Here is a 72089-nt window from a genome sequence, read left to right as displayed (position 1 = left end):
AATCTGCAACACCTCTCTTGCATATCCATTTGGATTGAACATAGGTCTTATGACCTCATATACTTCTAACTGATACTTAACCTCAAATGCTTCAAGCATATTTTTAGCATTAGAGCAAGACTCACAACTATAAGCCCCAACCTTCATAAGGAATTCATACCCTTTCCTTTTCAAGCTTGCACTTAGCATGTTCACCTAGATCACTTGCCTCATGATCTTTATCAGCACAATCAAATCATTTGAGTATCTGGGAAACTTCAAAGGAAATTTGTTGAAAGCTACAAGATGCAAATGTGAAAAGGATGAGAACTGAATAAAATAGCTAAAAAACTAATTGATGGCTACCATTACCTCTAGGGTGAACCTCCTCTTTGAGAATACTTGGAGCTCCTTGCAAATTCTCATTGTAAATGAGTCATTAAATCTAACATATTTTGCATAACTATTCTGTAATTGCAAGCATGGATAAAGTTCATAGCTTTTCACTTCATCAATGGAGTTCTCTATTCTAGGAAGGCCTGGCCACAATCATAGAGAAGCTAACATATAAATTAGGAAAGAAGACATGTAAAAGGTATCATAAATCTTTGCCACACTGAGGGCTCTAGATATATGTTCACTTATCTCATAGGCCCAATCAATATACTATGTATCTAAATAGATAATTTGTACCAAAAAGAAATACTATTCAATAAAATTGAGTGCTTCTACCTCACCTTTCAATCAATGTAAGAGAGCCATAATGTCTATGATATCAAGCTTGAGATCAGTGCTGAATAGAGTCTTAGGAACCTTACTCTTAGCACCCCATGGCTTTTGGAACTAGGACCTCATAATTTCTTTTCTCCACACTATTTTCTTCAAGGAAAACATAGACATGGCTCCTCCAACTATCAACCTAGAGAACTCTTCCCATTCTAGAACTTGGAGGCAATTTACCATAGTTTGCCTATCAATAGATATTAAAACTATATGATTGAGCAGTAAAATTTTTCTAGCATCCAGGTTGTAGTGATTTATACATTCAACAATCAACTCAAGAGCTTAAACCACCACCAAAAATCCAACTACCTCCACTAGCCCATTTCCTCAGAGCTTCTCTATTATAGGCTAAATTGGCTCTAACCTCAGCCTCCTTTTAAAATCATGCATGTCAAAGAAATGGAGTGAAGTGTAGACTTGATTCCATTTACCCCATCGAACCTGGTGAATCTAGTTGCCATTTTTCTAAGGTAGAGATGAATTGAGACCTTTAAATTGAAAACAGTGCAGAGAGTAGAATTCACAAGAATAAGAGCATTGAAATATTGTATAATTAAACAACATAATAGTTCAAGAAAAGCAGCAATTTGAAAAACTGTTATGTTTCTCTCTATATAGAAATCCTAATTCACCCGTTAATTTTTAAGATCCATGCCACACGATTGAATTTATGGATAAATTCGTTAGATTAGTAAATTTTGGAGTTTCTAAGGGACTTTTCCATATCTTTTTACTATTTTTTCTAGCCCAATGGTAATTTTCTTTTATTACACACTTACCTTCCAATTTTTCACCTAGTTTCAAAGAATTAAGAACGGAGTACTTCGTAAAGAAATATTTGCTCAACCAAATTCTGCCTACTACACTTCTCCAAACCCAATTAGCTTGCTCCCATAGTCATCTTAAGGTGTCTTACATGTAATTTGTGTACCAAATTTTCTTACAAATTTGATTTCTTCTTGAATGCAGGGAATCACCTTCCTGAGGTGAAAAACTCATTGAGGAGAAAGTGACCTTCAGTTTTCCACTCAAGCTTTCTTTACCTTCTAATTCTTGGGTTGGCCTTTCCTCTGAGTTTGGAAAATCACAAAAGGATTGAGGGGATCAAAAGAGGTCCCACTTCTTCATCTTTCCCTTTACAAATGCCTTTGGTAGAAAATTGACTTCATGGGTTGAAAGCTGGCCGGGGAGAAGTTGTTTTAGAGATTTCTGTGTAAAGTAATTCTAAGTTCCATGGTGAATTTTGGATGTTGTCTAAGGTAGAATATTGTGATGAAAGTAATACTTATCCAAAGAAATACTTATTCTCCTCTTATTTTAATCTACAACCCACATTTACTAACCTTTGTGGAAAATCACCTTCATGGGTGAAAACCCGTGAGGGAGAAGGTAATGTTTGATTCTCTGCAAGCTTCATTTTTCTTCATGTAAATCATGATAAGCCATGAACAAGTTCATCTTTGAAAGTAACTTTTTGAAAATTATTATGAAACACAAGAATCTCCATCAAGTTAGGTTCTAGACTACCTAAAAACTCACGACAATAAAGAAAACCCACTTGGTTATATAATGCGAGAGAAGGGAAAGGTGGAAACCCAATGGAGAAACTTTTCACCTGAGGGAAAAGAACTAGACTTGGATAGACCCAAACCAGACTAAGGCATGAGATTTTTCCCACATTGAAAAATGGGTACAGGATGAAAAGTGGGACAACAAGTAATATATAATTAGTTACAAGTCCTAATTTCATCCCCTTAAGACAAGTCCTGATTTCATCCCCTTATGACAAGTGTTTCAATTTATTCCCCTCAAAGAACCTATCCTAATTAGTTGCATATAAGTTCCTAATATCTATAATTAGTCACAAATCACAATTTAAACTTGAGAACTTAAATGAAAGAGTCAAAGTAATATATAATTATTTAGAACTCCTAATTTCATCTCCTAAAGACACAAGTCCTAGTTTCATCCCCTTAAGACACAAGTCCTAATATATAATTAGTTCAATCAAATTATAAAAAAAAATAATCAACTTCAAAATATTTTCAAATTGTTTCATCTAACCAAATTGTAAATTTCAAATAGTTCAACCAAATTTTGAAATGTTTAAGTTATTTCAAATTACAAGTTGTTTGTATCTTGTATCAAGTGGGGTAGCTTGTTCTTGGATAACATTTAATATTTTCCTATGATCTTTAATATTGTGCCTCCACTTACATATTCCAGGTACTTTGACTGAGTGAAGAGTTAGACCAATGGCAATAACATGGTTACTATACTAATATACCATATTGTTAGGTTGATAATCAATGAAATGAATCTCATTTTTAAGTAGTTTACTTTGCTTCAAATATGTTCCATGTACAACAAAAAATCTTGCATACATATTTAAAAGATATCACATATAATAATTAATTATTGAATATATCTACACATATCCACACACACACACACACACACACACACATATATACATATACATGTGTGTATATATGTATATATATATAAATATATATATGTGTATTAATGTATGTATATATATACATATATATATGTATATATATATACATATATTTGTATATATATATGTATATATGTATATATATATATGTATATATGTATATATATGTATATATGTATATATATCTATATATGTATATATATACATATACATATATATACATACAGATATATATATACATATATACATATATATACATACATATATATATATATATACATACATATATCTATGTATGTATATATATATACACATATACATATACATATACATATATATACACATATACATATACATATACATATACATATAAATATACATATACATATACATATATATATGTATATATGTATGTACATACATATGTATATATACATATACATATATATACATATGTATGTATTATACATACATAAATACATACACACACACACACACATATATATATATATATATATATATATATATATGTATGTATGTATGTATGTATACATATATACATATATATACACATATATAGATATATGTATATTTGTATATATGTATGTATATATATGTATATATATGTATGTATATATATATATATGTATATATATACATATCTATATATGTATGTATATATATACATATATATGTATATATACATATATACACACACACACACACATATATATATATATCAATCAAATAAGTTAATAAATTTAAATTTATAGAAACGTATATGTGTGTGTGTGTGTAAACATACACACATCAATCAAATAAGTCAATAAATTCAAATTCATAAAAACATAGATATACATACATGATTCAACTATATACTAACTTGTGGGAAACATAATTCCATCACTTATTTCAGACTTTCTTAACTTTTCTCCTTGTATGGTGTAACACAATAAATAATAGCTAACACCTTCTACATTTTCAGATTCTACCATGACTGCAAAAATATTGTATACACAATGTATATGTATATAAATTGCATGTGTCATGTACATGAGTATATATATTAAATAAATTTATAACCAAAATTATGAAAGAAATACACTTGTACATATACATACATACAAACTCTAGTCAATCCTAAAATATGGTCATAATGACTAGAAATCAATAGAATATCATCATAGTTTTCATTTTCAAACTCATTCTTATTGATAACATCTAGTGTTACAAAATTTCATTCACCCACATGTCCATGTTCTTGATTAATGAAACCATCATAGTTTTCATGAATGCAATCAGGACAAAAACATGAGTATTCTCTTGTGTACAATGACCACACATTACTGTCTGTACTCATAACTGAATGCAAAGATCGTGTCTTCTCTACCCTCTTTTATGCATGCATTGATCTTCTATTGACACCTAAAACTAAGGTCCACACACACACACACACACACACACATAAAGAGTTTTAAACATGTGTGTACATAATCTAGTTATCACCTAACATATTAAATATAAATTTGATTCAATTTGAATATTGAAATTAATTTATACTTGATACCTCCTAAAACACTTTGAATGGTATGACTCAGTCCACTTGTGGTGACCTATTATTTATATTTCCTAGCACCATAAAATGTGTTTTGCATCTTTCAACCACATCATGAGCATTATTAATGTGACATCCTTTATAGCCCATTTGATACTTTATCAAAGCACATTTGATACAAGCTCTTGCACCATCGTTCTCACCCTTTCCATGTCCACTCTTGAAAAAACTACAAATGTGTGGTATATTATGATATCAATGATATCTACATAATACATAAAATGGTCTAGCTAATTTAAATTGTGTTGCACATTCATCTAACAATACAATTTTTTTTTTCCATTTTTTATGCCTTTGTTTTTCAAATATTCAAAAAATGTCATAAAATAATATTCCACAAAATGTGTGTCATGTTCTTTGTCATCGCTAATGTAAAAGTGACACTCTTTTTAATGAATCATGTTTGATCTATACTTTCCACAACATCCAAATCAATTTGTGCATGTTGATAAGACACTTGAACCATAATAGTAACCTACTCTGTATAGTAGTATTTCGCTTGAAGTTGTTTTTGAGAAATGAAAGAGAAATTATCTACAAAATCAAAAAAAAAAAAAAAGAATTATTTGTAGTGGGAAAGTTTCTCTTAGTGCTTGAAACTGTTATGCTTGCCACCTAGTAAAAATAACATGATGTATATATGGTTGAATCAATTTAAGAAAATTTAACATAAATTCTTTAGGAGGTATGTCATCCTCTACATAATCCAACCTTATTGATTCTTTTCCAACTTCTATTTCTGACTTTATGTACTTATGTCCATTACATTTTACCATCCTTTTCATATTATTATCTTTATCTCTCAAAGGAAATTTAGTTAGGTTACCACATGTTCATAAGTTTCTATTATGTAATCTATTTCACATAGTTTAGGGTGAACCCACAATAGTGGGTTACACATTTTCAAAGGAAGAAATTCCTCCAAAATTGTGCACCTACAAATTTCATGTTTCTTAGTTGCGATAGAAAATATTTTTAAACTTTTCATAGAAACAAATTAGTTTCTTTCAAAAATAATAAAAATGCAAGTTTCTATTGAAACTTTTTGTGCCATGTAGTTTCGATCAAAACTACATCGATAGCTTCGATCAAAAATATCTATGTAGTTTTCATCGAAACTACCAAGCCCAGCCGGGGTTTGTTTCATATGAAAATAATTCACTACAACCCTACATGTAATTTTTGATATTGGGGCTATAGATAGTTTCGATCAAAAGTGCAGAGAGAGGCACCCAAAATTATTAGCCTTTGAAAAATGTATGATTTTCCCCTTTTTTACTTATTTTATATATGTTTGTTTGTATGTATACATATAGATATCATGTATATGTATTTATATATATCATGTATGTATACACACACACACATATAAATCTTATATGTATATATATCATGTATATATGCATATATAAAAATAGTAAAGTTCTCCTAAAAATAAGTCCCCTGCCCCCAAATTCAATTCAAAATTCTTTAAAAGCCATAGATCTAAAAACCAATGCTAAATCTCCCATATGTCCTCTAGAGATTTGATACCATGTTAATGTTGGTGAAAGTTCAATCCCATAGCTCCCAAGGATCACCTACATGCAAACATCTATCATAGAAGGAGAAGAGAAAAATATATGGAGACTGGAATTCCTAGAGCCATGGATGAGACATTCTTGATGAGGAAAAAGAGAAATTTGTATTATCAAAGGTGAATTATTGTTATAATTACAAAGAGATGTCTTCTTCTTACTTATAAAGATGTTCAAAACCCTAATAGGTAATGAACCTAGGTTCATGATAATAATTAATAAAAGAATTAATTATTATAAGCCTAAAATTCAGCTTAAGTAAAGTAGAGATAATAAGTGACTTAATAATTAAATAAAAATGATTTAATTATTAAGGTAATATCTTATTGCTCTAAAATTTTGTTTCTTGCCTCGAAATACATTTTATATAATTAAGAAAAATAAAATTTGTTCCACAATTTAGGCTCATGTTGGAGGAATACTATCATTGAATATATTGAAGAGCATTATAAATGGAGGAATATAAGATATAATTAGCTAACTAACATAATATATGATTAGATTAATAAATTAACATATTTTAAATACAATTGTGAAATCCACTCATGAGAAAAGATATCACATAGCTTTTATTGAAAGCCAAGTCAATTTCATACAAAATGCAACTTCCATATTAATGACAACCTCATCCATGTCATATAAATGGATAAGAAAATAAAGGATAGAGTGATCAATAAAACAAATCCTAAGTGAAAAAAGTCATCTATAATTATATTCATAGAAAGATACATGTGATGTTTTATAAAAACCAGTCACCAGTTAATAAATTATATTATAACTGGTAACGAAATTTTCTTGTATAAATCTTTTTATAAAAAAAAATTGTAAGTATTAAATTTTAACCAATGGTAAATTTCAGCCTTAATGTAACATAAAAAGGTGTATTAAATAAAAATATATAATGGGTAAAAGTAAAAACCTATGTCACCCTTTTGTAAAGGAAAAGGCTAACAAAAGTATAAATGTTCACCTTCAATGACATAAAATTGGTATTATTATTTTGAATTTGGAAATGAAGTAAACTAATGAAATGTGTAGAAATGGATGAAGTTGAGGATTATAATTAATAATTATTATTTTGGATAAGAATTGATATAGTTTCCTAATTTTTATAGATAATTTTTTAGGTTATGAAAAATGTTGAAAATTAGGGGTCTAGTTTCCACCACAAAACTATATGGAAACAAACTTATTTCCCTTTGATCTTAGGATATGTTGTATATAACATATATATCTAGAAAAATCAAAAATAAAAAGCATCTTTGGACCTTTTTTTTTTTTTCTTTTATGAGGATTGAAATCTCAACTCACCTTAAATCGATAGTTTTCATCGCCCGCCACATTTTTGAAAACAAATCTATTCTAACTAGAAAAAAATTTATGCATCTTAGAAGAGGACTCTCTCCTCTAGAATGTAATATAATTTGTAGATTTTTTTGGTATGATCTAATATTTATTTTCTTTCTCCAAACTGGCATCTTTCTAAGAGTTAAAATATGTGGTTGTAGAATTTTTTAATTACAATATACTATATCTAATAAAAACACTATAAACTCTATATGAGAATACTCTTGACTCTAAGCACTATAAAATAGTGTTTACATATTATTAAAAAAAATCATGAAAAATAGTTAGAGTTATTGAAACACCACTTTTCTAAAATAAATTTATTTCTTTAGTAATTAAATAAAAACTAATATAAAACATGCATTTAATAGATATTTTCAATTAGAAAAGCATTAGATCATATATAAATTAGCTTGAATGAATTTATCAAGATCATATGTTTAAAAAAAATAGATTTTTAGATAGAATTACTTAAATTTAGGCATTCTGGTAAGTCAGCCTGAAAGGTGACACAACTTTGTATTACTACCCTAAGATAAAAATAGAATATGTAAACATTATCAAAAACTAAATTAAAAATATTAAGGGGTTGGAATATTTTTGTTTTAACAATTTATTTTATTAAACAAAGTTTATTTATATAATAGAAAGATTTAAATAAGATTTAATAAATAATTTAATATAGATGGAGAAAATTTGTTTAAAAATGTATACAAAGTAATAGATATTATGTCATCAAAAATGAATTCATATATTATAATTTGTGCATATAAAATAATCATGATAGATAATTGATTTATTTATTTCAATGTTTATTACAAATATTAGTTGAAAGATATCTTTGAATATGTGAAGAGAACAATAAGGATTAATTTTGTATACCACTATTAAAAGTAATATAATTTGAGTTTTTTATATTTATTTGTATGATCCATAAGACTATTAATTTTATAATGAATTGATGTATTACTACTACTATGAGTCTTAGAGATAGGCTAGTTAAAGAGTTCATCATTGTTTTTTGAAACTATATAATATACTTGTATATTTTATTGCATAGAATTGTTAATCTCAAATTGATTTTGACAAATGAGTGTTAATACACTTCAATTCATTTACTTATTTCATGCCAAATAAGTAAAATATGCCAAAAATAACATATAAGATAGAGCATATCGAGTAAATAGTGAGTGTTGAGCCACTCAAGAATCGAGTCACTCAAATGTTGAGAATATAGTATGTGTCGAGTGATTCAGGTGTCAAGGAAGTATTGCATGCCAAGTTATTCAGATGTTTTGTGACAACATTGATGTTATAGTTAATGTTGAGCATCAAGGGCTTCAAATGCCAAGTAATATAGTTTTGACATAGTTGATTGTATTGGCATAAACTAATATGTAATCTATTTTTGAGCTAACTTAAATATTGTTTTATTATCATTGTTGATAATGATGAATCTTAATTGTGAATCCATATGCATTACATGTATCCAATTAGAAAAAGGGAAGGTTTAAGTGGCAATATGGGTGAATCACTATCGTTGATTCATACCTAACTCTAAGTCACCTAGATTTTCTTAAGGAAGATCGACTCTAAACTCTCAAAAATGAATACTAAGGAGAATTGAAGATAGTTTGCATGTGAAAATAGAGAGTTCATGGTGATATAGGTGTTATGAATTGAGTTAGATTACAGAATAAGTTAAAAGAGAATAGAGGAAAGGAATCAGAGGACAAAAGATACATCTAATAAAAAAGGATCAAGTAAACATCAGTACAAAGGTGATCTGACATCAAGCATTAGAGTGTTATCTGAAGGATCATTGCTAAGATATTTTAACAAGTGAATTAGTTAAATCTCTTAACCAAGTAGTCCTAATAGGCTTTTGTAAGTCCTTTAATAGGGTGCTTACTTTATTGTAAGTTAAAGTCCTCTTCCTAGGCACACATTTATAGAGTGTTTAAATCATTTAACATGGTAAGATCTAACAATCTTGTAAGCCTTTAAAAGGGCATACCTTTCATAAAGTAGATCATGTTTTATGGTCAAACATTGTAACCTTCATTGGATACACTTTATTACTGTAATAGTGAAGATTTGTGGGTGTCATCCCCACCCTAGTTTTACCTTCTTTTTAAAGGGTTTCTAGGTGACCAAATATCTTTTTTCATACATGTGTTAAACATTTTACTTTAATGCTATGGATGTATATCCTTAATTTGGTATTTTAGTTGATATGCATATATTGTGAGATGGATGTGTGGTGAATAGTTTTAGAAGTAGAAAGTGTAAGTGTTGACTCACCCGCTACCTCTCAGAGCTTAGTTCCCTATTTTATTTCAAATAATTGGTATCATAGCAAAATTCTCTGAAAGAAAAGTTTTACGGCTTTGAGGAAAGATCTTGAATATGGAACTCTACAAGTTGGGAAAGACTATTGAGAACTAGATGATTGAAATATAACTTGCTCTACATTAGCTAAATAAAGAAAGAAATTAGTTAAAGAGATCATTAAAGAGAAGGAGGGAAATAGCCATTGAAGAGAATGATGAACAATACCAAGAGATTGACACTACTAAATTATTTGCAAATAGAGACTCCAATGAATTTGATGCAATAGTTGCATATGTAATGGAAAAGAATGGAACCCTAACTAAAGAGGTCACAATTTTAAAGATAGGACAAGAAGTCCAATTAGCATTGCTATGTGAGGTCATCAAGCAAAGAAAGAGAGATGAAGAGGACAAAGTCATGATTAGAGATAACAAAATGATTCGACCAATAGAGTAGAAGAGAAAACAATAGAGGAAACTAGGATTGCTAACATGCAATTGGGAACTTTGGGTCAAATGATGATTGCAAATAATGCACAAAATGCAAAGGATATTGAGATCACAACACTAAAGTTGCAGAATGAAAACCTAAGAAATGATCTGAAAAGAGAAAAAGAGTTTGATGATAGTTTCAAAAAACCTAGTGAAGCAATCAAATACTTTGAACAATTGATGTGATCCCAAGATCCAATAGTGATTCTTCTAGATTGGGATACACTAGTACTCAAGAAGGAGAACTATTCAAAATTGGTGAAGGAAGAAGTAACAAAAGTAAGAACTACAAACCTACTTCTCATAGTTGTGGTAAGATAGGTCTTACTACTAATATTTGGAGGAGAAAGACTATAAATTAGAATCATATGTAGAAGTTAATGGGTCATTTCCATAAATGCAACAAACAAGGACATCCAACACATGAATGCATAACCAGGACCATAAGCTCATAAAGATCTGAAGAATACTACTATAATTGTCAAAAGTATAGTCATATAGCATATGAGTGCAGATCCAAGCCTCAATGGTCATCAAACAAGAAAAAAAAGGTAAAGCACAATGTAAACTATTATAATTGGGATTATAATACAAGGTATAGTTGTCACCACTATCAAGAGTATGGGCATGTTGCTGAAAACTATATAAGAACACATTGGAAAAGTGACTACAGTAGATGGTTGAGTTAGACTACATGTTTTAGGTTTTTGAAGACTGTTCACGTAAGCAAAAATTTTCCAACTAGGTCAAAGGCACCAAATAGTGATTTCAACAAAGGAAAAGGTAAGGTATATGTTGAGAATCTTAGAGATGAAATGAGCAATACATGGAAGGGAAAGGAAGATTGCAACACACCAAGTGTAGAAGGGATCACTTCACCCAATGGGTTAGGTGATCACACCTCCACCAATTAAGCAATCAAGAGGTATGTGGGACTGATATCTAAAAGATATACTTTACATCAGTTCTAAGGATTTAGTTCTATTTCAAAAATATTACATATGCATGAAGAAAGATGCAAAGTGTTGTTAAGAATCAAGAAGAAATATTTAAGTTATGTTAGTTTTCATGTTACTATCAAACATGAAAATGTTTCACTATATTTTCCAAGTGAAATGTTAGTTGATGCCAAGCTATCAAATTTTTTAGTGTTGACCAAGATCTTAGTGGTCATTGGGTGGAAGAGAAACTTCATGGAAGCCCAATGAGTTGTTCAATCTTTATTGAAGTTGACCTTACAGCTATGTAAGCACTAAGCATTAATTGCAAGGTTTTGAGGTCTATATGATCAATCTCTACTCATATGACATCATTTGAATTTGAAAGAGAACATGAAGAGATAAAGAAAAATTGGAGAAATTGTCTTGAGTATTTGCAAATAGATTTAACAGTTGTTCGAAACTATATCAGTAGGACTGAAAAGATATTTATCATGTGTCAAGCTATGCAGTTTAAGTTTTTTGAAAAACCTAGTTTTATGAAATGGCATCAAGTTCTTTAGCAACCAAAGTTGTAGAGGGAAAGGAAGTTTTGAATGTGCAATTAATAGGAAATAAGATTAAACAAATAGATTTTAGAGTCATTCTAGACATTTCTTATAAACAAGATCCATCTTGTCTATTGTCAATGATACAACCATATGTTTTAATGAATCTAGATGTTAGATGCTACTATACATGTAAGGTTGGAAGCATAGGAGACATGAAAATTAGGGAGAGATATGGGAAATTATGTGAAAATAGAGAGTTAAAGAAGGAATTCAAAATTGTTGAGAAGAAAATGTTAACGTGTGCCTTAGATTTCCCCAACATCTTCAAAATAGAATGGATAAAGATAGTTTTGACCAGGATACATGACAATTTTGTATGGTTAGAGAATGAAAAGGTTAACTTGTGCCTTAGATTTCCCCAACATCTTCAAAATATAATGGATAAAGATAGTTTTGAGTAGGATACATGACAATTTTGTATGGTTAGAGAATGAACTAGTGAAGATCACCAAGAATATTTTGCATTGAGTTATAGGGTATCCAACCCTAGGTCATCCTAAGACAATGAGAAGTGAAGCAAAAGAGGTAATTGAAAGGAATACAGGGGTTGTATGAAATAAATAAGGGATGACAATAGATACAATCACAGATCACTTATTTGATTTTGTAGTGAGAATTATAGCACATAAGTTCTATAAATATAGTAGACTTAATAATGTACCATAAATTATAGTGGATGTTGGATACAAGATAGTGAAGAAAGATCATACTTATGATCTTGTCGAGCTGTAGTTGCAACAATTGACTGAGAATTTGGGAGCCATAAGGAAGACCAAAAGTGTAGAGTCCAAATTTGGATCTATTCTTTTATGTATAGAATATATTTCCTACTTTTGCTAAAGTTTTGAATGGAAGGTAAAAAGACTTTTTGTAGTGAAAATAGGTGAATTTATTGAGCAATTAGGTGATAATTTTAAGTCAGTCATGACAAGGTACTCCGAAAAAATCAAGAAAACAATGAAGAAATGATGGGGACAAAACTCGAGCACAAAATGGACACAACAGGAAAGGGAAAACTTTTATTAATTGTGAAAATATGCTAGTACACTTAGTGTAGAGAACCAGACTCCAAAACATGCCCTAGGGGCTTACAATAACATAAATCTAGAGATAATTTCTTCTCCTTGTACCTCCTCTCAAACTCCACTCCAAACTGCCTTTTACAATGTCAAAAATGTTCTTAAATAGACCTTAGAGGGTTAAGGATTAGGAATACATTCTAGAAAGTTCTAGTTGGCATCCACCGACCAAATAGAAGGCTCTAGAAGTCGCATTAGAAGTTGGCAATAAATTTGAAGAATCCAAAAATGGTAACCAAACTTCTAAGAGGCATAAATTTGGAACCGTAGCTCTGATTGATGAACAATTTACATTTTTGTAAAGCTCTTGATGCGCTCTATAGCCCTATTGAAAAGATTTTCTCATACCACTTGATGGGGACACAACCCAACCAGAAAATGGACACAAAAAGAAAGGGAAAATTTTTATTAACTGTGAAAATATGCTAGTACACTTAGTGCAGAGAAACAAACTCCAAAACATGCCCTAAGGGCTTAAAATAAAAAAATCTGGAGATAATTTCTTCTTCTAGTACCTCCTCTCAAACTCCACTCCGAACTGCCTTTTACAATGCAAGAAATGTTCTTAAATAGACCCTAGAGGGTTAAGGATTAGGAATACATTCTAGAAAGTGCTAGTAGGGATCCATTGACCAAATAGAAGGCTCCAAAAGTCGCATTAGAAGTTGGCACAAAATTAGAAGAATCCAAAAATGGTAATCGAACTTTCAGAAGGCATAAATTTTGAACTATAGCTCCAATTGATGAACTGTTTACATTTCTAGAAAGCTCTCAAAGTGCTCTATAGCCCTATAGAAAAGCTTCACTCATACCACTTGATGGAGACACAACCCAAGCATAGAATGGAAACAGAAGGAAATGAATTATTATAATTAACTGTGAAAATATGGTAGTATGCTTAGTGCAGAGAAATAGACTCCAAAACATGCCCTAAGGGCCTACAATAACATAAATCTGGTGATAATTTCTTCTCCCAGTACATCCTCACAAATTTCACTCTGAACTGCCTTTTACAATGCTGGATATGTTTTGAAATAGACCTCGGAGCGTTAAGGATTAAGAATAAATTCTAGAAAGTGTTAGTTAGCATCCACCGACCAAATAGAAGGCTCGAGAAGTTGCATTAGAAGTTGGTACAAAATTACAAGAATTGAAAAATGGTAACTGAACTTTTGGGAGGCATAACTTTTCAATCGTAGCTCTGATTGATGAACCATTTACATTTTTGGAAAGCTCTCAGAACACACTATAGCCTTGTGGACAAGCTATGCTCAGACCACTTGATGGGAAAACAACCCAAGCACAGAATGGACACAATACGAAAGGGAAAATTTTTATTAACTATGAAAATATTCTAGTACACTTAGTGCAGAGAAAAAAACTCCAAAACATGCCCTAAGGGCTTACAATAACATAAATCTAGAGATAATTTCTTCTTCCAATACCTCCTCTCAAACTCCACTCCGAACTACCTTTTACAATGCAAGAAATGTTCTTAAATAGAACCCAGAGGGTTAAGGATTAGGAATACATTCTAGAAAGTAATAGTTGGTATCCACCAACATAAAAGAAGGCTTCAGAAGTCATATTAGAAATTTGCACAAAATTACAAGAATCTAGAAATTGTAACAAAACTTTTGGGAGGCATAACTTTTGAACCGTAGATTTGATTGATGAAGCATTTACATTTCTAGAAATCTCTCGAAGTGCTCTATAGCCCTATAGACAAGCTTCACTTGTACCACTTGATGTGGACACAACCCAAGCACAAAATGGACACAACAAGAAAGGGTTAAAAATTATTAACTATAAAAATATGCTAGTACACTTAATGTAGAGAAACAAACTCCAAAACATGACCTAAGGGATTACAATAACATAAATCTAGAGATAATTTCTTCTCTAGGTACCTCCTCTCAAGCTCGACTCCAAATTGCCTTTTACAATGCCAGAAATGTTCTTAAATAGAACCTAGAGTGTTAAGGATTAGGAATATATTCTAGAAAGTGATAGTTGGAATCCACCGACCAAATAGAAAGCTCCAAAAATCACATTAGAAGTTGGCATGAAATTAGAAGAATCCAAAAATAATAAATGAACTTTTGAGAGGCATAATCTTTGAACTGTAGCTCTGATTGATGAATCATTTATATTTTCAAAAAGCACTCAAAACACATTAATAGGGACACAACCCAAGCATAGAATAGACACAAGAAGAAAGGGAAACATTTTATTAACTGTGAAAATATGCTAGTACACTTAGTGCAGAGAAACAAACTCCAAAACATGCCCTAAGGGCTTACAATAACATAAATCTAGAGATTATTTCTTCTCCTAGTACCTCCTCTCAAACTCTACTCTGAACTGTCTTTTACAATGCAAGAAATATTCTTAAATAGACCTTAGAAGGTTAAGGATTAGGAATACATTCTAGAAAGTGGTAGTTGGCATCCACCAACCAAAAAGAAGGCTCCAAAAGTCGTATTAGAAGTCAGCACAAAATGTGAAGAATCCAAAAATGGTAACCGATCTTTTGGGAGGCATAACTTTTGAACCATAGATTTGACTGATGAAACGTTTACATTTTTGGAAAGCTCTCGAAGCACTCTATAGCCCTATGGATAAGATTCACTCATACCACATGATGGGAACACAAACCAAGCATAGAATGGACAAAATAGGAAGGGGAAAATTTTTATTAACTGTGAAAATATGCTAGTACACTTAGTACAGAGAAAAACACTCTAAAACATGTCCTAAGGGCTTACAATAACATAAATTTGGAGATAATTTCTTCTCCCAGTAACTCCTGTCAAACTCCACTTTGAACTGCCTTTTACAATGCCAAATTTTTTTTTAAATAGACCCTAGAGGGTTAAGATTAGGAATATATTCTAGAAAGTGCTTGTTGGCATCCACTGACCAAATAGAAAGCTCCTGAAGTTGCATTAGAAGTTGGTAAAAAAAATAGAAGAATCCAAAAACGGTAACCAAACTTTCAGGAGGCGTCACTTTTGAACTGTAGCTCTGATTGACGAATCGTTTAGATTTTCAAAATGCTCTCGAAGCACTCTATAGCCCTATGGACAAGCTTCACTCATACCACTCAATGGGGATACAACCCAAGCACAAAATAGACTCAACAAGAAATAGAAAAATTTTATTAACTATGAAAATATGGTAGTACACTTAGTGTAGAGAAACAGATTCAAAAAATGGCCTAAGGGCTTACAATAACATAAATCTAGAGATAATTTGTTCTCCCAATACCTCCTCTCAAACTTCACTTCGAACTTCCTTTTACAATGCCAGAAATGTTCTTAAATAGACCCGGAAGGGATAAGAACTAGGAATACATTTTTAAAAGTGCTAGTTGGCATCCACTGACTAAATAGAAGTCTCTAGAACTTGCATTAGAGGTCGGCAAAAACTTAGAAGAATCCAAAAATGGTAATCAAACTTTCAAGAGGCATAACTTTTGAACTGTAGCTCTTATTGACAAACCATTTAAATTTTTGAAAAACTCTCAATGCGCTCTATAGCCCTATGGACAAGCTTCGCTCATACCACTTTGTGAGGATACAATCCAAGCACAGAATGGACACAACAGGAAAGGAAAATTTTTTATTGACTGTGAAAATATGCTAGTACACTTAGTGGAGAGAAATAGACTCACAAACATGCCCTAAGGGCCTACAATAACATAAATCTAGAGATAATTTCTTCTCCCAGTACCTCTTCTCAAACTCCACTCCGAACTGCCTTTTACAATGCTAGAATTTTTTTTAAATAGACCCTGGAGGGTTAAGGATTAGGAATACATCCTAGAAAGTGCTAGTTGGCATCCACTGACAAAATAGAAGGCTCCAAAAGTCGCATTAGAAGTCAAAAAAAATAGAAAAATCTAGAAATGGTAATCGAACTGAGTTGTAGCTCCAATTGATGAATCATTTACATTTTTGGAAAGCTCTTGAAGCGCTCTATAGCCTTATTGACAAGCTTCGCTCATACCACTTGATGAGGACACAACCCAAGCATGGAATGGACACAACAGGAAAGGGAAAAGTTTTATTAACTGTGAAATTATGCTAGTACACTTAGTGTAGAGAAACAGACTATGAAACATGCCCTAAGGTCTAACAATAACATAAATCCAAAGATAATTTTTTCTCGCAGTACCTCCTCTCAAACTCCTCTCTGAACTGTCTTTTGCAATGCTAGAAATGTTATTAAACAGACCCTAGAGGGTTAAGGATTATGAATACATTCTAGAAAGTGCTAGTTGACATCCACCGACCAAATAGAAGGCTCCAAAAGTCACATTAGAATTTGGTACAAAATTAGAAGAATCCAAAAATGATAATTAAACCTTCGGGAGGCATAACTTTTGACCTATACCTTCGATTGACAAACTGTTTACATTTTTGAAAAGCTCTCAAAGCATTCTATAGCCCTATAGAAAAGCTTTTCTCATACAACTTGAAGGGGAAACAACCCAAACACATCATGATCACAACAAGAAAGAGAAAAATTTTATTAATTGTGAAAATATGCTAGTACAATTAGTGCAAAAAATAGACTCCAAAACATGCCCTAAGGGCTTACAATAACATAAATTTGGAGATAATTTTTTCTCCTAGTACATCCTCTCAAACTTCACACCTAAATTCCATTTACAATGCCAAAAACGTTCTTAAATAGACCCGGGATGATTAAGGATTAGGAATATACTCTGGAAAATGCTAGTTGGCATCCACTGACCAAATAGAAGGCTCTAGAAGTCACATTAGAACTCGTCACAAAATTAGAATAATCCAAAAATGGTAACTAAAATTTTGAGGGGCATAAATTTTGAACCGTAGCTCTTATTGACAAAATTTTTACATTTTTGACAAGCTCTTGAAGCGCTCTATAGCCCTATGGATGAGCTTCACTCATACCACTTAATGGAGACACAACCCAACCATAGAATGGACACAATAGGAAAGGAAAAAAAATTATTAACTATGAAAATATGCTAGCACACTTAGTGCAGAGAAATAGACACCAAAACATGCTCTAAGGGCTTACAATAACAAAAATATGGAGATACTTTCTTCTCCTAGTACCTCCTCTCAAACTCCACTCTGAATTGCCTTTTACAATGCCAAAAATGTTCTTAAATAGACTCTGAAGGGTTAAGGATTAGGAATAAATTCGAGAAAGTGCTAGTTGGCATCCATCGACCAAATAGAAGGCTCCAAAACTCGCATTAGAAGTTGACACGAAATTAGAAGAATCTAGAAATGGTAACCAAACTTTTGGGAGGCATAACTTTTGAACTATAACTTCGATTGATGAACCATTTACATTTTTAGAAAGGTCTCGAAGTGCTCTATAGCCACATGGAAAAGCTTCACTCATACCACTTGATGGGGACACAACCCAAACATAGAATGGACACAACAAGAAAGAATTTTTTTTATTAACTGTGAAAATATGCTAGTACACTTAGTGCAGAGAAACAAACTCCAAATCATGCCCTAAGGGCCTACAATAACATAAATCTAGAGATAATTTCTTCTCCCAGTACCTCCTCTCAAACTCCACTCTGAACTGCCTTTTACAATACCAGCAATGTTCTTAAACAGACCCCAAAGGGTTAAGGATTAGGAATACATTCTAGAAAGTTCTAGTTGGCATCGACCGACCAAATAGAAGGCTCCAAAAGTCACATTAAAAGTTGGAACAAAATTAGAGGAATCTAGAAATGGTAACCAAACTTTCGAGTGGCATAACTTTTGAACCGTAGCTCCAATTGACAAACTATTTACATTTTTGAAAAGCTTTTGAAATGCTCTATAGCCCTATGGAAAAGCTTATCTCATACCACTTGTTGGGGACACAACCAAAGCACATAATGGACACAATAGGAAAAGAAATTTTTTTATTAACTATGAAAATCATTTAGTGCAGAGAAACAAACTCCAAAACATGCCCTAATGGCTTACAATAACATAAATATGGAGATAATTTCTTCTCCCAGTACCTCCTTTGAAACTCCACTCCGAACTACCTTTTACAATACCAACAATATTTTTAAATAGACCCCGGATGGTTAAACATTAGGAATGCATTCTAGAAAGTGCTAGTTGGCATCCACCGACCAAATAGAAGGCCCCAAAAGTCGTATTAGAAGTCGTCACAAAATTAGAACAATCTAGAAATGGTAACCAAAATTTTGGGAGGCATAACTTTTGAACCATAGCTCCGATTGATGAATCGTTTACATTTCTAGAAAGCTCTCGAAGTGATCTATAACCTTGTGAACAAGCTTTTCTTGTAGCACTTGATGGGGACACAATCGAAGCACAGAATGTACACAACGTGAAAGGGAAAAATTTTATTAACTATACAAATATGCTAGTACACTTAGTGCAAAGAAATAGACTCCAAAACATGCCCTAAGGTCTTACAATAACATAAATCTAGAGATAATTTATTCTCCTAGTACCTCCTCTAAAACTCCACTCCAAACTACCTTTTACAATGCCAAAAATGTTCTTAAATAGACCCTAGAGGGTTAAGGATTAGGAATATATTGTAGAAAGTTCTAGTTGGCATCCACCAATCAAATAGAATGCTCCAGAAATTGCATTAGAAGTTGGCACAAAATTAGAAGAATCCAAAAATGGTAACCAAGCTTTCGAGAGGCATAACTTTTGAATTGTAGCTTCGATTGACAAACTGTTTACATTTTTAGGAAGCTCTCGAAGGGATCTATAACCCTATGGACAAGTTTCACTCATACCACTTGATGGGGACACAACCTAAGCATAGAATGGACAAAACAAGAAAGGGAAAATTTTTATTAACAATAAAATATGCTAGTACACTTAGTGCAGAGAAATAGACTCCAAAACATGCCCTAAGGGCTTACAATAACATAAATTTGGAGGTAATTTCTTTTCTTAGTACCTCCTCTCAAACTCCTCTCCAAACTGCCTTTTACAATGCCAAAAATGTTCTTAAATAGACCTTGGAGGGTTAACGATTAAGAATACATTCTAGAAAGTTCTAGTTGGCAACCACCGATCAAATAGAAGGCTTTAGAAGTCGCATTAGAAGTGGCATAAAATTAGAATAATTCAAAAAAGGTAACCGAACTTCTGGGAGGCATAAATTTTGAACCGTAGCTCCGAATGACAAACTGTTTACATTTTTGAAAAGCTCTTGATGTGCTCCTTAGCCCTATGGAAAACCTTTGCTTGTACCACTTGATGGGGACACAACCCAAGCACAGAATGGACAAAATAGGAAAGGAAAAAAAATTATTAATTGTGGAAATATGCTAGTACACCTAGTATAGAGAAACAGACTCCAAAACATGCCCTAAGAGCCTACAATAACATAAATCTAGAGATAATTTCTTCTCCCAGTACCTCCTCTCAAACTCCACTCTGAACTACTTTTTACAATGCCAGAAATGTTCTTAAATAGACCTTGGACAGCTAAAGATTATGAATATGTTCTAGAAAATGCTAGTTGGCATCCACCGACCAAATGGAAGGCTCCAAAAGTCATATTAGAAGTTGGCACAAAATTAGAAGAATCCTGAAATGGTAACCAAACTTTTGGGAGGCATAACTTTTTAACTGTAGCTTCGGTTGACAAACTGTTTACATTTCCAAAAAGCTCTCGAAGTGCTCTATAGCCCAATGGAAAAGCTTTTCTCCTACCACTTGATGGGGACACAACCCAAGCACAAAATTGACACAATAGGAAAGGGAAAAATTTTATTAACTGTGAAAATATGGTAGTAGACTTAGTGCAGAGAAATAGACTCCAAAAAATGCCCTAAGGGCTTACAATAACATAAATTTGGAGATAATTTTTTCTCCCAGTACCTCCTCTCAAACTCCACTCTGAACTTCCTTTTACAATGCCAAAAATGTTCTTAAATAGACCTCAGAGGGTTAAAGATAAGGAATACATTCTAGAAACTGCTAGTTGGCATCCACCGACCAAATAGAAGGCTCCAGATGTCATATTAGAAAGTGGCACAAAATTAGAAGAATCCAGAAATGGTAATTGAACTTCTGGGAGGAATAACTTTTTAATCGTAGGTCCGATTGATGAATCATTTACATTTTCAGAAAGCTCTCAAAGTGCTCTATAGCCCTATTGAAGTGCTTCTCTCGTACTACTTGATAGAGACACAACCCAAGCACAAAATGGACATAACAAGAAAGAAAAATAAATTATTAACTGTAAAAATATGCTAGGAAACTTAGTGTAGAGAAACAGACTCCAAAACATGCTCTAAGGGCTTACAATAACATAAATCTAGAGATAATTTCTTCTAGTAGTACATCCTCTCAAAATCCACTCCAAACTATCTTTCATAATGCAAGAAATGTTCTTAAATAGACCTCATAGGGTTAAGGATTAGGAATAAATTCTAGAAAGTGCTAGTTGGCATCCACTGACCAAATAGAAGGCTCCAGAAGTTGCATTAGAAGTCTGCACAAAATTAGAAAAATCTGAAAATGGTAACCAAACTTCCAAGAGGCATAACTTTTGAACCGTACCTCTGATTGACGAATTGTTTACATTTTTGGAAAGCTCCCAAAGTGCTCTATAGCCCTATGGATAAGCTTCACTTGTACCACTTGATGGGGACACAATGCAAGTACTGATTGGACACAAAAGGAAAAGGAAAAAATTTATCAACTGTGAAAATATGCTAGTACACTTAGTGTAGAGAAACAGACTCGAAAACAGGCCCTAAGATCTTACAATAACATAAATCTAGAGATAATTTCTTTTCTTAGTACCTCCTCTAAAACTCCACTCTAAACTTCCTTTTACAATGCTAGAAATGTTGTTAAATAGACCTCGGAGGGTTAAAGATTAGGAATATATAGCAAAAAGTGCTAGTCAGCATCCACCGACCAAATGGAAGGCTCTAGAAGTCACATTAGATGTCGGCACAAAATTAGAAGAATTCAAAAATGGTAATCGAACTTTTGGGAGGCATAACTTTTGATCCATAGCTCTAATTGTCGAACTATTTACATTTCCAAAAAGCTCTCGAAGCGCTCTATAGCCGAATGGATAAGCTTTACTTGTACCACTTGATGGGGACAGAACCCAAGCATGGAATGGACACAACAGGAAAGGAATTTTTTTTATTAACTATGAAAATATGCTAGTACACTTAGTGTAGAGAAATAGACTCCAAAACATGTCCTAAGGGCCTACAAAAATATAAATCTAGAGATAATTTCTTCTCCCAGTACCTCCTCTCAAACTCCACTCCGAACTACCTTTTACAATGCTAGAAATATTTTTAAATAGACCCTAGAGGGTTAAGGAATAGGAATACATTCTAGAAAGTGCTAGTTTGCTTCAACCAATCAAGTAGAAGCCTCTAAAAGTCACATTAGAAGTCGGCACAAAATTAGAAGAATCTACAAATGGTAACCAAACTTTCGGGAGGCATAACTTTTGAACTGTAGCTCTAATTGACGAATTATTCACATTTTTAGAAAGCTCTCAAAACACTCTATAGCCCTATGGAAAAGCTTTGCTTGTACCACTTGATGGGGACACAAAACAAGCACAGAATGGACACAACAAGAAAGAGAAAATTTTTATTAACTATGAAAATATGCTAGTACACTTATTAAAGAGAAACAGACTCCAAAACATTCCCTAAGGGCTCACAATAACATAAATCTGGAGATAATTTCTTCTCCTAGTACCTTCTCTCAAACTCCACTCTAAACTACCTTTTACAACGCTAGAAATGTTCTTAAATAGACCCAAGAGGGTTAAGGATTAAGAATACATTCTATAAAGTGATAGTTGGCATCCACCAACCAAATAGAAGGCTCAAAAAGTCATATTAGAAGTCGACACAAAATTAGAAGAATATAGAAATTGTAACCGAACTTTCAAGAGGCATAACTTTTGAACCACAACTCTAATTGACAAACTATGTACATTTCCAGAAAGCTCTTGAAGTGCTCTATAGCCCTATGCACAAGCATCGCTCATACCACTCGATAAGGAAATAATTCATGCACAAAATGGACATAACAAGAAAGGGAAAAATTTTATTAACTATAAAAATATGCTAGTACATTTAGTGCAGAGAAACTGACTCCAAAGCATGCCCTAAGGGCTTACAATAACATAAATTTGGAGATAATTTCTTCTCCCAGTACTTCCTCTCAAACTTCAAACCTAAATTCCATTCACAATGCCAAAAATGTTCTTAAATAGAACCTGGATGGTTAAGGATTAGGAATATACTCTAGAAAATGCTAGTTGGCATCCGCCGACCAAATAGAAGGCTCCAAAAGTTGCACTAGAACTCGATACAAAATTAGAAAAATCCAAAAATGGTAACCAAAATTTCAAGAGGCAAAACTTTTGAACTATAGCTTTGATTGACAAACCGTTTACATTTTTTAAAAGCTCTCGAATCGCTCTATAGCTCTATGGACAAGATTGACTCATACCACTTAATGGGGACACAACCCAAGCATAGAATGGATACAACAAGAAAGGGAAAATTTTTATAAACTGTGAAAATATGAATAAACTCCAAAACATGGCCTAAGGGCTCACAATAACATAAATTTGGAGATAATTTCTTCTCCCAATACCTCCTCCCAAATTCTACTCCGAACTACCTTTTACAATGCCAAAAATGTTCTTAAATAGATGTCGGAGGGTTACTGGATTAGGAATACATTTTAGAAAGTGCTAGTTGGCATCCACCAACCAAATAGAAGGCTCTAGAAGTTGCATTAGAAGTCGGCACAAAATTAGAAAAATCTAGAAACGATATCTCAATTTTTTGGAGGCATAACTTTTGAACCATAGCTCCGATTGACGAACTGTTTACATTTCTAGAAAGCTCTCGAAATGCTCTATATCCCTGTGGACAAGATTCACTCATACCACTTGATGAGGAAATGGCCCGAGCATAAAATGAACACAACAAGAAAGGGAAAATTTGTATTAACTGTGAAAATATGCAAGTACACTTACTGCAGAGAAATAGACTCCAAAACATGCCCTAAGGGCTTGCAATAACATAAATCTAGAGATGGTTTCTTCTCCAAGTACCTCCTCTAAAACTCCATTCCAAACTACCTTTGACAATGCCATAAATATTCTTAAATAGACCCTAGAGGGTTAAGAATTAGGAATACGTTCTAGAAAGTGCTAGGTTGCATCCACTGACCAAATAGAAGGCTCCAAAAGTCACATTAGAAGTTGGCACAAAATTAGAATAATCCAGAAACGGTAATCAAACTTTTGGGAGGCATAACTTTTGAACCCTAGCTCTGATTGACAAACCATTTACATTTCTAGAAAGCTCTCAAAGCGCTCTATAGCCCTATGGACAAGCTTCGCTTGTATTACTTGAAGGGGACATAATCTAAGCATAGAATAGACACAAGAAGAAAGGAAAAAAATTTATTAACTGTAAAAATATGCTAGTACACTCAGTGAAGAGAAACAGACTCCAAAACATGCCCTAAGGGCTTACAATAACATAAATCTAGAGATAATTTCTTCTCCCAGTACCTCCTCTCAAACTCCATTCCAAACTACCTTTTACAATGTCAGAAATGTTCTTAAATAGACCCAAGAGGGTTAAGGATTAGGAATACATTCTAGAAAGTTCTTGTTGGCATCCACCGACCAAATAAAAGGCTCCAGATGTCGCATTAGAAGTTAGCACAAAATTAGACGAATCTACAAATGGTAATTAAACTTTCAAGAGGCATAACTTTTGAACCGTAGCTTTGATTGATGAACCGTTTACATTTTCGAAAAGCTCTCAAAGCACTCTATAGCTCTATGGAGAAGCTTTGCTCATACCACTTGATGGGAACTCGACCCAAGCATAGAATAGACACAACAAGAAAGGAAAAAAATTTATTAACTGTGAAAATATGCTAGTACACTTAGTGTAGAGAAATAGACTTCAGAACATGCCCTAAGGGCTTAAAATAACATAAATCTGGAGATAATTTCTTCTCCCAGTACCTCCTCTCAAACTCCACTCTGAACTACCTTTTACAATGCCAAAAATGTTCTTCAATACACCCCAGAGGGTTAAGGATTAGGAATACATTCTAGAAAGTGCTACCTGGCATCCACCGACCAAATAGAAGGCTCCAAAAGTTGCATTAAAAGTTGGCACAAAATTAGAAGAATTCAGAAACGGTAACTGAACTTTCGGGTGGCATAACTTTTGAACCGTAGCTACGATTGACAAACCGCTTACATTTTTGAAAAGCTTTCGAAGTGCTCTATAGTCCTATGGACAAGCATAGCTTGTACCACTTGATAGGGACATAACCCAAGCACAGAATGGACACAATAGGAAAGAGAAATTTTTTATTAACTGTCAAAATATGCTAGTACACTTAGTGCAGAGAAATAGACTCCAAAACATACCCTAAGGGCCTACAATAACATAAATCTAGAGATAATTTCTTTTCTCAGTACCTCCTCTCAAACTCGACTCCGAACTACCTTTTGCAATTCCAAAAAGGTTCTTAAATAGACCCTGGAGGGTTAAGGATTAGGAATAAATTCTTGAAAGTCCTAGTTGGCATCCACCAACCAAATAGAAGGCTCTAGAAGTCGCATTAGAAGTCAACACAAAATTAGAATAATCCAAAAATGGTAACAAAACTTTCGGGAACCATAACTTTTGAACTGTAGCTCCGATTGATGAATTGTTTACATTTTTGTAAAGCTCTCAAAGTGATCTATAGTCATATGGAAAAGCTTCACTCGTACCACTTGATGGGGACATGACCCAAGCACAAAATGGACATAATAGGAAAGGGAAATTTTTTATTAACTATGAAAATATGCTAGTACACTTAGTGTTGAGAAATAGACTCCAAAACATTCCCTAAGGGCTTACAATAACATAAATCTAAAGATAATTTCTTCTCCCAGTACCTCCTGTCAAACTCCACTCTGAACTGCCTTTTACAATGCCAAAAATGTTCTTAAAGAGAGCCCAAAGGGTTAAGGATGAGGAATACATTCTAGAAAGTGCTAGTTGGCATCCACCGACCAAATAGAAGGCTCCAGAAGTTGGCACAAAATTAGAAAAATCCAAAAATGGTAACCGAACTTCTAGGAGGCTTAACGTTTGAACCGTAGCTCTGATTGATGAATCATTTATATTTTCAAAAAGATCTCAAAGCACTTTATAGCCCTATGGACCAGCTTCACTCATACCACTTGATGGGGATACAACCCAAGCACAGAATGGACACAACAAGAAAGAGAATAAATTTATTAACTGTGAAAATATGCTAGTACACTTAGTGCAGAGAAACATACTCCAAAACATGCCTTAAGGGCTTACAATAACATAAATCTGGAGATAATTTGTTCTCCTAGTACCTCCTCTCAAACTCCACTCTGAACTGCCTTTTACAATGCCATAAATGTTCTAAAATAGACCCTGGAGAGTTAAAGATTAGGAATACATTCTAGAAAGTGCTAGTTGGCATCCATTGACCAAATAGAAGGCTCCAGAAGTCACATTGGAAGTTGGCACAAAATTAGAAGAATTCAGAAATGGTAACAGAACTTTCGGGAGGCATAACTTTTGAACCGTAGCTCCAATTGATGAACCATTTACATTTTCAGAAAGCTCTGGAAGCACGCTATAGCCCTATGGACAAATTTGCTCATCCCCTATTTTTCAGCCCTATTCAAGGTCATTTAATTCTCCCAACCTAGCTCATTTAATTCTCCCAACCTAACTTTGAAGCATTCTTAGGAGGTCTCCAAAATCTAAAAAACTGCAATAACGTTCAAACCGTGGGGCCTTTTGACTTGATTTTTTTTGAAATGCTCTAAATTACAATGACAATCATCCTACCTATTTACAGCTTCTAGTTCACCAAAATGATGGCTCAATTACATACTCCTATTTTTTTGGCATTTACACGTATCCCAAGGTGATTAAAAACTCTAACCCAGAGCACTAATAGTGAAACTATGAGAGTTGGAACCTTTATTTGACCCAAATGGGTATCTCGAAATGAAAACACATAAAACAGAAACTAAGTCTAAGTACATTTTTTTGATGACATAAGATTTCCCTTATACCTCTAGATGCTCCTACATCAAGAAAAGATTGAGGATTCTAGTTTCACTAGTGTAGAAATATTTTGATGATGGTTGTTTCCTATTTGACATTGACTATACATATGTCCAAGTAATAGTTCTTAGAGTTAGATGGTTGTGACCATTGGGGTATGAAATCAACATTGATGAAGTCTCTACAACAATCACAACATTACTTGTAGAAGAAGTAGACAAGGAGGCTACAACTTTTGGGAACTATGATGTGGCTAAGTCAAAAAACACCATGGACTTGAAGATTGCTTTAGTCATTTGGAAGAAGAATTAAATGGTAGAAACTAATAGAGAAATTTGGTGAAGGGGTAGAAGAAGAAGATAATGATGATGATGATGATGATGAAGAAGAGAATGCACCTATCCAAGCACCACTTGCCATCACCCAAGTTCATGGAGAGGACCAACAAGAAGAGGAAGTAGAAATTATAGAAGGTGTCAAGGGAGAAGAATCTAGTGAAGCATCTATAGCTAATGAAAAGAAGAAAAGAAAAACTAAAGCACAAACAGTGACAAAACCAAAGAAGTTTGAAAAACCTACTCAATCTTAAGTACCTACAACAAGGCCTAGCACAAGAGCCACTGCACAAAAGGCTAAGGAAGTAGCCAAGCCAAAGGAAAAGAGAGCTAGTCAAGCTAGAAAAAGTGAAAAATCTTAGAAGAGACTAAGGAGAAAATATGTTACTCCAACTTAATCTAATGGCAACAACCAGTTTCAAGTGGTAAGTCATAGTTCTTCTTTATATTTAGATAACATATGTGAGAATGTTAGAAATAATGTTGATTTATCTAGATTCTATCACATTGAATTTGACAATCTTGGGAAGATTGAAAAGAATCAAGCCAGAGAGGCAGTATATGTCATGATGACAATATTTAACAAGGCTCCTCTTGAACTTGCCAACTCCATACCCAAAATTTTGTATAAGAGAATTGAATAGAAGTGGCACTATTGTCTAGATAGTGAAAAAAAATAAGAGAGACAACACTTGCCTAGGTAATTCTAGAACTAAGTAAGGGTGGAATGGAAAAAGCGATTAAGAAACATAGTGGAAAAATTGCACCAAAATATAGGGCATTCACTATATTGAAGAATAACATTGAGAATGTTGTACAAAACACTACTTTGATTTGGAAATCACTATATGGCTTGAAAACACCTTAGGAAATGTTTTAGGAACCTATCTAGGTAGGTGAGGAAAAGAAGGAGATAAAGAAGAAGGCACTAAACAAGATACAGATGAGGGAGGCATGAACATGGAATATTTACATAGAGGCACTAGCTGAGAGTGTTGTACCAAATACACTTGTGTCAAGGGCTAGTCCTCGACATGAGCTAAACATAGAAGATGATACTATAAAGATAAAGGATGTTTCTAATATTGTTACTCAGAACATCAATCCACTCATAGGGGATGACTTGAAGAAAATATTAGTGGAATCCAACACCCAAACTAAACTTTGTGAGAATCCTATACTAGAGAGTGTTGATGAGATTGAGAATCCTATACTTTTTAACAAGCTCTTAAATCATTTAATAGGGTGCTTACATCATTGTAAGTTATAGTCTTGTTACTAGGAAAACTTTTAGCAAGGTGTTTAAATCCTTTAATAGGGTAGGATCTAACAATTTTCTAGGCCTTTAACATGGAAAACCTTTCACAAGGTAGATCATGTTTCATTGTCAAACATTGTAACCTTCATTAGATACACTTTATTACTACAATAGTCAAGGTTTGTGGGTGTCATCCCCAACCCAATTTTACATTCTTCTTGGAAGGTTTCTAGGTAACCAAATATCTTGTGTCATGCATGTGTTGAATATTTTACTTTCATGCTATCGATGTATATGCTTAATTTGGTATTTCAGTTTATATACATAGATTGTGAGATAGATATGTAGTGAATAGTTTTAGAAGTAGAAAGTTTAAGTTTTGATTCACCTTGCCCACCCCCCCGCCCACCACCACCCTCCTCCTCTTGGAGTTTACTTCCCTATTGTATTTCCAACATAAAATATAAATTTTATTTAAATATTTATTACTTCATTTCATAATTTATATATGTTTTTGTTTTATCTCCATCACATATCTTATTATTAATTGACTAATTTAATATCACTATATATTTTTATTTTGATAAGTAGTGTTTAATATTTTCCTTTTTTGAATCAAATAAACTTATAGTTTACACTTGATTTTTTTTGAAATGATAGTTTTTATGTTTGCTTCTCTTAAATATTTTATTTTTGTACTATGAGCGCTAACAACAATAAATATATGTTCTAAAGATGTAATATGTAAAATATACCTAGTTGGGTATATATATACTATACTATAATCATTATGAGAATCATTATGATTTGTAAAATTAAATTATGTAGATATTTATTTGAAAAATAATTATGAAGTGTCCTTACAAGGTGCATCATCAAAGAAAGATGAAATATTGATGTCTTTGTAATAATAATAAAATCATTAAATATCCCACCAATATCTAATAAGAAAAATGTTAAAATATCATGATGTTTAGGAGAATCATTAGGTTTACTCATATAAAATATATATTGTAGAGGGAGACTGTATACAAAACTAGAAAAGTAAAATGACAAAATAGTAATCAAGATAGTTTAGTAATAAAAATGATGCAACACTATTTTACAAAAATAGAAATATTGATGGATACTTTTCATTTTTATTGAAACTTTTTCAAAGAAGATATTGAAAGTGGAAAGGTAGTTCCTTTCACAAAAAACTACTTGCTCCTAATTATTATACTTGAAATGTTTATTTGCAATTAGTAAGAGTACATGTTTTAGAGGCAAGTGCAAGAAGAGAGAAACACATTGTATCTCCTTGATAAAATTTATTTAATTTAAATGACACTAAATTTACTCATTATTTAGTATTTTTTAACACCAACATCATAAACATGTCAAAAATATGATGTGACATGGTCGGTTGCCCCTAGAGCCAAGTGTCCACCTACTCACCTGACAGCCTTTACCTCAGTAGGTGAGTTTAAAAAATGAGAGGGAAACATCTTTGGTGTGAAACAAAAGGAATGAATATCATTCATTCAATTAATGAGTAAGTAAGAAAAAGAGAAGAAAAGAGAGGGAAGAAGATTAACAAATTAGACCAAAGGAATATCTAGAGTTTAGAGGACAGAAGGAAGATTCAGTTTTACTTTTTGCAGTAGCACATGTTTGAATCCCTCTTTCATTTTTTATGTCCATTTTGTTTTGTCTTGAGAAGAAATGATTTCTCTAGAGTTATTGTATGCAACCCTTAGTGTTGTAAGTTTAAGTTTTATCAGTTTGAAGTATTTTGTAGTTTTCTAGTTGAAGTCAAATGCTCCTAGATTTTGTAATAGTTTTAACCTAGTTGAATAGAAAGCAAGCAAATAGGCATAGTTGGCTTATTGTTTTCTCCCTTCCATTTTCTATTACACATTTTGCACTTGATAAATTAATACTTACAATTTTTTTGAAGTTCTTTGTGTTTTAATGGTGAAAACCATTAGACTGTAGTCTATTAAATAGCTCACTTAGTTCACTCCTTAACCAAGCTCTTCCTCTATTGTTCCTACCAAGTTCACTCATTTTCTTTTCTAATGGAGTTCACTTGGTGTAAGTGTTGGTAGTGTGTAGAGCTTGTTGAGATCCACACCCCTTTTGGTGACTGAGCTCACTCGGCAACCACTATGTCAAGCTTCATCTTTCCTTCGATGATCGATCTCACCTAGCATCCTCCTATGTTGAGTTGCCCCTACTGCCAAGTTACTTGGCTTCTTCATGTGTCAAGCTCACTCAATACCATCTTTTCATCACTTGGTACCCTCTTATGTCAGGAAAAACTATTACTCAACATCTTCTTCTACTGAGAAAAAATTCAAGTTGTGAAATTGAATTCTTTAGATCGTATTAGTGCTTTGAGGCCCCACATCTACAATGAGTAAGATCATTTGTTATCTAAGTATATTTGACATGGAAGGAGATGCAAGAAATAGGTGGTAGAAGCCACTGTACTTTAATGGACATAATTATGATACATGGGAAAAGATGATGAAAACCATAATGATAGCTAATGATTTGTGGGAGTTTGTAATCAATAGGTTCAATAATGTTATAGTCTGAGCATTGTATGTTTTCCTCAAAAAACCACACAAGACTCAGATGAAGGATTCAAGGAGAAAGAATAGAAAACTATTAAGTTTGATAGAGACAACAATGATAGAGACAATCTTTCCCAAGATTACAGTGAAAAATTACTCAAAGGAAGCATGAGATATCCTTGAGAGAAACTTCAAGGGGGCTAATAAGGTTAGAGTAGTGAAACTACAGATGATCAAAAGGGAATTTGAGAACCTTCAAATGAAGGACAATGAAACTATTATAGATTTTATCTCACAAATCTCTAGTTTGATAAATAAAATCAAATCAAATGGAGAAGATTGTAAAGAGAAGACGATTGTGAAAAAGATATTGAGGAGTTACCTTAAAAAAAATTGTGCAATGACCACTAAGGAAGCTAAGGACTTGGTCACATTGACCATGGATGAGTTGATGGGAACTCTTCAAACCCATGAGCACCAGATAAATCCATAAGAAACAACTTCCCAAGAGTAGTCTTTCAAGGCTCAAGATAACTCAAGAGGTAGGGGAGGGGAAGAAATGGCTTAGGTAGAGGCTTGAGAAGTAGAGGTCATTGAAGGAATAGTTGAAAATGAATGTTGATGCAGAAATCATAGGAAAAGCAAGAAATCAAGAGGGAGCAAGAACCACACAAAACAACTCTAGAGGAGGTAAGAATAAGTACAACTCCAATAAGACAAGTGTAGAATGCTACTATTATCATAAGTATGAGCATTGTGCTAGTGAATGCTAGAAGAAGTAGGGTGATTAGTCAAAGAAGAATGCAAATGTGGCTAATATGTAAACATGGGAAATGCAAATAATCTCACAGCCTTCATAATATATAATGTATTGGTGAAGAAAGTAGCCCTGAGGTATGGTACCTAGATAGTAGTTGTAGCAACTACATGAGTGGTAATGAAAGTTTATTTTCTTTTATTGACAAGACTTTCAAGTCTAAAATTAAAATGGGAAATAATAGAACCATTCTCATAGTGGGAAAAGCATCAATCATGGTCCACACCAAGAAAGGTGAGAATGAGGAGATATAGAATGTGTATTTTCTCCCTAGTGTGAAGCATAATTAGATGAGTGTTGGACAACTCATTCAAAATAGTTACAAGGTGCTATAGGAAAACGACAGGTGTGTCATTCATAAGAGGGATGCATGTAATATATTACTTGCCGCGGTCCAAATGAGAAAGAACTAGATGTTCTCCTTGAGGATAGAGATATGTTTCTCTTCTCAAGTTAGTGTTCCACCTCCCAAGAAAGCATGTACAATAGTGAGATCTTAGGAGTGTTTTTGAAGACCACTCCAAGCTTTGGCATCTAAGGTATGGACACCTTGGTCTTGCTGGTTTAAATTTGTTGTCCAAATAATTGTATACAGTTTGGAAAGCATAGTAGATTCATATGACAAGTATGAGGCTTGAATTTTGGTTAAGAAACATAGGCTTCTCTTTAATTTTGGAAATTCTAGAATGTTTAGAGCACCACTAGAACTGGTGCATTCTAATTTAGTAGGCCCTTTGCAAACTACTTCTATTGGGGGGTACTTATTTTATGACATTCATAGATGATTTCAGTCATAGAGCATGGGTGTATTTTTTGAAAAGAAAATATAAAGCAATTGATAAAAATTGGTTGAATTTATAGCCTTGGCTGAAAAGTAACATGGACACTATGTCCTTAGATTAGATAGAGGAGCAGAGTATACTACTAATTTGTTAGTAAACTTTTGCAATCAAAATGGCATAAAGAAGGAGCTTACGACCAGTTATACTCCGCATCAAAATTGAGTGGGTGAGAGAAAGAAGAGTACCATTGTTGAAATGACTAGAAGCATAATGAAAGAAAATGGGATCTCAGTTAAATATTGGGGAGAACCTATAGCAACAATAGTATATTTGATCAATAGGTGTCCTACAAAGTTAGTTTGTGAAAAGATTCCTCTTGAGGCATGGTCAAGGAATAGATGGATAGTTGAGCACTTGAGAGTGTTTGAATGTGTACCTTATGCACATTTTCCTAAGGAACAAAGGCAGAAGCTAGATGATAAATGTGTGAAGTGTATCTTCATGGGTTATAGCTTGGAATCAAAGGCTTATAGGTTGTATGATCCAATCATCAAAAAGATCATCATTTCAAGAGATGTAGAGTTTCTTAAAAATTAGTCATGGGATGGCTTGGTTGATGTATCTTCAAACACTTCAACCAAAGTTTTGAGTATTGATTAGGAAGAGGAAGACATTGGTGGTGAGCAAGATGATGGAGCAACAAACATGGATTGCATACAAAGGAAAAAATTCAAGCAACCTCATACATGTTGAGTGACAGCTCCAAGTAGTTCAAGACAACCCTGAGATATTATGCAAACCAATAGCAATAGAAATACTAAGAATTGAGATCCCACTCTTACCTCCCTATTGGCAAGAAAGACTAAAATTATAAGGGAGATATACCAGGATGAATGGTATGAGGAAGATTATGATGAGAGTGGTAATTTTTCAATATTTTCTCATAGTGATCCAATTTACTTTGAATAAGCTATGAAGGAAGAGAAATGGTGTAACGCCATGGATGAGGAAATAGATACTATTGATAGAAATAAGATATAAAAGTTAACTACATTGTCTTCCAAGAAGCAAGTAACTAGAGTGAAATGGATTTACAAGACCAAGTGCAATGCTAAAGGAAAAATAGATAGGAATAAGGTACATTTAGTGGTCAAGGGGTATAAATTACAGTATGAATGAGATTATGATGAGACATATGCCTCAGTTGAAAGAATAGAAATGGTGCATGTTGTAATAGCAATTTTAACCCAACACAAGTGTAAGATATATCAAATGGATGTGAGGTCCTCGTTCTTGAATGGTGTATTGAAAGAAGAGATGTGGAGTAGCCGCCTAGCTATGAAGTTTTGAGTTAAGAACATAAGGTGTATAGATTGAAGAGAGCTCTATATGGGCTCAAGAAAGCTCCACGAATAGGGTACAAAATGATTGACTCATATTTAATGAGTAGTGCCTTTAACAAAAGTGATGGTGAGCCCACTCTATACATCAAGGTAGAAAATGGTAAAATGTTGATTATTCTCTTGTGTGTTGATGACATAATCTTCACTGGAAATAATAATTTCCTAATTGGCGAGTTCAAGGAGGCCATGAAGAATGAATTTGAGATGACAGGCCTAGGTCTCTTGAAGTACTTTCTAGGCATAGAAGTAAAACAAATGCATGATGGCATCTTCATCTATCAAGAAAAGTATGCAAGGTAGATCTTGGAGAGATTCAAAATGTAGAATAGTAAGGAAGCCCCAACACCAATAGTAGTAAGCCAGAAATTGAGCAAAGAATATTGCAACAAAAGTATCAATCCAATACTATACAAGAGTATGGTTGGAAGTTTGATGTATTTGAAAACAACTCAACCTGAAATGATGCATGCATTAAGTTTGATTTCTAGATTTAAGGAAACACCAAAGAATTCCTATTGGAAAGCAGGAAAGAGGATCCTAAGGGATGTGAATGGTACGAAGGGATTTTGGATTTTTTATGCTATAGATAATGATTTTAAGTTCATTGGTTATACAGATAGTGATTGGGTTGGAAGTCTAGATGATAGGAAGAGTAGTTCTAAATACATGCTTCATGTGGGATCAGGTGCAATTTCATGGGCATCCAAGAAGCAACCTATTGTTGCTCAATCTATAGCAGAGATTGAATACATAATAGAAAATGCAATAGGATGTAAAGCTATTTGGTTAAGGAGAATCTTGACATATTTGAATGAAAGGAAAGAAGATGGAACCACAATCTTTTGTGACAATATGTTTTCAATTGCACTATCTAAGAATCCAGTCTTCCATGGGAGAGGAAAGCACATAGAGATCAAATATCAATTCATGAGATAATTGGTGGAGAATGGAGATATTAAAATGAGGTTTTGTAAGTCTAAGTAGTAGCTAGCAAACATATTTACTAAGACTTTGGGCATAGCAACCTTTGTGCACCTAGCAAAGAGTCTTGTTGTAGTTGATTTGGATCACAAGTGATCCTTCTTTTATTTTTCTTAAGACAAAGGTGGAGTATTAGAAATATGATGTGACATGGTTAGTTTCCCCGAGAGCCAAACACCCACCTACTCACCTAACATTCTTTAACTCAGTAGGTGAGTTTGAATTTTTAAAAATGACAGGGAAACATCTTTGATGTGAAACAAAAAAAAATGAATCTAATTCATTTGATTAGTGAGTAAGTCAGAAGTAGAGCAAAGAAGAGAAAGAAAGAGATAATAGATAAGATTAGAGGAATATTCAGAGTTTAGAGGATAGAAGAAAGGTTCAGTTTCAACATTTGTAGTAGCATATGTTTGAAACCCTTTGTCATTCTATATGTCCATTTTGTTTTTCCTTGAGAAGTAGTGATTTGTCTAGTAGTTATTGTATCCATCCCTTAGTGTTGTAAGTTTAAGTTTTATCAGTTTGAAGTATTTTGTAGTTTTCTAGTTGAAGCTAAATGCTCCTAGATTTTTTAATATTTTTAACCTAGTTGAATAGAAAGCAAGAAAGAAGGCATATTTAGCTTATTGTTTTCTCCATTTTATTTTCTATTACATGTTTTGCACTTGAGAAATTCATAGTTGCTATTTTTTTGAAGTTATCCTCACTATGTTTTAATGGTAGAAATCCTCATACTATAAGTTTTTTAAATAGCTTACTCGGTTCACTCCTTAACCAAGATCTTCCTTTATCATTCCTTTCAAGTTCAATTGGTGTCATTGTTGACTGATTTTACTTAGTCTAAGTGTTGGTACTATGTAGATCTTATTGAGCTCTACACCCCTTTTCGTGACTGAGCTCACCTAGCAACCACTGTGTCAAGTTTCACCTTCCCTTTGGTGATCGAGCTCACTCAACATCCTCCTGTGTCTAGGTGCCCCACCTGTTGAGTTACTCCACTTCATTGTGTGTCGAGCTCACTCAGCACCATCTTCCTATCACTCAGACACCCTCTTGTGCCAAGTGGAACTGTTACTCAACATCTTCTTCCGTTGAGTGAAATTTCAAGTTGTGAAGTTGAATTCTTTATAAAACGCCCCCAACTTTTGAATAAGATGAAAGATTTTTTTTTTAATATCGTCATGTCCTTGGTATTACTTGATAGTACCACATGCTTCATGGTTCTTAACAATTTTGACATTCTCTCACATTTAGTTGTCATAGAATTTGTAGTAAAACTATAGCAATTTTTATGATTATTTTAGTTCTTTCTAGCTATAGATCTTTTTATATTTTACAAAATTAAGGTGCCCATTGACTAGTTGTCTAATTAACAATTAGATCAACTTCTATTTAAGAATTAGGCCCAATTTTATAAATTGCATGTGGATTAAATAATTAATGAATTTGATTCAAACAATATCATATGTTTCAGATCTAATGTTTCTATAATTTATATATATTATTATGTTGGCTATCACCCTACTCAAATATAAAAATCAAAAGAATAATATGTTAATATGAAATACAATACCAAACAAAATTGATTCTTATGATCACATAGTTGTAATTTTTATATTCAAATCAACACCAACCGGTCAACTTCACATAAAGACATTAGAAATAAATAAAAAATCATAATTCAATTCAAGAAACGTCAATATGTACATAAAGATATAGTACAAAACACAATATAATCATAACAAAAGAAACATACTCAACTAAAATAAATTTACTTCTTAATCAACTTATCACTTACGAATGTTATATTCTTTTAAAGTCACAAAATTCACATTCAATTTCTTTGCATAAACTGAATGAACTCCGAAGCCATATATAGATACAGTTACAGTGGTTATTCATTTAACATTCATAGCTAACTTACATGATTATAAGCCATAGATTTCATTTTTACTAAAGAGTACATTTAAAGTTTTCACTCACCTAAAACAGCTGTAAATGAAAAAAAGCGAAGAAACACGAATTTACACAATCTAACTATCCTATTATAATCGAGTATTGTAATGAAAACATAGCCACATATATCGTTTATGCATTTGATATTGTTCCCAATCATATAGATTGTTATTAGTAATGATTAAATATTTCAGACAATTGAATGCAGAGAACTTAAAATTTCAGTTACCAATGTGCACAAATATTTTCCAAGATTCAACTGACGCATTAAACAAACATTGTATTTTCAGTGTGAAATTTAAGATATCACATTAAAAGACACCGAACCTCGGTCGAAAACAGAAAATTGCAATCAGCCCAGAGCATAAACCGCATCTCTTTTTAGAAGGAAACTCGCTTCAACTATAAAATGGCTGATCTGAGAAAAGCCGTTGCAAGCAACTTATAACTAACAAGATAATATTTCTTGTAAATTCTTAAAATTTAATAATGATTTTCTTACATATGATAACTACAAGAAGAGTCTTCTCTAATGAAAAAAGTTAACTAATAGTGAAAGGAATTAGCCGACATATAATTAACCATAAATATCTATTGGAGTAAGACTTGAACTTATCACATGTCTTTGAAGAGTACAAATTCTTCGTTACCAATTATCCATTACAAGCTAGACAATGTCTTCTTTTAACTTTCCATCTTGAATAATTAACATAAACATTAGGAAAAATCTATTAAACTAATAAACTTTGCAAAAATGACATGATATCCCATTTGTTTATATTTGGTGTCCTTTTTATCACTAAACATTAACTTATGGTTTACACTATTTAGAGCTGAAAACTGGATACTATATTTACGCATCATAAACACTTATTTCTCTCACATTTAGTCACCACAATATTTGTAATAAAAATTTAAAATTTTGAAGATAATTTTTATTTTTATTATTTTTATTACTTGAGCTTTTTGTATATTAAAATTTTTAATACATAATTGACTAGGTGACCTAAATAATAGTGAGGTTCATTCAAAGATATCCTAGAAAAATAAGCAAAACTTTGTTTGTTCCAGTACTGAAGAATGAACTAGGATGAGTTTGGTAAGCTAGGAAAAAGTTTATCCTCCTAAGGATCTCAAAGGTTTAAATATAAGAAGGATTGACATATAAATAAAGCCCTTCGGTCCAAATTTGGTTGGAGGTTGATGATATTTATTATGATGATGTCATTACATTGTATATTTCTTTGTATTTAGATGAATGTATGATGAATAAAAGATTGATGTACTTTACATAATGTCACCAAATGAACAATCTATGATTTATTTCACATGTGTAGTTGGTGGTTTAAATATGTTTCATGTATCTTTATTGCATGCTAAGTAGATTATTTTAAGAGGGATGCCCCCGAAATTTATGCATGGCCTGGTAGATTATTGTTGGTATGTTACGTATAGAATTTGGCAAGCCTCTATCAATTCTATGGGTGGGGAATCATCGCTACCAATCCCAACTAGGCCCTTTTTATCACCAATAATAGAACAATAGGGCCACCCTACGCCCTACCGAATAGTAGGGTTCACATCAGGGTGGCCCCTACCATTCTATAGGCCTCTAAGTCCTTTGACACTATAATTGATGGTGGTTGCTCAATCTGAGGCTTGTCCTTACCTATTATAGCTAATAAAATCATCCCCATCTACCTCCTCCACAATTAAAGGGGGATACCCTAGGTCATCAATTGGTCTTGCCCCACCACCCCAACTACTCACTCTATCAATGGTGCAACTTATACTAAAATGGCATTCATTGGTTCATTAATGTGCCCACCAGCAAATTAGGGAATTAGTTCTTTATTTACAAATGGATGTTAGGATGGATAATGTATCAATTCATAAGTAAACATGAAACTAATAGATGGTTTAATTTAAGTAGTAAGGATAAAATATTAGAAAGAAAAACAAGCAATGTTGTTTAAAGATGATATTAGGGAACCTGTTAAGACTTTTACATGTGTGATTAAGTGAACTTAGAAAGAAAAAGATGTTCAAAAAAATTATTCACCAAACTTTGTATTAGTCTATCTTACCCTTTTAGGTTCCCTAGTGGGGCATTAAATTTGGTATGAAAGACCTAGGTTGCTACACTGGGAACTAAAGGGCCTATTATGCTTATGAAAAGAAAGAACAATGAAAACATAAAACATTATAAACTTTATTGCCTTGTAATCCTTAGGATGATACCTCAAGCATGAATATTACAAAAGAGTAGAGCCCTTCATAAGTTCCCAACAAGGGAGTTTTAAAGGACAATATATTGAATCACAAAATCCTAACACTAGAAAATGATACAACACTAAGGATAAGTGTTTCATAAATCACTTAAATACTTCATCTTGGTGGTGATAGGAAAAGGATAGCTTTCTAGGAATTTTAGATAAGTTATATTTGTCTAGTACATTACTCTATTATTGGGCAAGACCTATATAAGCACTACATAATTCACTATTCAAGATAAACCTATATTTGGAAAAATTAATGTCTAGCATCATAGGGAATTCCAAGCTTAGTTAAGATCAACTCTAGCATGTTCTATGATTACAACTATTTGAAAACATTGGTAAGTTATCACAAAATTTTCTAAAAATATTTCTTGAACTCATTTTGGAACAAAGTATTTTGGTATGAACTCATTGGATATTACACCTTCTTGGGTCATGAATTATGAAACATGAACGCCTAATATATGGAATTAAGAAAATAAGGTAATGTTGCTTGATCGATAACCATCATTCATTTTTACATAAAATTTAAGACATGGTAAGATTGTAAGTTTTGGAGAACCATTTATCATAAGATCATTAGTTGTTAAGTTTATATAAGTACTACAGGAATACTCAATAAAACATTTGTTGAGGAATGCATTTGTTTTCCCCTACCTTAACTTATGATGAAAATACAATTGTAGGGAATAACTTAAAATTGTTAGACAAATAAGTTATAGATGCATGGCCTTCCTATTATGGCTTGACAAATTGATGAGCCATTAAACTATATATATTTTCTCTTTCTTTGCAAAAATCTATAAAAGGCCAATAGTTTAGAGTAATCAGTTATAAAAATATTAGGTCATGTGTCCCTCTCCTCCTATTATATATAAATTAATCACTTTGATTTCAAGAAAGGTTAAATAGTTGAATAACTCTAATAAGTGTGAGTATTATCCTTGTTAATATATTATCGGTAAGAAATTATTCTTAAGGACTAATGAATTCCAACATGAAATCAACAAATGGTTATGAGAAAACAATTAAAGATCTACTTGATATTAGTAAAATCATATGTTAAGCATAAGTTTAAAATTTGTAGAATATTGTAATATAGTCCAAGGCTACTTTGAGCTAGGAAAACTTAGGAAAATTATGATGAGCAATTCTAATTATGGTAATATTTTGATACTAGAAAATAATAAGACAATTAGCCATGAACATAGATTAACAAGAAGAATCCTATCAAGGGGTTTGTGATATTTAACAAATAGAAAAGATAAAAGAAAGAACTCCTTATTGACCAACTAAACAACTAGGAGAATTATAAAAGCAAAAACTTCTAGCAATGGTTGTAGCTTGTGCTTTAAGTAGAAATAAGTAACCTCTAACCTAATAGATTTATCTTCTCTATAAAAATAATTACAAAAGTAAATGACTATTATATTTGGTAGAATAGAGAAACAACTACACTTCAAGGCTACCCTCTTTACCTTTGATAACTAAGAGATTTATGTTCATTTAACGAAATTATAAATAAAGAAGGTAGCATAGGAATATAATATTTTGATGCTCTATCATGTGAATCAAGTATGAGTACCTACTAAACTATTTTATTTTTTATGGATATGAGAGATTAGGAAAGGTAAAGGTCTCTAGATAAATCTCATTAATACATGAACTAGAGTTTCAGATATAACTAAGAAGAAAGGATTTTCCAACCCTAGAAACTAATTAGGTAAATTAGACACTCATAGAAATAAACTAAGAAACCTTGCCTCCTAATAAAGGACTATATTTAATTATGGTCATATGGTTTAATTAAGAGAGGTTATCATGAAATTTAATATTAAGATTATGATTACTTCCATGAGTAAGTCAAATTTTAGGGGTAGAGGATGTAACACCCCTCTTATCTTAATAAGTATTAGTAGGGTTTTGAAGATTGTATAACTACACTTGGACTAGGTTGGGAGATAAGGTTACTTCTAGTACTCCTTGATTTCACAACTTTATTAATTCATGCATAGGTAAAATTATATGATAACATCTCATATTCTTAAAACAAAAGAATGGTAATTATCTACTCAAAAACTAGTAATCAACTAGGTTATTATGCTATAATATGTTTATTTACACATATCATACAAATTATTTATTTCTTATGATGTTAGATATTTCTTTGGATTGGACACTTGATCATGTTTGAAATAATGTCCTTAGGAGAATGGGTATATGGTTGAATTATATCATGCTCTTTATGTTATTCTAAATTCATTATTTATATTTTAATAACTTGTTTATGATATTATGATCATTATTTATTGTCAAGCTAACACAACTAACCCATGATGCCTTATATATGTGTGTGTGGGTGTGTGGGTGCGTGTGTGCACATGCGCTTACTCTGCTTGGTGTCTCTTTTGGATGAGGGGATGTGGTCACAGTTACTTCTTCATGAGATCTACATGATGTCACACTCCTCCTCCATCATATGTGAGTGTTTGTATATATATGCATATATATTATATCTTGTTCATTGGTGATGTAGGTGTGTGCAGGTATCAAACATTGACTCCACCTGGGTACATAGGTCTAAGCGTGCCTAAAAATCCTTGAACCAGTTGTTGTTAAAAAGGAGATAAGCCATGATCCATATAGACCTCCTTATATCCTTGGAAATCAAATAGGAATTCAATCACCTAGTCTAAGGATTATGTTTTTGTTATTTCTTTTTATGGTTGATCATTGGGTTCTAGTGTTTATAATTATGTGTGTTCATGATCTGAATATTTGTATTTGCATGTATATTATCTATGTTATTTGTTTGGTATATTTATATAAGCATATATGGGTGCGCACATATATACTTATATAAATATAAATTGTTACATAATTAATGTATTTAAGTATTTGTGTATGGTATAAACTTTTTGTGAGTGATTTATTAACACACTTAGATATAAAAAGAAATTTATTAGAATATTAAAATAAAGAAATTAAAAGGGATAAAATAAAAATCACAAGTATTTAGAAGAGGAGTAATAATGTGCATTCAAGAGAAAAAGGTAATTGGTATATTTATATAAGCATATATGGGTGCACACATATATACTTATATAAATATAAATTGTTACATAATTAATGTATTTAAGTATTTGTGTATGGTATAAACTATTTGTGAGTGATTTATTAACACACTTAGATATAAAAAGAAATTTATTAGAATATTAAAATAAAGAAATTAAAAGGGATAAAATAAAAATCACAAGTATTTAGAAGAGGAGTAATAATGTGCATTCAAGAGAAAAAGGTAATAGGTGTTAACCATGTGGAAGAATATAAGTGATGTAGAGACAAATTTAATAGAAGCAAAAACAAAAGGAACCAGCACCAGAAAGAGATAGATTATAATATTCTTCTTAATTAATTCATCAAATGAACAATATATACACTTGCTTTCCTACATATTTCTTCTCCCCGTAATTTCATATCCAAATTTTTTTATCCAAAGCATCTTCACTCAAAAAAAACCTATCCAACTCTAAACCTGAAGACTCCATTTATACAAGCTAAAATGGTCTACGGAACATTCTAAATTATTACATAGGAAAACTCACTCTACGAGACCAAAATGGCTTACAGAAAGATCTAGATCCTTATCTCTTGCCAAAATGGCTTATAGACTATTCCAAAATAATATAGAATAGGGTAAATCGACCGCACAAGGACATGTACAAATCCCAAGATAAACTCCTCCGGTCAGCTTGCATAGAACTAATGCTCGATAGTGACTGATTGGCATATGTACATTCTTTATTTGGGTACTTATACACCATACTCCTGGGGACAATAGAATCCAAGTCCCTTGGATTGGCCTTCCTCTTTTGTGCCTTCCAATTATTTGGTATTTGTTGTTTGTACTCTTGACCAGTATCGAAATCAACTATCATATGTGCGTAAACTTTTTCCATATTCAAATGGAACTCCTTCAAACCTATAATAAATGGATTAGATGGAACCTCATTAAATATGACTTCACCAATTTGGGTTACTGTAGGAACTGTTGCATCCTTTGCTATAATGTCTTTATGCTGGAATATCTCCATGCTTGGAGAGAAATTCATCACTATTGGAGCATCCTCTATCCTCTTAGCTTCATCACAAGTCTTCTTCCTTGCTGCTAGTATCCTTTTCATAAGCCAGACCACCTTCTTTCTTAACTTCAAATGCCATTTCTTGGTTGTATTAAGGACCATCACATCTAGCTCTTTATGAACTATTTCATCACAATGCTCATCAACCATTTCAACCTCTTTTCTATCTTTAAGAACTTATGTCTCATAAGTTTCATCAAAAATATGTTATTGCTCACCTTGTATATCTGCATCACTGTGTTCATTTGGTATGTTAGCAACGATATGTTCATCTGGTATATCAGCATCAATGTGATCAGGTTGTTCTTTCAACGGGAAACTCCTATCTTCCAATGTCTCAGTACAGGCTTCTGTAATCTAAATTGGTTGATGCTCTAGATCTATATTTTCTCCATATTTTTTTGCAATTCCTCTTTTAGTCTCACTAAATTTTCTTCATACTTTCTTAGTTCCTACGTTAGGAATTTCATTCATTCTTTTATCTCTTGATCTATTTTGGCTTCCTCTTCTCTTTTCTTCATTTTCTCTTCCACTCTTTTCCTTCCTTCTTCTTTCTTCTTGTTCTAAAAATCCCAATATGAAACCCATGCATTGAATAGTATCTTCTGATCATGAGATGAATCTCCTCTTGTGACCATTGTCTCTTATCTAGGTTCTCTCCACTCAACCTAGTCTTTTAGCCATACTTACAGGTTCTTTCCTCAACCTATTACAAAATCCAATTCACCTTAGAAGATGAAAGCTTGCCCCAAGCTTTGATATCAAAAAATGATGCAGAGATAAATTTAACGGAAGCAAAAACAAAAGGAACCAACACCAGAAAGAGATGGATAATAATATTCTCCTTAATTAATTCATCAAATGAACAATATATACACTTTCTCTCCTATAGATTTCTTCTCCCCAAAATTTCATATCCAAAAACTTTTATCCAGAGCATCTTCACTCAAAAAAAAAAGTATCCAACTCTAAACTCGAAGACTCCATTTATACAAGCTAAAATGGTCTAGGGAACATTCTAGATAATTACATAGGAAAACTTACTCTATGAGACCAAAATGGATTACAGAAAGATCTAGATCCTTATCTCTTGCCAAAATGGCTAATAGATTGTTCCAAAACAATATAGAATAGGGTAAACCAACCCCACAAGGACCTGTACAAATCCCAAGATAAACTCCTCCAGTTGGCTCGCACAGAACTGATGCATGGTAGTGACTGATTGACATATGTACATTCTTTATTTGGGTTCTTTTGCACCAATGAGACCAAAACATAAATACAATGATGGGCATAAAAATAGGTTATGAAGCACCAGAGATGGTATTTTCATCATTTTTGGATAATTTATTCATTATATACCCCTAAAATAACCTTAATTCACCCCTAATATGCCTAAATAACTTCTAAATTGGTAGTTAATTTCATAAACTAAGGAAATTTTGGATTTTGGAATTACTTTTATTTTAAAGGGTGGTGTCCATTTATTTTATTCTATTGTCTCCTTGCTCCTACTTTCATTGAATCTTCATAGGACTTGAGGTATGGATTGAAATTATTAATTGTATTATTTATCTGACTAAATATAGATCTATTTATACATTCTCTTGATGTACTCTAATTGTATATTTAGTTCCTAGATTTATTTAGATGTTTTGAGTTTCTATTTGTGAAAATTACTATGTATTTTCCTATGGTATTTAGTCACTAGTTTTTGACGATATATTATTTTTTGTTAGAGGGTTGTTGGTAACTCGAGTCATGGAATATTGTATTGTGATATTTTTATGTGCTCTTATCCAAGGCTTTTTTTGCATGCTATGTGTTTCTATTATATGATTTTTTATTATATATGCTTGATTTGGGGATTTAAAACCAGTTTGACCTCTTTATTGGGTTTTCATGCTCCCAAATGTTGTTTAAGACACCAAAGGCATGTCAAACTATTATGTGACATATACCATTTATTTTTAGCATTGGAAATTCTTGTAAAGGCATATGCTTATATCCTTTGTGCCTTTTTATCATTTATGCATTGTGATGCTTATATAATGTGTTAAGGTTTTTTTTTTAACTATGGGGTATGGGACTCTATGAATTTTGTTCCCTTAAATTTTCTATGATTTTGGTTTTGTATTAGGGTAGAGCCATAGGTGAGTGGCTCACCATAGGTACTGGAACCCAAACATGGTCACTGGAGGATCCGATGTAATAGAGATTAGAGCCCTTAGTAGGCTAGCTCTACATGTGACTTTGTAATCAAGTGGAAACGCTAATTAAATAAATGTGTTCTTGGGGGTTTAGGTTAACACATTAGTCAAGATAAGTGATATTGTGCCACACTTGTCCCATTGGAGTACTAGGACTATATGTCATCATGTATAAGGCCTTGATGCAGTAGGGTGACAATAGTTCAAGAGGTTGATCCCAACATTAAGGAAAGTCTAATAGGCCACATATGCCTTTTTGGAGTATTGGGACTATATGTCATTCTATATAAGGCTTGGATGTGGTGAGATGACATTGGTTTAAGAGGTTGGTCCCAACATTTGAGGGGTATGCGATGACACTCACCTAGATGCGGTTGAACCCCTAACTCTTCTTTTGCTTCTAGTTGTCCATTTTCCTTGTGATTTCATTTTGGGCATTATGATTTGTTTGGCCTTATGATATCTTTCTACCTTGATTTTTGGGGTATAAGCCTCAAATTACCTTAGAACCTATGTGGATCATGGTCTTATCTCCTATCTCAGGGGAGTGGACCTTTTATGGATCCATGTGGTAGGGTGGCAAAATATTTCAAGGTACTATTCAAGTGTTCATGGATGGCTTTATATGGATCCTTGTTGCGTATTAATCAAAGATCATTTCTTGAAGTCTATTTATTGTATCTCATTGAAAAAAATCTATGTAATATTGTATTGTAAACTCTTGAAGAAATTAAAATCTCATATGTATATACCATGAAATTAAAATCTATGTAGAAAGGGTAAAGGGTTTCTCTAGGAGAAATAAATTGAAATGTAAACATATTATATTCTTTCAAAAAATGAATGAAGTTATGACGATGCCATGACATTGTATATTTCTTTGTATTTAGATGAATATATGATGATTAAAAGATCATTGTACTTTTCATAATGTTATAAATGAACAATATATGATTTGGTTTACATGTGTAGTTGGCAGTTTAAATCTATTTCATGTATATTTATTACATGCTAAGTATATTATAAGGATTAGACCATTGGTTCTTTAATTCTAAATGGATATTAGGATGGATAATATATCAAATCAAAAGTAGAGATGAAACTAATAGAAGGTTTAATTTAAGTAGTAAGGATAAAAGATTAGAAAGAAAACTAAGTAGTTTTGTTTAAAGATGATATTAGGGAACCTATTCGGACTTTATATATGTGATTAAGTGAACTTAGAAAGGAAAAGATGTTCAAAAAAAATTATTCACCAAACTTTTTATCAATTTGTTTGACCCTTTCAAGTTCACTAGTGGGGCAAAACAACCTTACTAGATAATACCCAACTGATACACTCATTGAGGCATAGAAAAAGGAAAAGTTTCTATATAAACCTGTGATGATAGAAATGGCTAGTGCTTTAAAGAACTTTGAGTATGCTAACATCCAAAATCTACCTACAACCAAGAAGATGTGGGATAAATTTCTAAAAGTACACAAAGGAGATGAACTTGTCCCAGAATAAAAATTCAAAGGATTAAAAGGAAAGTTAGATATCAAGAGATTCCATGGTCACTAGACTATTGCATAATATAGGACACGAGTTAAAGAGGTTGTTGCAACTATCAAAGGAGCAAGTGAAACTATTGAAGAAAGTGAAGTTTTAAGTAAAAGGCTAAGAACCATACTTCATAGGTATGTAATCAAAGCTTTTTCTATACAAGAGTTAAGGACAACCCAAAAAATAAATATTATTATTGACTCTCTTATCAATAGACTAACAATATTTGAGCTAAGTAACTAAGATAACAATTAGCCAACCAATAAAATTTCCTTTCAAGCCCTAGCAAGTGAAGGAAAATAAATAAAGCAAAATATGTTCATAATGATGAATACTAAGGCCTAGCAACATAAGAGAAAGAATTGGAAGAGTTGGAAGCTTTGATCACAAAAAGGTTTCCTAAAGGAAAAGGTAAATAAAAAGGAAATAGCCTATTGCATGTTGGAATTGTAGAAAAATTGGTTATTTTGAACACAAGTGTCCCAATAAACCAAAGAAAGAATATAATGGAGATAAGATGGACAAATACAAGAAGTACAAAACTTTGGATGAAACGCAAAGACAACATGTTACATAGTAGAGGATGAAGAAAATGAATATAATACAAATGGATATAACAATGATGAGGAAATAGTATTTGTTGTTGTAAAGGAAGAATCTACTATTGACAAGAAAATATCATTGAGAAGGCATTAATATCAAGCATAAATAAGAATAGTGACTAGATCATTAATAGTTATTGTACTCATCATATGACTAGATATAAGGATAAAATCATAACAATGGAGAAATACAATGGAAGAATAGTCAAGTTTTGAAATGAACCACCCTGCGTAATTGGAGGAAAAGGTATGATCACTCTAACTGATGATATTAACTGTGATGATCTTTACTAGGAATATGATTTGTAGTATAATTTATTGAGTATTTTTTAGTTGAATAAAAAATGTTTAAGATTTGAGCTTAGAAATCAAATGTTTAAGATATTACGAAAGAAGAAGAAGTTGGTTGCTACTAATTGTAAGAAATGATATGATTGAGCAAGGAACAAGAAACAATCCAAGTAAGTTAAGTGTGAAACAATGTTACCATAAGATAAGAAAAATCCAAGAGCATACACCAAGATGGTTCAACAATGGAGACAAGGATTTATAAGGGGAAAGCAAAGAAAACCCCTTGTGAGTATTATGAATGAAGGCAAATGCCTAGAGAAGAGAGAGAGAGTGTGTGTTGGAGCAAAAGTAGCTCAATACAATAACATCAAGTGCTAAGAGTGAAGAAGAAAGAAGGAGGAGCATCTCTTATATAGAGATGAGAAAGGAGTTGCATTTGTAACTCCCATTTCTATGAATGCCACATTCATAATAGGTGTGTGCAAAGTGTCACAATCCTCTTAAGGAGGATAAACTAAATAAAGGAATAAAAAAGAGTTGTCCTTACATGTGGAATAAAGGACAAACAATGAAATGTCGTCCACATGTGTACAAGAGGACAAACTACATTTAGGGACCCTTGGAATATCCCAATTAATACATCCAAGGAAAGATTAACCTTTCTAACACCCCCCCTTAATCTTTACTTGGGGAGTTTACATCAACGGGTTGTAAACCCAAATTTTTACAATGGAACTGAAATCTCTTTTTAGAAAGTGGTTTGTTTAAAATATCAGCCACTTGATTTTCTCCTTTAAAATAAAGAAGAGCAATTTTCTTGTCTTCAACTTGTTCTCGAATGAAGTGATGTTGAAGTGAAATATGTTTGGTTTGTGCATGATAAACTGGATTCTTTGCCAAGGCAATAGCACTTTGATTGTCACAATGTATAGGGGTAGGTAATTGTTGAGGTAGACCCAAGTCTTCAAGAAGTCTTCTAAGCCATAAAGCTTCCTTAGCTGCATTGGTACAACCTTTGTATTCAGCTTCAGTTGAGAAAAGGGAAATAGAGTGTTCTTTCTTGCTTTTCCAAGAAATTGCACCTGAACCAACAAAGAAACAATAACCACAAGTGGATTTCCCATCATTGGGATCTCCACCTAGATCGGAATCAGTATAGCCATGTAAAATAAATTCAAAATTTGCATCATAAAATAATCTCATATTAATAGTTCCTTTAATGTACCTTAAGATGCGTTTAGCAACTTTAAAATGAGTTTGTTGAGGTTTAGACATAAATCGAGAAACTAAACCAACACTATAAGCAATGTCAGGTCTAGTAAGAGTTAAATAATTTAAACTTCCTACCAACTGTCTATACGAAGTTTCATCAATAAAAGGAGTATTCATATCAGTCATTAATTTAGTTCCTAATTCACATGGAATTGAAACATGGTTAGAGTCATTCATCTTAAATTTTTCTAAAAGATCATAAGCATACTTGCTTTGAGAAAGAAAGATACCCTTAGAAGTTTGGAAAATTTGCATACCTAAGAAGTAATGTAAGATACCTAAATTAGTCATCTGAAATTTTTGTTTAAGTTGAAACTTGATATCAGAAATCAAGGCATCTGAACTAGAAGTGAGTATTAGATCATCTACATAAACAATAACAATGATAATATCATCATTAGTATGTTTAATATACAAATTAGGATCATTCTTACTTCTAGCAAATCCTTGAGAAATAAAGAAAGAATTAATTTTAGAATACCATTCTCTAGGTGATTGTTTAAGACCATAAATAGATTTGTTCAATTTGGAAACCAGATTTTCACTACCTTTCTTAACAAATCCAAGAGGTTGAGCCATATAGATTTCTTCATGTAAATCACCATTTAAGAAGGCACTTTTAACATCCATTTGATGAATGGGCCAATTCATTTTAGATGCTAAAGCAAGAACTAATTTGATAGTAGGCATTTTAGCAACAGGAGCAAAAGTTTCATTATAGTCTAATCCTTCAATTTGTAAAAAACCTCTAGCAACTAGTCTAGCCTTAAATTTACTAATTTCATTATTAGTATTCAATTTTGTTTTGTATAACCATTTACATGAAACTATATTCTTGCCATGAGGTAACTTGACTAAGTCCCAAGTGTGATTAGCAATTAAAGAATCATATTCCTCTTGCATGGCTTTCTGCCAATGAGGTTGAGAATTAGCTTGATCAAAAGACTTAGGATCGTTAGAATTCATAATAGTAGTCATCAAAGCATAATTACAATAATTAATTCTTCTATGTTTAATGCCACCAAATCTAGAAATGTAATCATCACCTTCATTGATTAAGTTTTGAGCCCATTTAGGTTTACGTTTAGTTGTAATGGAATTATCACTAGAGGAAGAATCATTAGCAATAAAAGCATCATTAGTATCTACTTGAATATCATGAGTTGTAGGAGTAGAAATAATAGGTGGTACTAGAGTTGAAGGGTTAAGAGGAGGAGTAGGGTTAAGAGAAGGAGGTTGGTCCTCCACCAGCACAATTTTAGTGCCACTGAATTCTCCATCATGTGTAGTAGAACAGTCATGGACTCCATTTTCTGCAATACAAACATCTCTAGCAACTTGAACTTTGTTAGTAGTGGAATCATAAACACAATAACCTTTAGTGTTTTCATCATAACCAACAAACATATAAGGAGATGACTTAGCATCTAATTTATGTCTTTTCTGTTTAGGAGTATGAACATAAGCAATAGATCCAAAAATCCGCAAATGTTGTAAATTAGGTTTCCTACCAGACCAAGCCTCTTCTGGAGTAATAACTTTGAGAGCTTTGGTAGGAGTCCTATTAAGAATATAAGTTGCACAAAACATGGCTTCAGCCCAAAATTTATAATGCAGATTCTTAGCATGTAACATGCTTCTAGCCATTTCAACAATGGTCCGATGCTTTCTTTTCGCCACACCATTTTGTTGTGGTGTATAAGGAATAGTAAGCTCGTGTTTAATTCCACATGATTTCAAATAAGAGTGAAAAGCATTATTCACATATTCCTTTCCATTATCAGTTCTAAGAATTTTAAGTTTAAAACCAGATTGCCTTTCAACATATAACTGAAATTCAATGAATATATCAAGAACTTGATCCTTGCTATGCAAAAAATAGATCCAAGTTCGTCTAGAAAAATCATCAACAAAGGTAAGTGCATACCGAGAACCTTGGATGGATTTATTCTCCATGGGGCCCAAAAGGTCACTATGGACAAGATGCAACTTATGAGTTGCCCACCATGATTTTCCACTTGGAAAGGGCTCCCTATGCATCTTACCACTCATACAACCTATACAGGCAATCTTAGAAGGAATAATGTGAGGCAAGCCATCAACCATATTGTGCTTTTGCATGAAAGTAATATAATCTGAATTTAAATGGCCAAGTCTTTCATGCCATATATTGAAATCAATAGAAGTACGTAATGAATAACGTGAACTAGAAAATTCATGGAATTTAAACAAATTGTCATTATCCATTTTAGCATGAGTAATCACTTTTTGAATTTGAGGATCTATGATATAACATGTATCTTTGTAGAATTCAACTTTATAGTCCTGACATAACTGTGAAACAAAAAGTAGATTAGTTTTCAAGTCAGGTACATATAATACATCATGCAATTTACCATTAGGAATAGTAACATCACCTAATCCTTCAACTTTACAAGTCTGATTATTAGCTAACTGAATAGGAATGTTAGCAATATCAGGTTGTAGAGAATAAAAAATTTCTTTATGAGAAGTTACATGTTGTGATGCACCACTGTCAAAAATCCATTCTAAAGGTCTACAAAGATTAAAGCTACAAGTAAAGGCATGACGAGAATTAGAACCAATAGAGTTACCTTTTTTATGATGTGATTTTTTATTATTGTTACTATTATTCATAGGTTTTTTATCATTTTGCTTTTTAAAACAGTTATTGACAATATGACCATCTTTGCCACAATAAGAACAATGAGGTTTGGAATTGGAATGATTCCTTTGATTATTAGTATTACGAGTGTTATTATGATGATTGTTATTATTATTATATTTTGCATGAAATTTATTGTTGGAATTATTTGAATTAGTATTATATTGTTTGTGGTTATTATTATTATTATTGGAACGAAAATTATTATTTGAATTTCTAGACACAAATGCATGTTCAGTTGATTTAAGGGCACCAAACTGAATTAGCTTAGCTTCTTCTTGTCTTAATAAATTTTGAAAAATAACATAAGTTAACTGAGAAGTTAAAGTAGGAATAGCAAGTTGTGCATGAATATTAGTTATAAATTGTTGAAACTGTCTAGGAAGACACTTTTTAAGAATAAGATGAATTAAATTAATGTCCTCTAATTGAACACCTAAAGCAATAATTTGGCTTTTAAGAGAGTCAAATTTTAACAGAAATTCATCCATACTTTTAAAATCTACATACCTGAGATCTTCAAGTTAATCCTGCAATTGTATTTTGCGGTATTCATCTCCACTGTCATACTTGGTTTGCAAGATGGACCATGCATCACGAGCTTTAGAACAATGAGCAATTAACACATATAAATCTGGAATAATGGAAATACCAATTAAACCTAAAGCTTCTTCATTTTTAGATTTCCAAGTATCTTTTTCGTCTTGGGTAGCCGCTGAACCAGGTTCAAGAGAAGGATCAGTGGCTATTTCGAATAGGTGTTTAAAACGAAAAATGAATGAGATATGAGTTTTCCAGGAATGATAATTAGAATAACTAAGTTTTATTTCTGGAACTAAGGTTGACATTTTTATAAATAAAAATGCCCCCCATAATAGAAATATGACTTTGAATAAAAAAGTGATAAAAATAATAATTTTGCAACAAGATGTTAGTACAAGGATAAACCTAAAACAAAATCCTGCAGAAGCGTTATTTGGATGATAATAGCCTCAAAAAATGAATACGAATCTAATTCGCTATATTTAGGATGCCTATATTAATAATATGCTAAATAAAAACAATGATGGGACGCAACAGAGTTGCATGCAAGAGGTAAACGAAATTCAAACGCTTCTAATGATAACGTAAAAGGCTATGTGATAAAAATAGAACCTAAAATGTTTAAGATGCAACACTTGGAACAAAGTTAAAAAAAGGAATCTTCAGAAAAAATAATAATAAAAGTGACACATATCAAAAGCGTCACATGCATCAACTCAGGAATGCTAAAAATAAACAATATTCTTGAACAAAGCTAAGAAACTGAAACAACCTCAAAAAAATGGCTTACTTTGAAAAAAAGCGTCTGCTTTAAGGGCACCTGCTTGTCATGCACCCCACCCCTATTGGAGAGATGCTTGGCCATTAGGGGCACCCGCCTCTGCCAAGCGTGCTCGGATGATCTTGGAATTGCGAAAGGAGGGTTTTATCAGGCACATATACCCGACATGTGGTTTGAGTACTGCGATCTTTATAATCCCTGGGCTGGTGATATGTTGTAGCGGTGAGTAATTCTATTACATGCTATTTTTGAGGGCTCAAAATGGCTGGGCGTTCTTATCTGCTCGAATCGCTATAGTGGAAAGCACTGCGATCAGATTGCCTGCGAAATTCCAAAACCATGGTTATCACGGCGTCGGATTTGTTTTCCAACGCAGGATGAGATTTTCTATAATGGCCTGATTCGACCTATTAAGCTCAGTGCGCATCTGGAGAGAGGGCTTTGCCGTGACAAGTACAGGCAGACTATATCTCTTTCACCTTTGTGTAATAGCAGAAATGAAACAGGTTGTGACAGAAATATTGAAAGACCTCAGTTCGATCTTGTGTGAGGGTAAAGCCAATGCAAGAAAATGCAAAAAACACTGGAAGACAATGCAAAACCCAGCGAAAAAATGCGAAAACCAGCAGAAAAATAAAATGAGGATGAGAAAAAAAAATTGGAGCTTGATTTAAAAGGAAGGTAACACAAAGCGTGAGAAAAATTTAGAAATAAAGAGAAATAAAGAGAAATTTATGAGAATATAAAATAAAGAAATAAAAGGAATAAAATAAAAATCATAAGTATTTAGAAGAGGAGTAATAATGTGCATTCAAGAGAAAAAGGTAATAGGTGTTAACCATGTGGAAGAATATGAGACCAAAATATATATACAATGATATGTATTAAAAAATGGGTTATAAAGCACCAGAGAGGGTATTTATATCATTTTTAGACCATTTATTCATTATATACCCCTAAAATATACCTAATAATTAATGTATAGAAGTATTTGTGTATGTTATAAATTGTTTGTGTGTGTTTACTCTACTTAGTGTGTCTTTTGGATGATGGGAGGCAGTTGTAGTCACTTCTTTAGGACATCTACATGAGTCACACTCCTCCTTCCTTATATGTTAGTTTTTGTATATATATGCATATGTATTGTACCATGTTCATTTGTGATGCATGTGTGTGCAAGTACTAAGCAATTGGGAGCATAAAACCCAAGAAAGAGGTCAAACTGGTTTAAAATCACCAAATCAAGCATATATAATTACAAAGCATATAATAGAAACACATAGCATGCACAAGAAACCTTGGATAAGAACACAAAAAAAATATTACAATACAATATTCCATGACTCGAGTTACCAAAAACCCTCTAACAGAAAATAATATATCTTCAAAAACTAGTGACTAAATACCATAGGAAAATACACAACAATTTTCACAAATAGAAACTCAAAACATATAAATAAATCTAGGAACTAAATATACAATTATAGTATATCAAGAGAACATATAAATAGATCTATATTTAGTTAGATAAATAATGCAATTAATAATTTCAATACATACCTCAAGTCCTACAAAGATTCAACATAAGTAGGAGCAAGGAGACAATAGAGTAAAATAAATCCATTTGAGATGCATCATTCAAACCCTCTCCACTTTCACAAATATCCATGGAAAAAAAGAAATCAAATGGTAATAAATCCCTCTCTCAACCTATTAAATTATAATATATAAATATCTCTTCCAAAATGGAAGGAAACTTATAAATCCTTGAATATATAATCACAAACTCTCCCTCACATATCATTAATTTTTCTCCATAATAATATTTATAAAAATTACAACTAATCTCTCTTCTAACTTTCAGCCATCCCTTCCCCTCATATTTACATTTTAGACCACACACACACACACACACATATTCTTGAATACCTTTCATACCCCTTGAGGTAAAAAGACACCACCCTTTAAAATAAAAATAATTCCAAAATCCGAAATTACCTTAGTTTATGAAGTTAACTACCATTTTAGAAGTTATTTAGGCATATTAGGGGTGCAACATTGTGAGGACCAAGTACCTTGGAGGAGAATCATTTCATCATGCCCTATTGACCCAAGCTCCCTCCCAAGGCTCTAAAATTTGGAATAATTTGGTGCACACCAAAAAAATTCTAAAGATGGGCTGCCATTGGATTGTTTGGAATGGTGACACCATTGATTTCTAGAAAGATCAATGGCTCCAAGATTACCCACTCAAGCACACTAAATTCCTCTTATTGCATGAGACATACACCAAAGCTTATGGATCCATTACCCAAAACTATATCACCCCAGATCGCTAATGGATTGGAATGTAGACCTAGGCTCTTATGAGGGAGGATCTTGCTCTAGAACATCAAGACCTACTAAATAATTATAGGATCTCGTTGTCCTAGTTAAGGATTCCATGGTTTGGAAGCTTACTTCCTTAGGGGACTTCACGATGAAGTTTGCATAGATGCATTTCCTTGTGGGAAAGGGAGGTCCAGGGAGATTGGAGAAAGGTCTGGCGCCCATGGATCCTCTCAAAGATATTTTTTTCTGGTGGATGAATTTACATGGATCTATACTTATGGTGGATAATCTCCAAAGGAGAGGATGTTAGCTTGCAAACTGTTGTATCCTTCTTTTTTAGGATACAGAATCTATATCACACCTTATTCGATGTCCTTTTGCCTTAGACATCTAGAGCAAGGTACTTGTATTATGGGGAATCTAGTGGTGTGATAATGAAGGTTTACAATAGTTTGTTCACTTGAATGGCCTATCTTCCCACCCATACCTAAATAACTTATTGTTAATAATTCCTCCTTATGTTTCATGAGAAATTTGGAAGGAGCAGAATAAGAGAATATTCAAGGATAAAGTTGCTACCAGTCTGGGAGGTAGCGCAATAGGTTATCAGACTCCTAAAGGAATTTATTTGAATCTAGTGATGGAAACCATCCAACCCTCCCAAATTTCCCTGGTAGACTTGATAGGTAGTGGACTTCTGCCTTGGGAGTGGGACGTTGGTGGTATAGTTTGATAACTCCAAATCTTTCTCTAGGAAGAATACGATGTGAAAACAACTCCATGATACATTTTCTAGGCTTAATTAGGATGGCCCAATCATTATGGGAAGTTTTATTGTTGGGGTTTTTTTGCTCAATTCTATAGGTAAAATGCTCATGGTTTATTCTCAAAACTATCGGGGTGGTCAAATAATGAAGTTGAAACCTTAGCACTTCTATTAGGATTGAGACACATGTGGGAAAGGGGAATTAAAAGGCTGATGCTTGAGGGGGATTTAATACTAATTATGAAAGTCATTAAATGGGATAGTTGGAGTTGTTGGGTGATCAAGGTGATAATTGAGGAAATTTTTAAGGTAATGGAGGAATACTAGGAAATCTAGGTGGATCATATTTACAATGAAGGTAATGGTGTGGCAGATGATTTGGTTAATTTCAAACATAGTATCATGAGGTTAACTAAATGGGAATACATCAACCTAATTCCATCATGAACTAAACTATTGATGGAATGTGAAATTACTTCTAACACTTTCATATGAAACATCACACCAAGTGGCATGTTTTCAAGTTTCCACATGAGTGCGAAAGAAAAAGGGCTGATAAAGGTTATGTATGGAAATATTTAATGTGGATACACTTTTATGATCTCCTAGTCATAAATTTTATTTAATTCCCACAAAAGGATGAAGGTAATGGATTTTCTTAGATTAAAAAATATGACCGTAAAAGACAATAATGACACCTCTCTCATACACCACTACATTCATAGCTATTGTCATGTGATTATGGAAAGAAAGGGACAATTCACATGTGCCAAGGAAAGAGATTTTTTGGGCTTCCAAAAACCTTATGGCCTTATGATGGCTTTCTACTACCTCTACATTTACATCTTGAGTATATTTTATTTAACTTTCAAAAACTTTTTTACCTGCAACTCGGTGATGTTAGAAAATTCAAAGGAGTTGATGGAAAAATATGAAGAGATGGTGGCTAAGTGGGGTGGTTGTATGGGTGCCAATTATCATATTGAACCCATGGGAGTGGAGAAGTAAATTTGAAAGAGTGAAGTGGTGACTGTTTATCTAGATGAGGATGGTCTATTACCCTTTACGGAAGGCATGATAAAACATGAAGAAAACATCTCTATGCAGTATTTCAATTCATGGAATGAGAGAAGGGTGGTCATCAATGGGAAGGTTTTTGAAATCATAGAGGATCTTATTGCTAGGATCACTAGGTTTCCCATGGGTGGCAAGAATTGGTGCAAACAAGCTCGAGTGAATACATATGCTATTATGAGATACATAACTTCAGAGGACAAGTTTCAAATACTATATTTTTACCATTTCCACATCCTCAACCATTTTAGAAATTTGGATCAAATCTCTTTTCCATTCCTTTTGCTTAATTCTTTCAAAGATTATTTTTTCAAGGCTAGAAGAAAAAAGAAGAAGGGAAAACCCTTTTACCTCATCCACTAGGGATTAATGAATAATTTGTATACCCATCACCTTTCCCAAAATATAGGCCACTCATGGTTAACCCTCTTGCTACTACTACCCCCTAAGCCTCTCTTGACCCTAGAACTAGGCCTAACCATAAGAAAATCAACAAAACCCCCAATTCTGAGGTCAAAATTAGTCTCATAGATTCCAACATGGATACTAGGAAGAGAAGACAAAGTACTCATGGATCTAACAAATTCCTCCAAATGGATAATTTTAAGTTCCCTCCGAAATAGGTCCTTAGCTCGGAGTCTACTGAAAGTGACATTAAACCCCTTAAGAGGAAGAAACCCCACCGCACCATGAAATTGGGTAGAAGTATGGGTCCAACCCACCAAACCCCTTCTAGGCTAGGAAAGGTGGTGAGGACATTAATCCCCTAAGTAAGGAGACCCCTAATAAGAACAAAAGGAAAGCATATCCATGAGTAGAGTTATTGCAAGGCTCGACTTGAAAGGCTTGAAAAATCAATGAAGGATTTGGTAGATAATCATATTAACATCTACCAAAGATTTGAAACCTTGGCTGAGTTATCCACTAAAGTGATGCATTCCATGGCTACCACTCTATACCTTCTTCAGATGAACAAGGATGTGAAGGACCTGGAAAAGGAAAGCGAGATTTGCCACACCATATATGGCTTCCTGGTAGAGGATTGGATGAAGAACCCCTAGACAAACCTATCAAGGAGGAGGGGATGAATGATGATAGGGATGGGCTTGAGGTGAAGAATGTGGAGGAACTAGATACGAAAGAGGACAATTAGCCCAGTTGGCTATTTTTCTTTTTCCTTTAATATTATTGTGTAATATGAACTTGATGCCCTACTTGACTTTTTGTTACTTTTATAAGTTTAATAGCTAGACTGATAGTAGTAGTATGATGTTTTTTGGTTGGAATAAATTTCCTATTTATATGCTTGAACACAATAGGACTGATGTTGTTAGGACTACTATGGATTATGTTAAGTTTTTGAAGTATAAAATTAGTATTGGTTATATGATAGGGAGGTAACCTCCGACTCATAATTCAGCCTTTTAGTACTTTGGGGTCAACCCCCATGTCTCTTGGTTGCTATGTATATACTTAAAAAATAATGAGTTTCATTAGTCAATTAATTGTGAGTTAGATTTATACAAGGTCATATATTGTTTTGACCTAATGACATTAGAATTTTAAAGGGATCTTATTATATTAGCTATCAACCCACTTAAACATAGATGAAAAATGTTTAATATGGTAACATTAATAAAGAACCCGCAAGAATTAATACAATATAACTAATTAAGGTTACTATTCAAATTAATCATTTGAAAATACATTCTAATAGAAAAATACTAGAGCATATAATACTTTCTTAGTTTCCAGTTGTGAGACAGTTAATTTTAATTAAGTCATGTATTAATTTTTGTTCTCCATGCTTAAAAATTATATTTCTTCTTAATTTTTACTTTTGAAATAGAACATGTAAAATTTAGAAGGTTTTAAGAATCTATTAGATGTCCTCATTCACTATCATGTACATAATATAAAGTGAAATAAAACAAATGGAGACAATAAAAAATGACTAGAGTAATGCAAGATTTTTTTTTACTTTCTCTCTGTTAAACTTGAAAAATAATTTACAGCTATAAATCTGAAAACTACAAGCCAAAAAAATAAAACTAAAGATAAAATCTAGAAACTACAAACTAACTTTTAGCATTATGGAGTTGCACCCAAAGACCTAGAGCTTCTAATAGCTCTTGCAAATATTCTTTCATAGAGTAACAATTAATCTTAGGAGCAATTTTGTTGCACACTCTTATATTTCCTTCTACTTCTACCCACTAATTGACTTGATGAAGAATGAAATTATTCGTCCCTTTGTCTAGTTTTGATCCACAAATCTTTCCCTCAAATTTTCAAATTCAAAACTACATATGAGCATTAAATTTATTGGCTACTAATGTTGTATTTTACCATATTTTATTGTTCTTTCTTCTTCCATGAAGTCAAATCTATTGCAGAAATGTTGTTACAATTTAAATTGTGCATGTACCTCTTGTTCTTCCTTTAAATCTTCCAGTATTCTTCTCATCCAAATAGCTTGACATGTTGTTGCATTTACTACCATATATTCAAGCTTTAATGTATTTTTAGAAACAATTTTATGTTTCTTAGATGTGGATGAAATCTCACCTCAACTCATAGTGAATACATAACCAAAAGTGTTCTTAATATCATCTAAATATTCCTTCCAGATCACTATCTATGTAACCAAATAGCCCAAATTCATCTTTAGCACTATACAGAATATCATATCCTTTGATACCATTCACATACCTTAGGATTCTCTTTTTCTCTTACCAATGGGAGTCATTTAGAATTTCTATAAATTTAGAAATAAAAAATACTCTATCCATTATATCAAGTCAACTTTCCAATCAAATACATAGAACTTGCAACTAAACTTTTGTAAAATGTTTGATTCACATTGTTGCTGCAATCTTCCTTGCTTAACTTCATAGATATGACTAATGGTCTTGGAGCTAACTTATTATCTTACATTCTAAATCTCTCCATGATATTATTTGCACATTTTTCTTGAGAGATAATAATAAAATCATGCATTTTTTTTACTTCTATGCCTAGAAAATATCTTAAGTGGCCCAAATATGTTATTTCAAATTCATTTTCCATGGCCTCTTTAAAATGAGAAAAAAAAATTAAAGTTTTACTATTAGTTTCCTTGATGTATATAGTTGTTGATATAAGATGTTTTGAAGTGAAACTATAATGGAATAATTATTATATTTTCAATGATGTCAAACCTGCTACTCGATGGTGATTTTGGTCTAAAAGCAATGATTTAGTTGGTTGACAAAGAGGATTTGGAAATAGGAGATAACAATATCACCTAGAGAAAGGTTAAGTAATTTGGTATGTAAAAGAAGCACTAGGACCAAGTAAGACATTCATAATATGGTGTATTGTTTATCTACTTAAATTCTAGTGAAAGATTACTCAAGTTAAGATTGGAAAAAGATCTAGTAACAAAAGTGTCTAAAAAGCCTTGTCGAGTAGTTAGTACAAGCCAGGAAGAAGTCAGTAGATGCCAAGTGAAAAATATGAGGTTCCCAAAAAAGATGGAAAAAAATTCAAGCCAAGTGATCATTCATATATGCCGAGTAAAGTTTAGTTGGTGTTGAGCATAAGTAAACTTTAGTGTTCGCTGAGTGAACTAGTGTTGGTTGAGTGACAAAATAGTATAGAAGTTGGGTGACATGAAATAATGTTAAATCAAATATTTGAAAAATCTAAACCATCTACTTTGTTTTCTTGAATTATGTGAACCATGTGGAAGATAACTATGATGAGTTGGTGGCACAAAATTCAACTTAAGTTATTTTCTAGAGGGGAGTACAAGGAAGATTGTAGAAGAAGTTTCTAAAGGAACCAAATGGAAAAGTAGATAGATTCATTGTATCCTACCTAATCCTATCTAACCCTAAAATGGATGATTGTGGTTAAGAAGATTTTTTTCCAAATTCTCTATTTATAGAGATAATTGATCAAAAGAAAAGGTTTTCATGTGTGATAACCTAAGGAAAACAAGGATTATAGAGTATTACTTCATTTAGTGGCTAAACAGACGTGACTGCAGTTGGCACGAAAAGCAAGAAGGCTTAAGAGTATGAATGCTTCAAGGGTATACAAGCTATCAAAGTTGAATTGTATGAATGAAAATAAGAATGGAGGACCGAAACAAAGATCTATAATCTACAAGTATGTTTTAATTTGTTATCAAATCAAGCCTTACTATTACTTTCTAGTCATTGTATCAGTCTAGGGTAAATCCTTTGGGTTAAGGTTGCCCTTATAGTCATTTGTATATCCTTTAACTAGGTGACATTCTAATAGAATGGTTTAAAGTCCTCTAACAAGGCTCACTACTAACAAGGTGATTAAAATCCTTTAACTAGGTCACATTTAATGATGTGCTTTGTAACCTTTAATAGGGTCAGCATTTCATAGGGCATCACTTCAAAAGAGTGAGAATTAGTAGCATATTACTAGTGGTTTTTCTCAAAGTGGGTTTCCACATAAAATCCATGCATCAAATTGTCTGAGTTATTATGTGGTTTCATGTTTACATTTATACAAAGTTATTTTGACCTAGGACAATGAGTTATAAAGTTTAAGTATTGTGTGATCTAATGGATGCATGGAAGATAGGGTTTTATGAATATAAGTCTACTAAGTATTAAAAAAATTATTTCTACATCTACTCCTTGGATAATGGATTCATGCCCCCCCCTCCTCCTTCTCAGTTATTGTAAATAATTCTAACAATTAGTATTAGAGCCATGGTGCTTGAGACTACTATTTTGAAGGTACTAGAAGAAAAATATCAAGATGTCTAAAAGAGAGGTACCCAAGATTAACAAGGAGAGCTTCCTTGCATGGCATAGTCTAATGAAGCTACACTAAGGAGGTCTTGGATACCATTCACAATATACTATCACCACTAAGAATGTTGACCTTATTGGAGCCCTAACTGCCAAGGATTTGAAAAAGAAGAAAGAAAATAGTTAGGCTATGTTAGAGATTATATCTTCACTATTCTGTAGAAAAAATATATGAAGGAGACAAAAATGTGTTGAGAGCTAAATATAAAAGTCTAAGAGGCAAGTTTGATGAGATTATTATATAGGAAGGTGAGAATATACATCAATATAATGCCAAAGTAAAAGAAGTAGTCAATGCTATTAGAGGAGAAACTGGTAATATTGAAGATGAGACTGTGATCAGAAAAGTACTAAGATCCCTATTGCCCATCTATGCTATTACAGTCTCTACCATACAAGAACTAACATGCACACCTTGTAATGATCTGACCCTTGAAGGATTGATAGTTAGACTCCCTACATTTGAGCTCTCTAATTTTGATAATTTCATATATGAGAATATTGAATCTGCTTCCAAAGCTAAATTATCTTTAAAAGAACCTAAAGAGAAGAAGAAAAATGTAAAATATTTTTTTTTGATATTAATACAGACAAGGAGGATGTAGAATATCTTGAGGCATTATTGGTAAGGAGATTTCATAGAGGAAAAGAATAATTCAAATGTAAGTAACCTATCATGTTTTTTAATTGTAATAAGGTTGGTCATATTGCTACTAGATGTCTAGAGGAGAAGAAGAATAGAACTGGAGACAAATGCAGAAGTAAAAGAGATGAGGAAAACAAAGATTAAAAAGGTAAAGGAAAGAACTCTTACTAAATTGCTGAGGAGGAAAAAAAAGATGGATTTGATGAACATGATGATGAAGTAGTGTATTTTGCAATGAAGGATGATTCTGGTGAGGATAAGGCAAGTGCACTAGTATATTATGTGAACAAGAGTGGTAGATGGATCATTGATAGTTTGTATTCACATCACATGAATTGAGATAAAAGTCAATTCATTACCCTTGATTATTGGGATGAAAATGGTGTAAAGTTTGGTAATGATGCACCCTGTCTGATAAAAGGAAAAGGAACAATAAAACTCATAGAAAAGATCAAGTGACAATGTTTATTATGTAGAAGGACTTAACTATAACTTATTGAGTGTGTCACAACTGAATGGTTCATGTTGCAAAGTTGAGTTTGAGAACAAGATAGAAAATATCTATGACACTTTTGGGAAACTAATTGGGAGAAGTGATCATACTAGAGGTAATCTATTTTATCTTGATATGAATGATGCTAATTTTGTTGTTGTCAAATTTGATGATTTGTGGCTATGGCACAATAGGTTATGTCATTGTAACTTTGATAACTTGGTAAGTATCAATAATATGAAAAGAGTCAGAGGTTTTCCTAAACTGAAGAAACATGACAATATAATTTGCAAATAATGATAGTTAGGCAAGGTGACAAAATCTCATTTTAAAAGTAAGACTTGTACCTCTAAATAAATTATGTAAATTGTTCTTATTGACTTGTGTGGACCAATTGATTTACAAAGCTACAAAGGTGTCAAGTACATTGTCCTATTTTTTAATGATTATTCTAGGATGATGATGACTATGTTTCTAAAATAGAAATCTAATGCTTTCCAAATATTTAAGTGGTAGTTAGCTAGAGTTGAAAGGGAGATAGGAAAAAGGTTGAAATGTTTGAGATTTGATAGAGATGGAGAATTTATATCAAATGATTTTGAGTTGTTGTATAATGATAGAGGAATCAAACAACATAATTATGTACCTAGGACCCCTCCACAAAATGGCATTGGTGACGAGAGGAACTGATTTGTAATGGACTATGCTAGGACACTCATGATGGAAGTGAATGATGCTTTCAAATACTCGAGAGAAGCTATAATTAAAGATGACTATACCTTGAACCATATACAAGTCAACAAAGGTACTTATTCAACACCTTTTGAATTACGATATGGATACTCACTCAATGCAAAATATTTTAAGGTATTTGGAAGAAAATGATACATTCTTAAGAATTTTAGGAATGGTAAATTAGATGCTAAAAGTTAAGAAGTTATATTCTTGGGCTATTCCACAAGAAGAAAAGCTTATAAATGTTTAAATACTAACACTAACAAAGTTCTGGAAAGTGCAAATGTGAAGTTTGATGAATATACAGAGGTACATGAAGTTAAACCTATGAAGAAATCTGAGAAGTATAAATCATTTGCATACTTGTATGAAGGTGTGTCTACTAATAAAGATGTCTTAAGCTACATTGGAAATCAACAGCAAGTTTCTGTGATTGCTGAGTCACATACAATGAATCTTAGGTTGCATCTAGGAATCAAGTTACATTTAGGAATTGAGTTGGAGTTAGGAACTAAGTTGTAGATAGAAGTTAAGACACGTTCTAATTCTAAGATAAGTGTACATGAAAGAGATGTTAATTTACCTGATAGAGAAGTACATAGTGATTCTGAAGTTGACAGACCTATTGAGGAAAGAAGGACAGAACCAAGATTATCAAAATACATCAAATGACATCACCATGTTGCACAAATTATTGGAGATAAAGATGCTAGACAAATGAAAAGAGATAGGCTGATAGGTGAAACACGTTTGTTGAGCATGCATGTGCCTAAGATAGTAAAAGATGCCTAGAAAATGAGGACTAGAGTAAAGTCATGAGTGAAGAGCTTTATCAAATTGAGAAGAACAAGACATGGACTTTAGTTCCTAGACTAGAGGATAACAATCTGTTTGGAACCAAGTGGTTGTATAGAAACAAGTTAGACAAAATTGGTGAAGTCACAAGGAATAAGGAAAGATCAGTTTATAAGGGGTATGCACAAGAAGAATGAATAGAAAATGGAGAAAAAATTGACCCCATTGCAAAATTGGAAGGAGTAATAACTCTCCTTGCTTACTCTACATACAATGGTTTCAAATTTTATCAAATGGATATGAAGTCAACATTTTTGAATGACATATTAAAAGAAGAGGCTTACATTGAACAACCAAAAGGATTTGTTGATGCTAACAACAAGAACATGGTATGTATACTACACAAAGCTTTATATGGTTTAAATCAAGCCCCAAAAGTATGGTATGGAAGGTTTCACAAATTTATTGTGAAGATTTGTTTTAAGAAGACTATGATAACAACAATCTATACTTGAAGATAGAATGAGATAAAGGTATTTTACTAGCTGAAATTATTATTGATGATGTCATATTTGGAGGTCAAGGTGGATTATGTAAGGCATTTGCAAATGAAGTGAAGAAAGAATTTTAAATGTCTATGTTTGGAGAGATTGAATTCTTTATTGGTTTGCAAGTATATCAGATGAAATATGGTATATACGTCACTCAGTCTAAGAATGTGAAGGAAATATTGATTTTTTTTGGATTGGATGATTCAAAACTAGTTATCACACCTATGATGATAGGACACAAATTTTCAAAGAATGATGATTCTATTGATGTAAATCAAACATTGTGTAGCTCTATGATTGTCAAGTTGCAATATGTAGTACATAGCAGACCTAACATTCCATTAGCTATTGGAATTGTTACAAGATTCTCTTCAAATTCTGAGGAGAATAATTTGATGGATGTTAAGAAAATTATTAGATATATAAATGGAACAAAAGACTATGGTCTATACTACCAGAAAAATGAAATGTTTGAGTTAAGACCCTATACATATGTCGATTAGGCTGAAAACATTGATGAAAAAAGAGTACAAGTGGTTTAGTATTTTTCTTAGAAAAGAGGTTGGTCAACTAGACCAGCAAGAAACAAAATTACATATCTCAATCTACTGATGAAGCTAAATATGTGGTTGTTGCAATAAATTGAACAAATGTGTTGTGGATAAAACAGCTACTAAAAGGTATGAAGGAGGAAATCACTGAACACATGGTACTTTATTTTGATAATACAAGTGCTATAAATATATCAAAGAGCCCTATGATGCACACAAAGACTAAGCACATTGTAGACAAGTATCATTACATGAGAGAGTTAGTTCATGAAAAAGAAATAAGGATGGAATGTGTTAATACAAAAGAGCAGATAGCTAATATATTCACAAAAGCTTTACTTAAACATGAACATAAATATCTTAGAGGTAAAGTAGGGGTGATACCCCTATTCAAATATACTTAAGAAGAATGAGTAGTTTCTTGCATCAATCGAGCTGAATGTTGTAGTTTAAAACTTGATGGAGTGGATATTACTTTAGGAGATGCCTAAACTAATGAAGGAGATGAATTGGAATGACACAGTGACATGAAAGGTGACAAAGGGAGAACCTAGAATTGATTATATCTTCATATACAGATCACAAGTCTTCGGCATTATTGTCCAAGAGGGAGATATAAGTATATCAAGATATAAGTGTAGAGAGAGATAGATACCTAGATATTAGAAAGAGGGAGAGATACTCTAAAGAGCGAGATATTAGAAAGAGGGAGAAGTAAAGGAATGTGAAAAACCTCATGTTACCCTACATAGAGGAATGACATATACTGCACTAATAGAGGGAGAAATTTGAAATATTTATTTTCTTTTTTGTAGTGTTGTTAGTATTGGTTGGCCATCAATGCTAAAGAGGGTGATCATTGATATAAGATTATTTTGAAGTGAAGATCCTATAATGGAACAATCATTATTTTGTCAATGATGTCAAACTTGCTACCTGTCAGTGAGACAATTATTTTTTGGTATGAAAGCTAGATCATTTAGTTGATTGATGAAGAGGATTTGAATATAGGAGATAAAAATAGTGCCTAGAGAAAGCTTGAGTTATTTGGTATGTAAAAGAAGCACTAGGACCAAGTAAGACATTGATAGTATAGTTTATTATATATCTACTTAAAGTGTGAAATGAAATATTACTCAAGTTAAGACTGTAAGAATATAAAGTAAAAAAACTATCTACCAAGCCTTATTGAGTAGTCAGTGTAAGCTAAGCAGAAATTAGTAGAAGCCAAGTAAAAAATAAGAGGTGCTGAGAAAAGATGGAAACTAGTGCAAGTCGAGTGATTGTTAGTATATGCCAAGTAAAATTTAGTTGGTGCTAAGCATCAATAAAATTTAGAGTTAGCTGAGTTAATTAGTGTTGGTTGAGTGATAGAATAGTATGGATGCTAGGTGACAAAAAACAATGCTAAATCAAAGATTTCATGAATCTAAGCTAACTATTTTTTCTCTTCAATTATTTGAAGCATGTGGAAGATAACTATGATGATCTGGTAGAACAAAATTCAAGATGAACCATTTTGAGGCGAATATAAGGAAAATTATAGAAAAATTTTATAGAGGAACTAAATGGAAAAGAAGGTAGACTCATTATATCCTACCTAATCCTATCTTACCCTAAAATGGATGATTGTGGTTAAGTGTCAAAAGATCTAAATTCTCTATTTATAGAGATAGTTGGTTTGGAGAAAAGTTTTTCATGTGTGAGAACATACGAAAGCCAAGAAGTCAATAGTATTGCTTCATTTAGTGGTTAAACATGTTAGCTTAAAGAATAAATTTGACAACTGAGTGTCAATACACTTAACCAAGATCAAGAATAGGTGTCGAGTGCAATAGATGCTGAGTAATCTTCAAGTGCTGAGTAAAGTGTAGGTGTCGAGTAAAGTATAAATGTCGAGTAAAGTGTAGGTGCCGAGTAAAGTGTAAATGTCGAGTGAAGATCAGGTGCCAAGTAAAGTTTAGATGCCGAGTAACACAGTCTTGTGTAAGTGCCGAGTAACTCAGTAGAATAGCATGTGCCGAGCAACATAAATATTTCAGGAGCTGACTAATCCAGAATATCAGCATAAGAGTTTGGAATCGCACAAACTATGATGAAAACAGTCTTTACAGCCGACATAAGGAAATCTCGAAGGATTTAATGATCAGATCGAATCTTTTATATTTCCTATGAAATTTGCATGCAGCCAATAAGAAAAATGATAAAGGCATGCAACCAATCAGCAAAAGATAAGTATTAAGCAGAAATGAAGATTGAATATGGATCGTAGATCTAGACCTAACCCTAAATCCTCGAATGTCTTTATAAGGAAGACGATATCTCATAGAGAAGATATGATAGAAAAGGAGATGATGAAGATGATGATATAGAGGAGAAGATATAGAGTGGTTGATATACTATTTTCAAAAGTGAAAGATATCAGATCACAAAGGATCAAGATCAGACAAAGCAGAATAGAGCCTGCATTCAGCAATCAAGGATTGTAAACTATCAGGTTCATTTTACCTAATACTTTCTAGCCATTGTATTACCATGGAAATCCTATGGTGATAGGTTAGCTTAACAACTATTTCATTGATCCTAGAGATAGGTGATTAAATCCTTTCCACATTTGAATATTCCAACAATTGGTATCAGAGCGTTACCAGGTTCTCATAAGGAAAAGTTTAACAGCTTGGAGGAAAAGATCTAGAGATGGAAGCTTTCAAACTTGGAAAGATCATTGAAAATCAGGTGATAGATGTGCAACTTGCTCTGCATAGCTTGGAGGAATTTAGAATCAATTTGAGAAACTCATTAAAAAAAAGGAAAGATCTGGCCATAGCTGAGAATGATATACACTACAAGGAAATTGATACCACCAACATATTTTCCAACGGAGATACCAAAGAGTTTGATGCAGCAATAGCAGAACTGATGGAGAAAAATAAAATTCAAGCAGAAGAGATTAGATCTCTCAAGATGGAACATGAATCACATGCCACAATGATATGTGAAATTACAGAACAAAAGAAAACAGCAGTTGATGATAAGGTCATGATGGAAAATGACAAAAGGAATCTTCAAAACAGACTTGAAGAAAAATGTACTGAACTAACAAGGATCTCAAACATGCAGATGGATACACTTGCTCAAATGATGAACCTTCATCATGAACTCAATGTGAAGGACATTGAGATCTCTACTCTGAAGATGCAGAATGAACAAATGCAGAATGAATTGAACAAAGAAAAAGAGGTAGCAAAAAATCTCAACAAGTCAAGTGAAGCCATCAAGTATTTTGAACAGTTGCTGAAAACTCCAAGATCTGCTCATGATACATCAAGACTTGGTTACAATAGCACTAAAGTTGGAGAATCATCAAAAAAGTGTTGAAAAAAGAAGTGAAAAAGGTAAGAATACTAAACCCACTTGTCATTATTGTAATAAGAAGGGACATACTGCTAATGTGTGCAGGAGCAGAAGATTCAATCAACCAAACACACCCAAGAGTAAGAATTTCTGTCACAAGTGCAACATGCAAGGACATATGACACAAGATTGCAGATCCAATTTCACAAGGACTCAGAGATTTGATGGACATTGTTATAATTGCAATAAGTATGGACATAGGGCATTTGAATGCAGGTCAAAACCTATGTGGACGTCAAATCAACCAACAAAAATAGAAGGAAAAGAAAGTCATCATCATTGGGATTACAATACCAGGTACAGTTGTCATTATTGTCAAGAATATGGGCATACACCACAAAACTACATAAGAACACATTTCAGAGGGAACTACAAAAGATGGTTGAACCAAACCACATGTTTTAGTTGTCTGAAAACTGGTCATATCAACAAAAACTATCCTACAAGATCAAAGGCACCCAAGTCTCAAGAGAATAAAGGCAAAGAAAAGATTGATATTGAAAAGATAAGGGGGAAAATGAACAAGACTTGGAAAAAGAGAGATGAGTGCAATACATCAAGTAAAGGGATCACTTCACCCAATGGGTCAAGTGATCACACTTCATCAAACTAAGCATGAGAAGTGTATGGGACTGATATACAAAGTTATATCAGACATCAGTCCCAAGAAAAAGAAGCAATTCAAAGTATAAATCTACATAAAACAAGATGTCAAGACGAAAACTAAATGTTGATGCCGAGCTACCTTTGGATATCGAGTCAAAACTCAAAACAGATGCCGAGCTCCCAACAGCGACTGAGCTGATAACCGATGCCGAGTTGAAAAACTCCAATGGAAGCCGAGTAGAAAGGAAATTTAGTAGACACCAAGTTAGGTTGAAATTTCTTTAGAAGCCGAGTTGGAAGTTGAGCATTTAATGTGATGAAATCAGGGTATATTATCGTGATTTCAATCGATTTTTCGCATCACGATCAAGAAGCAAAGCCGAAAAAGGAGCGGAGAAGATCAAGAAAAGTTTAGAAGCAATTCGTGAAAGATTCCAAAAATGATCTCGTCAATTCAAGGTATTTCTCTTAAGTGCCGAGCTACGTAGGTCTCACAAACTTGTTTATATTATAAAACCCTAGTTTGGAAAACAATGGCATCCGGGTCAGTAACCACCAAGGGTTTAGAAAGCCATGAAGTTCATTTGGTCAGCAACGAAGTAAAACAACCTGAATTTAAGCCCATACCTGAAGTAGCATACAAGAATGATCCTGTAGGTGCATTATCAGTTATTCCGGATAAAGTTGTTATGGTAGAAGATGTTCGCAAATGCTACAATTATAAAATTGGTGCCATAGGAGACTTAGAAATTCATAATGCATATGATAAATTATGTGAAAACAAAGTACTAAAAAATGAGTTTTCCATTGTAGAAAGAAAAGGATTAACCAAAACCCTAGCATTTCCGACTGTCTTCAAAACAGAATGGGTACAAATTGTTTTGAGCCGAATACATAACGGAGCTTTTTGGTTAGAGTCAGGGCCAGTAAAATTCACCAAGAAAATCGTTCATAGGGTTACTAGTATTCCAACCCTAGATCGGCCAAAGACCCTGCGAGGTGACAAAAGGGAAGTAATTGAGAGAAATACAGGTGCAAAATGGAACAATAGAGGGATGACTATCGACACAGTCATTGATCCTCTACTAGACTTTGCTGTAAGAATTATTTCACACAAATTCTATCAATCAAGCAGATTAAATAGTGTACCTTGTATAGCAGTTGATATTGCATACAAGATAATAAAAAGGGATCACACTTATGATCTGGCAGAGCTCATGTTTCAACAGATTAATGAAAATCTGGGAGCTATAAGGAAGAGCAAAGGAGCTCAATGTAAATTTGGATCAGTTTTGATATGTATGTTTTTCTATCTGATGAAAGAATTTCCTTCTATAGGGAAAGTTAAATGGAATCTAGACAAAAAAATTGTTGAACAAATTAATGGATACATTGAACAGATGGGTGAAACTTTTGATGCCCAAATGACTGGTTATTTTGAGGACTTCAAAAAGTCCATGAAACAAAGAATGAGAATTCCAGTTTC

This window comes from Cupressus sempervirens, chromosome 1 (genome assembly GCF_028749045.1).
Source record: "Cupressus sempervirens isolate cs-2001-9-10 chromosome 1, ASM2874904v1, whole genome shotgun sequence".
In the NCBI taxonomy this organism is placed as follows: Eukaryota; Viridiplantae; Streptophyta; class Pinopsida; order Cupressales; family Cupressaceae; genus Cupressus; species Cupressus sempervirens.
This window is presented reverse-complemented; position numbering follows the sequence as displayed.